This window comes from Schistocerca cancellata, chromosome 4, assembly GCF_023864275.1.
Source record: "Schistocerca cancellata isolate TAMUIC-IGC-003103 chromosome 4, iqSchCanc2.1, whole genome shotgun sequence".
NCBI lineage: Eukaryota > Metazoa > Arthropoda > Insecta > Orthoptera > Acrididae > Schistocerca > Schistocerca cancellata.
This window is the reverse complement of record NC_064629.1, coordinates 134,353,259-134,425,347: the sequence shown is the minus strand read 5'-3', so window position 1 is coordinate 134,425,347 and position 72,089 is coordinate 134,353,259.

The window sequence follows — 72,089 nt, the reverse complement described above, 5'->3', positions numbered from 1 at the left end:
TTCAACTTTTAAATGAAGTATGATTTTACATGAGTAAAACACCTTACTGCATTCTGTATTGGGTTTACGGTGGTGAAGCACTTAATGTTAAACACGTAAACATGAATTAACAGTTCACATACACAGCTAAGTGCAGCAGATCAGTCTCTGTTTCCAATATGAATCCTGGCGATCTACATCAATAACTTAAAAAAAAATCAACTAACGTTGATCAGTGTGTTTATACAGTATTGTGAGACCTGTCTTTTAGTGGTCACAAGCTGTTTTTAAATTTATGCCAAAAAATATGAGACTATCAATTCGTCATGTTCGTTCACGCATAGATTTTCAACGTATTGATAAGTTTTAATCATTTGGGTTGCATTTGGATATTTAATGAAGGGTGCTTCTAGGATCATACCATATCATCGTGAGCTGGTATCGGGCTAGAACAAACAAAATCACACTTTTTAGTATTCCTCTTGTATTATACTTGCAGTGTAGTCCCCAGTCACAGTTGCATTGCGGGTTGCCTACGTGGCACGTTGCATGTTCGCTGTTCTGCAACATAAATGACGTGAGTAGCTTTGCGCTCTACCAAAAATTGGTTCAAATGGCTCTGAGCACTATGGGACTTAACTTCTCAGGTCATCAGTCCCCTAGAACTTAGAACTAGTTAAACCTAACTAACCTAAGGACATCACACACATCCATGCCCGAGGCAGGATTCGAACCTGCGACCGTAGCGGTCGCGCGGTTCCAGACTGTAGCGCCTAGAACCGCTCGGTCACACCGGCCGACGCGCTCTACCAACCCGACGGTTCGGTAATACTGGTACAGTACAGAATTGAAGTAGTAAAGGGTAGGGTTGCCGGTAGTGGTGGCAGCATTGACAGGGGGAAAAAAATAATGTGTGAGAGAGAAACTGGGAGTCGACGACTTCTTTGACTTGTTGTTTGTTTGTTTTGCACCGATTTAGAACCGCACATCGTCAACTGTGTATTTTACAAGTAACAAAAATTAGTTGGTCGCGGAACTCCAGCGCTTTCATGTAACCTAAGCAATTGCTTCTGATGCAACTACAATTTACATGCACAAACTTGAAGGATCTATGTTATTATTAGTTTTATTTTGTGCTCAATAGTACGTCCTTCATCATGATCAAAGGCAAGACTTTCCAGTTATTATTGGTAATCACAGAAGTAATTGTCGAATAACGGAAGCATGTTTTATATAACCTAGATGAAGCTTTGAAGTAATGTTTGATACGTTCCTTTTTTTTAAACGAAATTGCGTTTTATAGCGCTAGTTGATAAATCCGTATAGTCTATTTTTTTCAGAACCACAACCCTCTGTTTCTCGTTAAAGATCAATAATTTTAGAATAAAACCTGAATTAAGTATTAACAGCCGGCCGTTGTGGCCGAGCGGTTCTAGGCGCTACAGTCTGGAACCGCGCGACCGCTACGGTCGCAGGTTCGAATCCTGCCTCGGGCATGGATGTGTGTGATGTCCTTAGGTTAGTTAGGTTTAAGTAGTTCTAGGTTCTAGGGGACTGATGACCTTAGAAGTTAAGTCCCATAGTGCTCAGAGCCATTGAACCATTTGAAATATCAACAATTTCACTTTTGCTATAAATGCAGTTTATTTTTAAGTAAAAGAAAGGAGGAGAAATTTTTCGTAGATTTATACATCCTCACTCAGTTTTTAGACGGTTCATCGTTTCTAGTTTCTAGGAGGATCTACACTATGCAACACTATTAAAGGCTTACTTTTTCAAAACCGAGTTACTGTCTCGCATTGTGACGCGGAAATTTGAAATTTGGCTCAAAGGTACTTACAACATTCCTCTGTAATGATGCCAAAATTTGCCCCCTGCGACGTCACCCAGGGGCTCGATGTACCTTCAAACCGCGAGGTGTCGACACATTCGAAAGGGAGGCCAGAGCTCAAAGTTAGTGTGACGAGCAAGGTGCGTTAATGATATCTCATTGTCATCAAATTTCACAACTATTCTGCCCAGCACCGTCGTGGACATGTCACGCGATGGGAAGTTCGTCAAATCCCTTCTTACCCACATTTCACCCCTTCATTTGACGCCACTGCAGTGGAGATTAGAACCCGCTGAAGTCACACGGGTTTTGTCATGGGTGGCCGAGGAAAACGTTTCAGACACATCGCCACTCAGAACTGACACGAGAAGGTCTCATGGGGTGGCAAACGGAGCGTCACTTCCATTGGGGCGTTTCTTTCACACATTTCGAGCTAGAAAACAACAGTTTGCAGTGCATTGTGCAAGATGACGACGATCCTGACAAATTTTGCTACTGCTGTCACTTCATGGACGATTCAACGATTCTCTAAAGACATCGGGGGCTGCAACGCCATGGAATGTGATGTTACCTCTTTGTAGCGTAGCAAGTTTTGCTTTGTGATACGGAATACAACCACTAGTTACGGTTCAAAACCATTCGACGATATTTGAACGTGATCCTAAACTGCAAAGGCTGCTTATGCTTTTTGTGGTTCAAATGGTTCAAATGGCTCTGAGCACTATGGGACTCAACTGCTGTGGTCATAAGTTCCCTAGAACTTAGAACTACTTAAACCTAACTAACCTAAGGACATCACACACATCCATGCGCGAGGCAGGAGTCGAACCTGCGACCTTAGCGGTCGTGCGGTTCCAGACTGTAACGCCTTTAACCGCTCGGCCACTCCGGCCGGCTGCTTTTTGTGCGCTCACGTTTGATGCCCTCTTGTGCAAGATCGCCAGCAGTTGTGGCCGAGAGGTTCTAGGCTCTTCAGTCTGGAACAACCCGACCGCTACGGTCGCAGGTTCGAATCCTGCCTCGGGCATGGATGTGTGTGATGTCCTTAGGTTAGTTAGCTTTAAGTAGTTTTAAGTTCTAGGGGACTGATGACCTCAGATGTTAAGTCCCATACTGCTCTGAGCCAATTGAACCATTTTTTTGTGGCGAGATCGCAGCGGTGTGCGACATTGACACATGCAATGGCAAAGGATGCCTCTAAGGCCCTCACCCACTCCCCAGTTCGGTACACCCACGGTGGCACCAGGTCACATTTATGAGGAATTTTAGAGATTTACATGTGGAGTGGCAACCTGTGAAGTGGTACTAGGTCCCTCCATGCAGGCAATCTTTTGACACACCTACGATTTCGTATGCCTGCCTGCAGGCGACTAGGACTACTTCGCAGGATGTCTCTATACAGGCAAGTTTTTAAAATTCTGAATAAAGGTAGGCAGGTGTCATCGAGGGCGTTGCCGGACTGTTGTGCCGTAGAGAGAGTCTTTGCCATGTTATTTACGCATGTGTTAACGCCAGGCCTTCCCACCATCTGTGATCCCGCCACAGGACGATATGTAGCACGAAGGCTGAAATAGCATAAGCACGCTTTTCTGCTTTGTATCATGTTCAGATTTCGTTGAATGGTTTTTAACTGTCCTGATTTGGTTATTTGCTTGCTTTGTTTTAGGGTGCAAAAAAACAACTGGGGGTCATATGCGCCAAAAGTCAAAATTATAGAACACGAACACAGAGAGGAGGTAAAAAATGATTACACGTCAATCCCAATCGAAGTAAGAGAAGACAGCTAAAAACAGGGACGTGGAGAAAGGGCTATAAAATACACCATAGAGAAACGGAGGTCAAGGACTGAAAATTACGTGGCCTTCGGCATATTGCTACAACGGACAAAAAGTAAAACGCGGTCGTCAGCCCGCACGTCGTTTGCTAGAACGGTCGATAACTCAGATGGAAAACCCAAGACGGAACGTAAACGGTTAAAAAAGGGCATTTAGTCAGGAAATGGTGGACAGTTAAAACTTAGTGCGGGGGAACGCCGCTTAACAAATGGCAATGGCTACAAGATCAGTGTCCTATACGCAACCTAGTTAAGACTATCTCCTCCCGGCGGCAGGGCCGAGAGGGGGTCATCCAAGCCGCTGGGAGAGGCTTAATAAGCCAGAGCTTATTCCCGTGAAGGAAGGACCAGTGGCGATGCCAAAGGGGCACCACCTCCTGACAGACGACAGCGCAGAGATCATCGGAGGGAACGGAACTAGTGGGTTGAGGTACGAGGACTGCAGCCTTGGCAGCAGAGCAAGCGGCCTCGTTCCTGGCTGACCGACGTGACCAGGAATCCACATAAACAGCACAGTGACTCCATGAAGAGTGAGCAAGTGACAGTTTTCCTGGACCCGTTGCACTAAGAGATAGGTGGTGTACAGTGCAAAGAGACTTTCAGCGCGCTGAGAGAGTCTGAGCAGAGGACACAATGTAAAGGCCTGTATTGCCGGATGTACTGAGTAGCCTGATACAGGACGAAGAGCTCGGCTGTAAACACTGAGCAGTGTGCCGGAGGCCAATACCGAAAAACGGCAGCGCCAGTGACGAAGGCACACCCGACACCAGGGTCTGTCCGAGAGACATCAGTGTACTCAAACGTACTATCGTCAAGTTCCATCCGAAGGACGAGAAAGTGACGGTGATAGAGCAAGTTTGGAGTACTACCCTAAGGAAGCGAATAAAGGCCAGGGTCAACACGGGCTGCCGTACGAAGCCAAGTTGGTGAAGGGATCACACCCACCGGAAAAGTTGCAGGTAGTTTGAAGTTAAGCCGCCGGGGCAAGTGCCGAAAGTGGACTCCAGGAGGTAACAGAGAAGAGGGACGTCCCCCATACTGGCAATCAAAGCAGTAATCGGAGAAGGAGGCATAGGATGGGTACCACCGCATGGCAGACAAACGGCATGCATAGCTCCTGAGGAGAAAATCATGGCGGTAGGACAATGGCAGTTCAGCAGCTTCGCCGTACAGAGTCTCAACCGGGCTAGTGTAAAAGGAGAAAGAGGCCAACCGGATGTCACAATGGTGGATAGTGTTCGGACGGCGTAAATGGGACGGACGTGAGGACCCATGAACAAAGCACCCACAGTTAGTTTCGAATGGACCAGGGACCGATACAAACGGAGGAGGGTGGTTCGATCCACACCCCAGGATGTATCATTGAGGACCTCGTACAGTTGACTGCCAGGTAAGACACATGGGATAACCAAGAGAATTTCCTATCGAGCAAGAGCACCAGGAATTTCGTAGTTTCAAAGAAGGGAAGAGCAACAGTCCCAAGATGCAAAGATTGTGGGAGAAACAAATTGCACTCCAAGAAATTCATACACATGGTTTTTTTCGTGGTAAAACGAAAGCGATAGTTTATCCTCTACGAGTAAAGACGATTGAGACATCGCTGAAGACACCGCTCAATGAAACACGTCAGTGGAGAAGTGCAATAGATGGCAAAATCGTCAACGAAAAGGGAGCCGGAGATACCCTGTGGGAGACAGGCCATTATAGGGTCAATGGCGATAACCTAGAGGACAACGCTCAGGATGGAACCCTGAGGCACACCGTTTTCATGGATAAAGGTGTTCGCCATGACAGAATCCACACGCACCATCAAAACTCGGTCTTTTAAAAATGCCAAAAGAAAAGGGGCAGGTGGCCCCACATGTATAGAGTAGAGGATACCAGTTCTCCAGTAGATGTAGTAGGCCTTCTCCAAATCGAAAAACACCGCCACAGTCTGGTATTTCCGCAGAAAACCATTCACATGGGTGAAAAAGGTGACGAGATGGTCAACTACAGAACGGCGCGCTCGAAATCCACAATGCGCAGTCTTTAGTAAATTCCGAGGCTCGAGTTACCGTACCAGCCGGGGGTGAATCATATGTTCCATCAACTTGCAAACACAGCTGGTGGGAGAGGTGAGGCGGTAGCTAGAAGGAAGGTGTATGTCAATAGCGGGCTTAGGTATGGGTATGTCGGCGGTTTCACGTGCCCTCTGCCCAGATGCGGTTGTACGTATTAAGCAGAAAGTGCTTGCCTGCAAGATAGAGGTACTGCAACATCCGGGTATAGACAGCGTCTGGCCCTGGGGTGGAGGATCGGGATGAAATGAGAGCGTGATCCAGCTCCCTCATAGTAAAGTGGGCATTATAGCACTCACGATTCTGAGAAGAGAATGGTATCGCCCGAGCCTCCTCCACTCGTTTCCGATTGTCGAAGGCAGGGTGATTGTGGGAAGAGCTCGAAATTGGCGCAAAATGACGGCCCAATGTGTTTGTCCTTACAGGGCTTAGGTATGGGTCTGACAGTAGCTTCACGCCAGCGTCTGGGAAACGTGCCCTGTGCCCAGATGTGATTGTATTTATGAAGGAGGAAGTGACTATCTGCAAAAGAAAGGTTCTGCAACATCTGCATGTGAACATCGTCTGGTACTGTGGTGGAGGATCGGGATAAAGTGAAAGCCTGATCTAGCTCCCTCAGATTAGAGGCGGCATTTTAGCACTCACGATTCTGCGAAGAGAAGGGTGTCCCCCGAGCCTCCTCCATTCGTACCCGATGGAGGAAGGCGGGATGATAGTTGGTGGAGCTCGAAATCTCCGCAAAATAGATGTTGAAGATAGCAACAGCGTCCACGCTGACATCATCTGCTACGGTCGGGCTGGAAATTCTGGAGTGGACCCTGGCCCCAAAGAGCCGTCGGAGTTTGGCCTACACGACGAAAGAGGGAGTACAACAAGTAAAACAACTAGCAAATGATATCCAGCTAGCTTTTTTGCAGTCCCGAAGAACGCGGCACTGTACACGCAACTGTTTATAAAGAATGCAGTTTTCCATCGTAGGATGACGGTAACAACCGCGGAGAGCACGTCTCTACGCGCGAATTGCGTCGCGGTATGCCTTAATCCACCAAGGGACTGGCACACGGAGTGGTAAAGAGGAAGTGCGAGGAATGGAACGTTTCGCTGCGGTAACTTTAACGATTGTTAGATTTTCTGCCTGGTTATCACAACTGTAGAAACGTTGTTCATGGAATGTCGCCAGGGAGGAGTATAGCCTCCAGTCGGCCTTAGAATGCTGCCATTTCTGTGTCCACTTAGGTGCGGTAGGAGTCATCAGACTCATAGCAGATGGGAAATGGTCGCTCCAGTATGTGTCAGAGAGAACTGACCACTCAAGATGACGAGCAAGCTAGGCAGTGCAGGAAGAAAGGCCCAAATGGGAATAGATTGCGTGGAGTCGCAATGGCACGTGGGCGCTCCTGTGTTAACACAAATGAGGTTAAGGTGATTGGGAAGGTCAGCCAAGAGGGCACCACTTGGACAAGTTCTGGAAGAACTGCAAAGGGGATAGTGAACATCAAAGTCACTGGGCAGCAGAAAGGAGTGAGGGAGTTGGCCAATGAGCTGGAGGAAATCTGTCCTGGTGACACAGAATGATGGAGGGATGTAAACGGTACATGGGAAAAGGTTAAGTGAGGAAGGAAAATGTGGACTGCCACAGCTTGAAGCCAGGTAGTCACAGAGATGGTTTGAGTATGAACATCGTTCTGTATGAGCAGCATCCCCCATGAAATGGAAAGCCGTCCTTGAGGGGAAGGTCAAAGCGGTCGTGGGGATGCTGTTTTGTTTCCTGGAGGCAGAAAACAAGTGGACACTGCGATTTCAAGAGCATCCATAATTACTCTTTGTTGGGTCTATTGCGGCGATCATTCCATTCAAGGAGAGTGATGACGCAGAAGGGGGAGGAGGGAAAAATGAAAGGGTTCAAAGGATGGAGGATCCTGCTCCATGAGATCTACATAAGCGTCGGCATTCTCCCTCTGTCAGTCTGTGAAGTCCAGGGTAGATAAACGGTTGGCGGTGCACACCGGCGACACGAATGTCGGCTGCGTGAAGGTATGATGTGGCGGCACCGTTGAAGAGGATCTCCGAGCCGGCGAAGGAGAAGACTATTTGCCTCTGTTTGACTTCTTGCAGCCCTTCTGACTGGCGATTGGCAGATGAAGACTCAGATGCTTTTTGGCTGGAGGGATGTAAGAAGGCTGTGCAGTATTCGTTCTGTCCTTTCTGGTCTGCCAGTTGCGTAGCAGGTGACTTCGCTCCATGAGTCGGAAGTTTGGTGGCTTGTTGCACAGCTGGAGGAGGAGACAGGGATGCTGCCATGACGCTGGGCGATTTTACAACTGTGGTGCTGAATTTGAGGTCGCATGTCTACGTGGCAACGTCCTTCGTGGAGCGAGATTTAGCAAGAACAGTAATGTAAGGTTTTTGAGTAGCCAAAATCTTGCGATAGACAGGGCAAGGTACCTTTTCCTTCACCCGGATCTCCTGGATGGCCTGCTCATCGAGATACACGGGACTGTCTTGGAGGGTGGCTGCACGGTCGCCATTGAATTTGATAGAGTGGGGAGAAGGGAGCGGACAATTGCCCTCTTGAGCATCCCTACCACCGGTTGTGTGTCAACAGGACATTCGAGTGTGGTTATAAGGATGACATTGGTAGTAGCGCATCGTTTTCATAATGTATTGTCCAACTGTAATAACTCCATAGCCTGTTTTCATCTTCGATGGAAGCACCACTCTATCAAAAGTGAGAAAAAGAGTGCATGTGGGCTCTAAGGAAGTATCTACCTTTTTCATCACCTGATGGATTGCAGTGACGTCCTGATCAGAGAGATCCGTTTGGATTCCTGCCTCGGCCAGACCATCAAGCAGCCAAGTGCAAATGACGCCACAAGAAGAATTCAGCATACGATGGGCCTCGACATGAACAGGATATGCATGGAGGAGGGAAGCAGCAAGCAATTGTAGTGCTTGAGAATCAGAGTAGTCTCCAAAAGCAAACTGCCATTACATAATCGAGAACAGGATTTCACAGCGCTCGCAACTGCATAAACACCTTTTTGAATACTAAACGGATTTACCATAGCAAAGGACTGGCTGCCTGCAATACATGAAACCAGGAGGAGCCGTGGTGCAGCTGTGAGTGTCTTTGAATCGTGAACCTCATTCCGTTTACGTTTAGTGGACGTTGACTGTGAAGAAGACGGTTGGATCACTTCGAGAATATCCCCCATGAATGCCAGCGTATCCGATGGCACGCTCCCTTTCAGAGGGGGGCGCACCCGTCTTAGGTGATCGTTCACACCTCAGGTCACACCTACTGAATACCTGACAGAATGATCAGTCGGCAGTTTGGGAAGGTACCAGCTCAGACAGTCACACCTCCCTGGGCCTGGCCTGTACCAGGAGGTACGTGTGAATCCTACTTGTCGACCTGGGAGTGGGAATTACGCGTTATCCAGTCACCTGTTACGCGTTAGACGCTTGGTCCGACCTTCAGGAGCGCACAGGGAGGAAGAAGAAAAAGAGGAACCTTAAACACCGAAGTGGAGGAAGGATAGATGAAGGGGAATGAAGAAAAAAAAAAAGGAACGAAAAACAGTGGAGAGACTGTTCTGGTGTCGGCTACCGAAAATGCAGAACACATTCCTAAGATCATATTCCCCAAGTGAGCGGGAAGAGAATAGCAAGAGGACAGACATGCTGCACAGAAAGGGAAAGATGCTGTAAACGCTGGGGCCCAGTGATAGTCAAGTAAGTACCCGCCAAAGAGCGGCGAGCCGCCTGGGAGGACCAAAGAGGAGTGATTACGTTCAATGGCAATGCAGCCTCTCAGTGTCCCTAGAGAAGGGCTGAAAGGTCCGGTGGTGTCATCAGTGTCAAAGCCTGTCGAGAACGTTGTCCTCTTGCTCATCGCACTGCGAACTGTCGTTTCGACCGCAAAATGTGTTAGAATCAATGCCCAAAGCAAGGGGGTGGTTTCATTGACGCCCTTTATGCAACCCGGGTAGGCCTTCTGGTGTCGATTCTGAGCGGCGGAGTGTCTCCACTGTTTTCCCTGGACACGCAAAAAAAAAAGTTTGATTTAAACGACGGACGTTGCGATTCTCACCACCTCTGAGGAGACCTCAAAAGACAGGGGTGAAATCTTGCAAGAGGAGATGTGACGACCTCTCCATCGTGTGACACGTCGAGCTGACATGAACTTCCGAGCTATGGCTTTTTTTTTCGCATGTGTCGACACCTTGCAGTTTGAAGCGTCCTCGAGAACGAGCGTAACGCTGGAGGACGCTACTCTTTTCCGCCGTTACGGAGGAAGATTTTAGCCACCTTCGAGACGAACTACAAACTGTTGCGTTGCAATGGGAGAGAATTACGTGGCTTCGAATAAGTAATCGTTTAATTTTGTTGCAAAGTGTGTTAAGACACTGTACGCATACGTAAGCAAAGGGATCGAAACGAGACAGTGCCCGATAGGTATGCAAGACAACTGAGGTTCAGGTAACGTGGTTACGATCTTAGCTGACCAAGGCTACTAGGAAATCTACCGTAGTCTACGCTTACTTATGATACCGTATGGTAACCTACAGTAATTTTACAACTCTGATTGTGAACAACTAACGATTTCATTCAAGGGGCTATAACGTACTAAACTCAGTAACGCTTAAATGATTTATCAGATTATCTGCATAACAGAGTTCCAATGTCCTTTTGTAACCGATTTCCTAAAGATAATAGAGAGAAGGGGAACCTTGGTGTCATCAAGGCCAACAGCAGAATTTTTGGAAGCCATGTCTCAATTACATCTTTGTCACATAAAATAATTTGTTTCTCGCATCAGTCTAGGTTGTAATGATCTTGAACTTTGATGGTTTTGTGAAAAACGTAACATTGCATAGCCCACATTGCTCACATCTGATAAAATAAGCAGTTCTGACAGGTACACATCTCTTCTTATTTTATTCCAAAGCATCTCCGTGAGATCTTTATATTTCTTAAGAGTAGTTAAGCATGAAGAACACCATAATATTCGCTTAATATCTGATGAAATTCGTGGAAAAAACAGATCTAAATTATCCGTATAAATATTGTACCGCTGCTGCCGTTATAATGTCATCTTGCATATAGGACATGGTGTTGTTGTTGTTGTTGTGGTCTTCAGTCCTGAGACTGGTTTGATGCAGCTCTCCATGCAACTCTATCCTGTGCAAGCTTCTTCATCTCCCAGTACCTACTGCAACCTACATCCTTCTGAATCTGCTTAGTGTATTCATCTCTTGGTCTCCCCCTACAATTTTTACCCTCCACGCTGCCCTCCAATACTAAATTGGTGATCCCTTGATGCCTCAGAACATGTCCTACCAACCGATCCCTTCTTCTGGTCAAGTTGTGCCACAAACTTCTCTTCTCCCCAATCCTATTCAATACTTCATTAGTTATGTGATCTACCCATCTAATCTTCAGCATTCTTCTGTAGCACCACATTTCGAAAGCTTCTATTCTCTTCTTGTCCAAACTATTTACCGTCCATGTTTCACTTCCATACATGGCTAAACTCCATACAAATACTTTCAGAAACGACTTCCTGACACTTAAATCTATACTCGATGTTAACAAATTTTTCTTCTTCAGAAACGCTTTCCTTGCCATTGCCAGTCTACATTTTATATCCTCTCTATTTCGACCATCATCAGTTATTTTGCTCCCCAAATAGCAAAACTCCTTTACTACTTTAAGTGTCTCATTTCCTAATCTAATACCCTCAACATCACCAGACTTAATTCGACTACATTCCATTATTCTCGTTTTGTTTTTGTTGATGTTCATCTTATATCCTCCCTTCAAGACACCATCCATTCCGTTCAACTGCTCTTCCAAGTCCTTTGCTGTCTCTGACAGAATTACAATGTCATCGGCGAACCTCAAAGTTTTTATTTCTTCCCCATGGATTTTAATACCTACCCCGAATTTTTCTTTTGTTTCCTTTACTGCTTGCTCAGTATACAGATTGAATAACATCGGGGAGAGGCTACAACCCTGTCTTACTCCCTTCCCAACCACTGCTTCCCTTTCATGTCCCTCGACTCTTATAACTGCCATCTGGTTTCTGTACAAATTGTAAATAGCCTTTCGCTCCCTGTATTTTACCCCTGCCACCTTTAGAATTTGAAAGAGAGTATTCCAGTCAACATTGTCAAAAGCTTTCTTTAAGTCTACAAATGCTAGAAACGTAGGTTTGCCTTTCCTTAATCTTTCTTCTAAGATAAATCGTAAGGTCAGTATTGCCTCACGTGTTCCAGTATTTCTACGGAGTCCAAACTGATCTTCCCCGAGGACATGGTACATCACGGAATTCATTGTTTGCTGATTTAGAAACTTCACGTTCTTCATTCTAGATTATTTGGCAATTACACTTTCCAACCATAGCTATTCGGCATAAATTTCGATCTGCAGTTGCAATTATTAATATTTTGAGTCCGTAATTGAGCTGAAGAGGACGTTTCTCAGAAATTTCATTTGAAAGATTACATATTAAACTCAAACGACACACTTTGCGATGCACAGTTTCTCGGCATGACGTAGAATTTACGTACTCAGGCATTCCAGAGTGCGTACAGAGTTCTTTCTGCACTTTTTTCCTGCTTAAACTATTTTATTTCACACGATCCATACAAACGAATTACTTTTTTCAGTGAAACATGACATTTGTAAAAGGTAAATGTTTGGAAAGGAGCTGACGATTGTCGCTGTAGGACCTTCCGGCGAGTGAGGAGAGGACTTCACGGGTACCACAAAGCAGCGAGGTCAAAGGATGGGCTGAGGACAGTGGGGGTGCGAGGTTCCTGTACCGTATGAGCGGCAGGTTGACAACACTTATTCGAGAGGCTATTAACGCGACTCAGTGGCAGCGGAAACTGTTAGTTCAACTGTTTTATGCGGGCTGGGATTTGTTACAGTACAACGGTTGTCCAATTTTGAGCACTTTGACCAACTTCCCAACCGCCGATTGAAAAGAACTGATTCTGGAATGTACAATAAACACAGCTGAACCCCTCTATCATGTTCTGCCTATATTCTATTACGCACAGTGGAACGTATTCGACGATATCGTCGAAAGTTGTAAGAGGACAGCAGGATTCTCTCATCTGGAAGCATGTCTTATAAGCATTCTCATTACAAATAAAATTTCATGTAACCAAATAACTTAACAAAGAAGTATGAAACAAAAATAGAAATTAGAGAAAGATAAAGATCACACAGAAAAAAGCAGCAATCAATAATTTTGTTCTACATAAGAAACAATTTTTTGGATTATTATAAAGAATGAATGAAACTAAACTTTTGCTACTGTACGTTCTATAATGAAAAACTAGTTTTCGACATAGTCTAAAGCAAATCAAAATGTTTGGCAGAGCTTGCTCTCTTCTTCCACACCTTGGGAGATCATCTTGAAGGGATAAGCAGGATATGATATCGCAAAAAATTCACGAGGAAGATCAGCATTAATATTATTCCACAAATAGCGTACTATGAATATTCTAATATCTCTGTACGCGCATTGCAGAAAACGTACAACTTCTTACAGTGTCAGTGTAACAGTAATGGAAGTGATGGACGTAGCTGAAGGATCATATCTACAACCAGCCACCCGGAGAATTCTTCAGGGCGGCCACAGTGTCAGCCGGAACTGCCAAACGAAGTGTCATTGGGCCAGTAGTGCACGGCTTATGGTATTACGTGTGGGCACGAACCAGTGCACGCAGTGGGAAGTGCAGAAGAGGGTGCGGCAAATCCCCTCGCCCCTCTCCTCCCCCCCCCCTCCAACCCTCTCCCGGCCCACCCTCATCCCCCGAACAATATCCACAGAGGGTAAAATATGTGAGGACATGTCTACTAGCAGATTGCCCCATCATTTCCATTCCTCGTAAATATGGGCTGACAGGGCTGAAACGGTAATACGGTTGCCTACTTAGAGCCAATTTTTTGAAAATTCGATTCATTTATACGTAAAGTACTGTTCTCAACGCTGAGTGCTCTAACATTGCATACCTGACTTTACAGCTATCAAATAATCTAAGTAAAGTTCCTCATTCCGACGAAAAGCATATTTTCCTCTGTATCTTGATAAACAATGTCACAAGTATTAACCATATACCGTATCACTATTTTCCAAACCGCTAGTTTCAGTACCTTCAAACTGTTTTGCAATATCATGTTTGTTACGACTTGTGCGTTACTTACTGCATATGTTTTAAGAAAACTTCTAATTTTTTGTAATTTTTCCAGTAAGAATTCTTACGTTTAGCTTAAAATAAATTTAATAGCTACTTACCGATCTGATTAGTTACGAGTAGTAGCTGAAGTTTTGGGTCTTGCTTCCGAGCTAATGTATCTCATAACCCCAGGTATTCAAGCACATATTACTAGTGCCGGTTTTTTTGTTTCTACTTTAACCACACGTTTTTCTATGCTGACACAAAGCTCAATGAGCTTAAAACGCTACAACAAATTAAATATCTTTAACTATTAGATATTTTGTTCAAATATTAGTTACAAATTGAAACTTGTACTACTAACGTCCCAAAGAACATCTTTGTTTCCCGAAACTAGGTCGCAAATTGTAATGATTGTCTCAGATTTGGACTTAACTTCCGGATAATACGGTGGGGCATAAGAAACTCTCAACCAATAAAGTCACATAAATGCTCCAAGAAAAGGGTATCGCATTGGCTCGATTATTAACCCACCTGTATCTGGAAGTTTATTTGGCACTTGAAGTTGTTCTCCACTGTGGGATTTAAGTTTGCTGGACCCGAACTATTGCAATGGCATACATTACTACTATCAAACCGCGTGTTATACTATCAGTGTATGAGATATTTAGCTTTTGACGTCGAGATTTTTCAGCCGTAAATAGAAATATTAAAAAAGGTAGGAAGATTGTTCTGTAGAGCAAAAGTGAGTTTCAGAGTACTAGACGGCTCAACACAAAAGTTTCGTCTCAAGTACAGATAGTGTTGAGGATCAGTGGACAAAGTTCAAAACCATCGTACAATATGCATTAGATGAGTATGTACCAAGCAAGATCGTAAGAGATGGGAAAGAGCCACCGTGGTACAACAACCGACTTAGAAAACTGCTACGGAAGCAAAGGGAACTTCGCAGCAAACATAAACATAGCCAAAGCCTTGCAAACATACAAAAATTACACGAAGCGAAATGTAGTGTGAGGAGGGCTATGCGAGAAGCGTTCAATGAATTCGAAAGTAAAGTTCTACGTACTGACTTGGCATAAAATCCTAAGAAATTTTGGTCTTATGTCAAAGCAGTAGGTGGATCAAAACGAAATGCGCAGACACTGTGACCAAAATAGTACTGAAACAGAGGATGACAGACTAAAGGCCGAATTACTACTAGATTGTCGCACAGATGACAAAATGGTAGATATCGAAATAAGTGACAAAGGGATAGAAAAACAATTAAAATTACTCAGAAGAGGAAAGGCCGCTGGACCTGATGGGATACCAGTGCGATTTTACACAGAGTACGCGAAGGAACTTGACCCCCTTCTTGCAGCGGTGTACCGTAGGTCTCTAGAAGAGCGTAGCGTTCCAAAAGATTGGCAAAGGGCACAGGTCATCCCCGTTTTCAAGAGGGACGTCGAACAGATGTGCAGAACTATAGACCTATATCTCTAACGTCGATCAGTTGTAGAATTTTGGAACACGTATTATGTTCGAGTATAATGACTTTCCTGGAGACTAGACATCTACTCTGTAGGAATCAGGATGGGTTTCTAAAAAGACGATCTTGTGAAACCCAGCTCGCGCTATTCGTCCACGAGACTCAGAGGGCCATAGACACCGGTTCACAGGTAGATGCCGTATTTCTTGACTTCCGAAAGGCATTTGATACAGTTCCCTACAGTCGTTTAATGAACAAAGTAAGAACATATGGACTATCAGACCAATTGTGTGACTGTATTGAAGAGTTCCTAGATAACAGAACGCAGCATGTCATTTTCAATGGAGAGAAGTCTTCCGGAGTAAGAGTGATTTCAGATGAGCCGCAGGGGACCGTCGTAGGACCGTTGCTATTCACAATATATATAAATGACCTTGTAGATAACATCGGAAGTTGGAAAATCGTATTGAAATGCAGGAGGATCTGCAACGAATTGACGCATGGTGCAGGGAATGGGAATTGAATCTTAATATAAACAAGCGTAATGTGCTCTGAATACATAAAAAGAAAGATCCTTTATAATTTAGCTACAATATAGCACCTCAGCAACTGGAAGCAGTTAATTCCATAAATTATCTGGGAGTTGGCATTAGGAGTGATTTAAAATGGAATGATCAAATAATGTTGATCGTCGGTAAAGCAGATGCCAGACTGAGATTCATTGGAAGAATACTAAGGAAATGCAATCCGAAAACAAAGGAAGTAGGTTACAGTACACTAGTTCACAGAATGCTTGAGTACTGCTCACCGGTGTGGGATCCGTGCCAGATAGGGTTGATAGAAGAGGTAGAGAGGATCCAACGGAGAGCAGCGCGCTTCGTTACAGGATCATTTAGTAATCGTGAAAGCGTTACGGAGATGATAGATAAACTCCAGTTGAAGACTCTGCCAGAGAGACGCTCAGTAGCTCGGTACGGACTCTTGTTGAAGTTTCGTGAACACACCTTCACCGAGGAGTGAAGCAGTATATTGGTCCCTCCTACGTAGATCTCACGAATAGGCCATGAGGATAAAATCAGAAAGATTAGAGCCCACACAGAGGCATACCGAAAAGCTTTCTTTCCACGAACAATACGAGACTAGAATAGAAGGGAGAACGAAAGAGGTACTCAAAGTACCCTCCGCCACACACCGTCAGGTGTCTTGCGGAGAATAGATGTAGATGTAGATGGTTTTTGAGTGAGACTAAAGAATTAACAAAGTGCAACTTGAGCCAAGCATTTCTTACAAACCTCTACGAGAGGGTAAATTTGCGATTAAGCAATAACGTCGGCTCAGTTGTAGGCAAAGCAAACAACAGGATTCTGTCCATCGGTAATGCGACGTTTAAACCACATAAAGTGTGTCCAACTGGCGTAAAATTTTATTACTCTCAAGTCAAAGACAGCTTTCAGAACTGTTAATGAAACACATTGCTCCGACGTAATGTCAAGCGCCGGTACCCCAGGCGGCAAAGTTAGAGCAGAGAGGGCTGTCAGACGACGTCAGCCAATTGCACGCTGACCGAGCCTTCTCCAGGACAACACAACGGCCGCGCCCTTTATACGAAGAGGACATAAGCGCCGCGCAGTCTGGCCGCGCCTCAGTTCCCCGAGTTCCACAGCAGCGAGTTCACGAATAGCATCAAGACAAGTCCTTTCCCTTCTACTATGTAGCATTATCTATACTGAAGAGGTTTCTTATATTGTCTGTCGCCCTATGTCTGCGACACATCCGTTTAACACAAAGTTAAGTATCGTAATCATTTCCTTTTGTAATAAACATCATCAATACGATTTGCTTGTATTGTTGTCTAGTGACCAGAGGAAGCAGGTTTCCTAGGCACCCCATAATGACAAGAGAACAGCACGCAACACACATGTGCTATTTTGACTGCGGATTATTTATTGGATGTAACAAGGAAATGCAAACTGGTTTATGAAAATCCGCAAAACTATTGTGGTAGAAACCATGATAGAATGTATCATCGTACAAAACAGAGAGATGTCAAGCCACTGCACCACAGATGAGATGCAAAAGACATCAGGTAACCCCTGTGTTTAATAGGCACTTAGTATATAAATGACTATTTTACAGCCAAGTAATTCTTGTATCATGGTTAAGAACTAGTGAGAGTTCAGCAACAAATGTTCAGATGTGTGTGAAATCTTATGGGACCTAACTGCTAAGGTCATCAATCCCTAAGCTTACACACAACTTAACCTAAATTATCCTAAGGACAAACACACACACCTATGCCCGACGGAGGACTCGAACGTCCGCCGGGACAAAATCTATTTGCCTGCTTACAGCTAAAGTAATCATTGTTATTAGAGGGGCGTGCTGAAAAGTAATGCCTCCAAATTTTTTATGTGAAAACTATTAAAGCTTTTGACATATAACAAGCGTTAAAACGTTCTACCCCTTTATTCTTTATGTTTTCACATTTGCCGCTCTCTGCGACTAGAAGGCTCCGAATTGTAGCGAGTAACATAGCGGTGTATAAGGTAACTAGGACAATGCGTGAAAAACAGCGAGCTGTCATCGGGTTTCATATTCTAGGAGTTCGTCCACGTATGGAGCACCCTCTCTTTTAGCGTGACAGTGCCAGACCATACACGAAAAATGGTTCAAATGGCTCTGAGCACTATGGGACTTAACATCTGAGGTCATCAGTCCCCTAGACTTAGAACTTCTTAAACCTAACTAATCTAAGGACATCACACACATCCATGCCCCAGGCAGGATTCGAACGTGCGACCGTAGCAGCAGCGAGGTTCGGACTGAAGCACCTAGAACCGCTCGGCCACAGAGGTCGGCACCACACACGAGCTCTGCGACAATCCCATGTGTTGGCTTCACTGTCTTCGAGCATCCTCTGTACAGTCCATGCTCCGCCTTGTCAGAATTTCATATTTTTACAAACCTTAAAGAAAACCTTCGAGGGCGTAACTTTGATAGTGTTGAATCGGCGAGAGCAGAGGTGAAGTTGTGGCTTCATCAACCCAGTCAAACATTGTACGGTGAAGGTACCAACAAACTAGTCTCTCATTGGGGAAAATGTGTTCGTCACCAGGTTAACTATGTATAGAAATAAATATGTAGACATGAAAAATAAAGATGTAGAATGTTAATAACATTTGTTTTATTTAGAAAGCTTTGAGAGTTTGCATATAAAATATTCGGAGTCATTACTTTTCCTAGCGCCTTCATATTATTCGAATCTAAATAACAGCACTTTAATGATACCATAGTATCTGCTTAAATTGCATAGCTATTGCACTGTTAATCAGATTTTAATTCTTTGAGTAGTTAGGGACAGATAAATTGGTGAATCTCACCTACAGCCCTCAGAGCGAGAGAAGATCTCTGACGTTTAAAATAGCCTTGGATGTGCAGTCTTGCGCGCCTACCACGGCCAATCACGTGACGTGATTTTGTTTATTTTCCTATTGCAACCCCTCTGCGTTGCTGCGGTTGTAGAGGACTATGGATTTCAGGCACTACTGATAGCAGCCTTTTGTACCTCGTGCTTGAAAGCGGCAACAGCGTTGAGAGCTGTCAGCTGCCATGGAGTTTCTTTCGCCGCACAGAGTACAGAGTAAGTTAAGGATTCAGCTGCAGCTGTTACACACACTTGGCACATTCTCTCTTTAGCCATTACACAAACTATTGTTTTACAAGAGATAGTGGTCTGCACATCTGTGATGAATTCAACGCTTCCGGATGGCATGTTGAGTTATTAATTCTATTAAAATTCTTACTTTTGCTTTTCAAAACAACTGACACGATATTACGAAACGTCACTTTCCTTACACTGGACTCACCCACAGCGTATAGCTAAAATTTCTAAGACTATGACATTTCATGTTTCAGTTAAATTTTTGTTGTGGTTCTTAGTCCGAAAACTCGTTTGATGCTGCTTTCCATACTAGTATTTCCTCTGCAACATTCTTCGTCTGTGCATAAACACTGCAATCTACATCCCCTCGAACCTGTTCACTGCAGGAAAACCTTGCTGTGCCTCTACAATAAGTATGTTTCCGCTACGCTTCCATCCGTAGTCAAATGGACGAGTCATTCTTTTCGTAGAGTCGGACCATAAATATTTTTTGCTCAATTCGATTCAGTACCATTTCATTATTTATCCAATCTACCTTTCTAATATTCAGCATACTCCGGTAGCGTCATATTTCAAAAGCATTATTGCAGTGCCAGTATTGTTCACAAGTACGATGCTAGTCGTATATTCCTTCGGATATGCATACTTGTCTGAAGGAACAAGCACTGCGGCGACTACAGCCGTTATGAGATCCATGAAATGTATTCACAGTTCCGAATATGAACAACCATCAGCTGGATACTGAAAAATTGCAGCGTACTTATGAACAACACAGACAATGCTATATTGTGTATATCCGCCGACACCAAGCAAGCAACTTCCAATTACAATGTCTCCCCAGCACGGGATTATAAATAATGATTGTAAACACATAGTTGACAACATATGGAAGTTTGGGTCTGGCGTGAGATTTGCTCGGACACAATAATAGTTGCCTGCACGATAGCGCAGAGTGCTGGGTCAGAAGACTGTCTCCAATCTGTAATTAAAAAACAAACAAAAAAACTGGAGTGAAGTATTCAACGCCGGCCGAAGTGGCCGTGCGGTCTGGAACCGCAAGACCTCTACGGTCGCAGGTTCGAATCCTGCCTCGGGCATGGATGTTTGTGATGTCCTTAGGTTAGTTAGGTTTAACTAGTTCTAAGTTCTAGGGGACTAATGACCTCAGCAGTTGAGTCCCATAGTGCTCAGAGCCATTTGAAGTATTCAACGATGAACTCGAGTTGATGCTATGTGACGTCCGCCCAGACCAATTGCCAAGAACAGTGACGATGGAAATGAGAGAAAAAAAGAAGATAAGGCGACCGCTCGCGATAAACGGGAAATCCGCATTTGAGTCCCTGTCTTGTACAAATTTTCATTCTCGTCACTCCATTATACAGCTGATGGTTGTTCATTTTCGTAAGTGCGAATACGTTTCATGCATTTCAAAAGCTTCGATTGTCTTCTTGTGTGAACGGATTATTGTCCACAAAAATGGCTCTGAGCACTATGGGACTTAACATCTGAGGTTATCAGTCCACTAGAACTCAGAACTACTGAAACCTAACTAACCTAAGGACGTCACACACATCCACACCCGAGGCAGAATTCGAACCTGCGACCGTAGCGGTCGCGCTGATCCAGACTGAAGCGCCTAGAACCGCTGGGCCACTGCGGCCGGCTATTGTCCACATTTCAGCTCCATGCAAGGCTACACTCCGTACAAATAACTTGAACAAAGACTCATTAACATTTAAATTTATATCAGATATTAACAAATATCAGTTTTTTAGAATTAGTTTCCTTCCCATTGCTATATTCTCTCTACTTCGGCCATCGTCTGTTATTTACTGCCCAAATATAAAACTAATTCACTTCTTTTGGTGAGTCGTTTTTAGCCCGCATCTCGTGGTCGTGCGGTAGCGTTCTCGCTTCCCACGCCCGGGTTCCCGGGTTCGATTCCCGGCGGGGTCAGGGATTTTCTCTGCCTCGTGATGGCTAGGTGTTGTGTGCTGTCCTTAGGTTGGTTAGGTTTAAGTAGTTCTAAGTTCTAGGGGACTGATGCCCATAGATGTTAAGTCCCATAGTGCTCAGAGCCATTTGAACCATTTGAGTCATTTTTCTCTTCTCAGCATCGCAAGATTTAAGTCGATTGCACTCCATTATCTTTGCTTTACCTTTGTAAGTATTCAACTTGTCACGTCTTTTCGACACACTGTCAGTTCCATTCAGCTATCGTTCCGAGTCTTTTTTCCATCTCTGGCAGAGTTACTATGTCATCGAGCAGCCTCGAAGTTTTAATTTATTTTCCCAAATTTTCCGTTTCCAAATTTCTTCTTGATTTCGTTTACGGGCTCAATGTACACGTTGAATAATATCGTGTTAGACTGTGAGATTTATAGGAGAAATCTCATTAAAATATAATCATGTCTCTGGTAACAGATTGTCACTCGTAGAATGAATACTTATGATTTAACACTCAAGGAAACGACTGAATAACGAACAAGAAAAGAGACTCATTATTGGTTTTCGGTGTGCAGGTGACATAGTGTCCCAGTGAACGAGAAACGTGTGCTGCCGCAGGTTAGTTAACGGAAACCGATTAAGTATGAGCTATATGAACCAAGAGGGCGCTTTAAAAACATTTTTAAACGAAATTCCTTCACCCTCCTAGCTGTCTGACGGACACGACGTGCTCTTGCATAAAATTGGAACGTGGAATTATTGATGGTGCAGCGCGCTAGCAAGCTGCGATGTACACGCAACATCAATCTTGGCTGGCTATTATGTCGCCAGACGTGGACGACGCCCGTGGCTGGTGGCCGCGGTCTACACTCAAAGCCACTGCATATCAGCCGCGCCGCGCTTCATAATCGCTTCTCCGCCGTACCGCCGCATTTTCGGCTTCCTGCTCTCCACACGGGGGCATAAAGGATAGCGAAAAACGCCTGCAGAGGTCGTGGCTGATGTAGCGCGCGGCTTTACTCTGACACGGGTTACTTTCACAACATAACGTGCTGGTGTGAGAATTAAACACCCACGAATGACCAATAAAACAAGAATGCGTTTTGTTCCACGTACACGGACAAGGTGAAAAATTCTAGGTCAGGTAGTGACAACTGTGCACTTAACATAAAATCAAGAACGTTCTAACCGTCGTGGTCGTGCGGTAGCGTTCTCGCTTCCCGCACCTGGGTTCCCGGGTTCGATTCCTGGCGGGGTCAGGGATTTTCTCTGCCTCGTGATGACTGGGTGTTGTGTGATGTCCTCAGGTTAGTTAGGTTTAAGTAGTTCAAAGTTCTAGGGGACTGATGACCATAAATGTTAAGTCCCATAGTGCTCAGAGCCATTTGAACCATTTTTTTTTCTAACCGTCACTTTGAAAGAATTTAAGCTCCGACCATAGCGATTATTAACGGCGTTATTGGCTCTCTGCATATTCACCGTTCTATGTTCTAGCTGCCTGCATTTTGACTGTCCAGGAAATTGTCCATTTCGAAAATCACCACGTCGACATTACATAGGGTGGCCAGAAACAGTCTGAAAATCCTGTAAAGGTATTCCAAGGTTGATTGAGCTCAGAAATTATTAATAAAGAAAAATTTCGATACGTTGTGCCGGTTCCGAGATAATCAGCATTGATGTTAACCAATCAGATCGTCGGGCGCGAATTCAAGCGGCCTACAAAATGCGGCGTTGTCCAATGTGTTATTCCTTGAGGTTCCTAAAACCGAAAATTTGAGCAGTACAAGAACAGGACATTGGACGGTAGTCAGGATCGAACGCGAGAGAAAGGTTGAGCAGCCTCATATGCTACCATCTACGCTATGAGAACAAGTGACACTAATTTTACTTGGCAGGCCGCTTGAATTTGCACCAATAAGGGCCTTTATGGCTAACTTCAACGCCAGTTACCTCGGAAAAGGCGCAAAATAAAGAAATTTTTTATTAACGAATGTGTCTCAGCGCAACCTACCCTGCAAGCTTTCCAGACTGTTTCTGACCGAGCTGTGTATATGCCTGCCGAGAAATTTTTCGTGCGAATGAAGAGGAAGGCAGTCTTCGCTATGTCAGGGTAATATGTGGGGAGAGGCACAGTTCGACAGCCCATAAAAGAAGCGTGTGTGAATGTCGTGTGCTGAATGAGCTAGGACGTCGCAGAGAAGAAACGCGCATTGGGCAGTTTACCTCGACAATTCGTCTTGATAGCATCTCGTACTATCATCAGGAGACTTTGGCAGTATGTTTCAATGGTTGTTTACCCGCGGCGTAAGACCATTATCCGCTGACATCGCACCATGGCAGTCCCAAAATACACTCAACATTATTTGGTCCCATGAGGCTGAATCTTCATCTTTCTGGGCAGTCGCGAATCCACATGACTCTACTGCTTGCCTCGCTCCTTTGTTTAGGGATAATAGTGATACATCGAGCACTGACAAATTTTTGTTATGTATGCTGATGTTGAACCTGTATTACGGGTCATGTGTGCCGGCCGCGGTGGTCTAGCGGTTCTAGGCGCGCGGTCCGGAACCGCGCGACTGCTACGGTCGCAGGTTCGAATCCTGCCTCGGGCATGGATGTGTGTGATGTCCTTAGGTTAGTTAGGTTTAAGTAGTTCTAAGTTCTAGGGGACTGATGACCACAGATGTTGAGTCCCATAGTGCTCAGAGCCATTTGAACCATTTGAACGGGTCATGTGTGTTTGTCACAGAATTATCGCGATCTTGTGACGGTGCCAAACATGGCTACAACTTTAATTAGTTTTGCTTACTAGTGTAAGGAGACATGTGACACGCATGATGAACTAATTAAACAAAATCGGCCATTAATTAAAGAAAAAATGAGGTCAAAATTTGTGTCCGATTGCTCAATTAGTTAACTATATCTGTTGTGTGTTAATGACTGAAATACGAGGGCTATTTGGAGAGTAAGTTCCGATCGGTGGCGAAATGGAAACCACTGTGAAAATCAAAAATATTTTATTTGCGACAGTTAGCTATACAGTCCAGCCACTTCTCCACATAGTCATCGCTCCGACTTAAACATTTGTCGTAGCATTGTACCTACCTTACAATGCTCTCATCACAAAAGGCAGACGCCTGTGCTTTCCGCCAATTCGCTGCGCTGATCTATTGCTCGTTCTCTGTGCCAAAACGTTCTCTTCACAGCCAGCAGTTCATGCGATCAGAAATGAAACTCAGCGAAGGTCAATTACGGGGTGGGTGATCAAAGACTGCAGGAGCATCTTCATTGCCCCTGCAGAGTGCTGCCGAGAACAGTAACGAAGAAGGAATCGTATGACAGGTATGTTATCTCTCACTAGGCCCTCACACTTGGCGGGAGAGACTACATTCTAGGCATCTTTACGTGCGCTCCGTGCGCTTAGAATTGAAAAGTGGGACATGAAGTGATCGACGGGCATACTAGAAACACTACCCAGCACATATGTGCAAAGCTACATCGGATTTTTCAGTGGTTACCATTTCGTGACCGATTGGAACTTACTATCCGAATGAAACCTCGTAGAAACGTGAATAATATCATGTCATGTTTGGGTTGGGTGATGGTGACGACGACGACGACGACGACGACGATAGAAGGGAGAGTGTGAAACCCCTCTTTGGAAAATATCCTACTCTTCTCAAATACATCACCGGGCTCATAGACCTTAAAGTCCATATCCGACAACCTGATCACTATCAACAGTATCATGTATCCTCACTCCGTGAGATATTGCCGCTAGGTTTGAAATTTAATCCAGAACGTCGGTTCAGTGTGTGTTGACCATGGACTTCACCACGCCCTCACATCTTCTCTCCTAGTATAGTATAATATAATTACTCGAGTATAAAAAAAATGACTGCACCTCTCCTTACGTCACCCATTCTTTACCGCATCAACGCCCATTCAGTTACCGTTCCACAGTACCACCACCTCCCCGTTGCTTCATTTGCAATAACTGTCCCTTCCATCCCGAACATTACCACCACTTTTGCCCTCCACCTTCTACTCGCATAACTGATGAACATCAAACACATCTCTGCAATTTACACTGCCGCACACAAACAAACAAACAGTTAACACGCACACACACACACACAGACACAAATGCTGAAAGATATATTCACAAGTTTGTCAATATTCACGGTCTACACGAAAAACAAATGAAGAAGAGGAAAACTGTGCTGAGTATGGAAGAGGTGAAACTACAGTGCCATTACTACGAAAACAACTTTTGTGGTGTAATTACTAAGGAATTTGTCGCCGCTTGTTAATTTACTGTCTGTTGGCTTCTGTTTCGAAATCTTTGACTGACGTTTGTTTAACGATTTCCTTGACGATGGGCCAGCACGCATAGCATTCATTACCAAAGGTTCACCCCCCCGCCACCAACAACAGGGAGTGAAACCGACACTGCTAGCCATTCGTGCTAGCGAAACGTAAGGAAAAATCGTTAAACAAATATCGGCTGAAGTTCCCGAGACAGAAGCCAACAAACAATACGTCAACTTTTGTAGTGATAACGAACGTGAATCAGTGTACAAAAAACTCAGATTCAGCGAATGGAGAAGCAGGTTTGTAAAAGCCGAAAAATCTCGGAAGGTGCCTGTACAACAACAAAGAAATTCGGAAAACTCTGAGGACCGAAAGGTTGTTGCACACTCAGTTCGAAAGAGGACGCGTTGGTAACGACAGGATTACGTGAGCAGAAATTCGTGCGACTGTAAAAAAAAAGATATGTACTAAACATACAAGTACCACCGTCTACCGTAGCAAAAGATATTGCTGAGAACCCGAGAGAATTCTGGTCCTATGTTATATCGCTGAGCGGGTCTAAGGCTTCTATCCAGTCACTAGTTTAACAGTCTAGTGTGGTGATAGAAGACTGCAAAAAGAAATCCGAAGTTAAATTTTCACGTGTAGGAAATCGTTCATGCAAGAGAATCGTAAAAACGTAGCGTCTTCTGACCATCGCACAGACGCCTATGTACAGGATACAGTACTTGGCATCCCTGGAGTAGAGAAACGACTGAAAGAGTTGAAACCAAACAAGTTACCAGATCTGGATGGAATCCCAATTAGGTTTTACAATGAGTATTCTACCACAATGGCCTCTTACTTAGCTTGCATTTAACGCGAACCTGTCGCCGAGTGCGAGGTCCCAAGTGACTGAAAAAAGCAGGTGTTTCATTTATACGATGGCTATTCGGAAATTAAGTTCCGATCGGTCACGAATTGAAACCATTGTGAAAATCCGATGAAGCTTTGCACATGTGTGTTAGACAGTGTCTCTAGTATGCCTGCCGACCGCGTCACGTAGCTCTTTCAGTTCTGAGCGCACGGTAAGCACGTAAAGATGACAAGAAAATAGTGTCTCCCGCCAAGTACGAGGTGAGAGACTTCGCCTGATGTCATAAAGCCCACATAACTCAACTGTCATACGGTTCCTTCTTTGTGACAATTCTCGCCAGCGTTCTGCAGGGGCAATGAAGATACACCTGCATCGTTTCCAGTGGTAAGTGTTTGATCACCTATAATATAGCCCGTAATGGGCTCCCACTGCGTTTCATCTCTGCTCACATGTACTCATTGCTATGAAAAGAACGTTTTGGCGGAGACAACGAGCTGTAGATTAGCGTAGAGAACTGGCGGAAAGCAGAGGCAGCTGCCTGCTATGACGAAAGTTTGGAAAGTTGGTACAACGCTACAACAAATGTGTAAATCGGAGTTGTCACTATGTAGAGAAGTGGCTGGAAGCTGTAGCTAACGGTTACAAATTAAACATTTTTGATTTTTACTGTGGTTTCCACTTCGCGACCTACCAGAGCTTACTTTCCGAATAACCCTCGTATAAGAGGGGTAAAAGAACGACCTCGCAGAATTACAAACCAATATCCTTAACATAGGTTACTGTACAATTCTTGAAGATATTCTGTCACATTAATGAACCAGTTCGGTATGCTGAAACCTACCCTGAAATTCTTAACGCTGGTAGAATACACTGAAAGAAATGCACTGACAAAACTTTAACTGCTAAGACACATTGCAACTATTCTTTTAAAAAATGTTAAAGTTACTCATTTTTACTACACGAAGAATTGCTTATAACAGCGGTTTGGACAGCCCTTCCTGACTGGCTCTCGAATCGACGAAAAATCAGACGTAGCCGTGAGAAGAAGACGTAGCGCCGCCTAGCGTTAAGTTAGAAATGTTCACAAGGGAATTTTGATCATTTTAACCATGCCAAAAATGTTTCGCATCATTCGACACGGTGCACATAACACGAACGACTGCGACGGCACACGTGAACAGTGGAGGCGTGACGACGAAAGAACACTAAACACAGACGAAGGCACACACACGAGACACTGATCGCGATGATCTCCGGCTCCTAGGCTAGCAGGAGCGGCGCTTATATTCACTTCCAGGTGTCGCTTTTGGCGCGGCACGGTCCAATTCCGCGCACCATTGGCCGAAGTTTCCTCACCGCCTTCTCTGGTCTTGCGTTCCGCATCTACTTTCTGGCGCTTGTGGTTACGCCAGAACAATGATGGAGTGCGGTCTGCACAAAAAGTGACTGGATTTATAGGCAATTTTTAGGCGATATCAAGAAACCTCATCTTCACCTCAGCTAGGAATTGTTCTATAGCACTACTGATTAATGACAACTCCTTTGCAAGGTTGGCAAGGCAGACTTCGTAATTTTGCGACGTTTTTTCCCGTATAATTTCCTGAATCGAAGAAGCATCGAAATCAGCAATGTTCATCTCATTTGCAATACAGAGCTCCCAGTCTCGTATATCTCCCTCGGTAATGGTGAATTGACTCTGATGAGCATTTCCCCAAATGTTTTTCCCCAAAATTTTTGCGAATTTCAATTGGTGCACATTTCGTACTTCGTGTAAATTTTTCTTTCATTTATCCAATTCCTATTCAGATTTTACGAAACGAAGTTTGCTTTGCACACAGCTTAAGTTTAAGCGTTTTTCTCCCTCCTTTGTTTAACAAAAACAGTCTTATCTTGTCACTGAAATCCATTACTATATATGTTTTCTTTGGGATTAGGAGGTAGTCATTTTTTGTTCTGGGCATTAATTAAAACAATGAACATCGCTCAAACCACAATTCATGGATTTGTCTGAGTTATATTCTGCTTTTTTCTAGCGTTCACACAACGTCTAACGAGATGTCGACATTAATGGAATGAATATCTAAGAAATTAACTGATAAATAACACATACGTAGGTCTTCAGAAAAAGTGATTTCGACTGCATACCACCTTCTTCATATTTTATCTTGGCAAGGTTGAAAACATTAACTGGATTCCATATCACTGTGAAACTCTGGAACATGCACAAAAACAAATGCTACTAGCAAGCATATGCCAAAAGCCAGACAGAAATATAATTCAGTTTCGTCTCCACTGTTAACACTTAGCGGTACCACAAAGGTAACTGCTAATTACTATGGATAGAAAATGAGTTCTAAATTCGTACCAGTAGTAACTGAATAACTGTGTCAGAAACTATGAACGGAAGCTGCAATTAACCTTGCAAATTACGATCGCGTTGTCCTGTGTTATCTGTTTACCGATGTGCCGTCAATCAGGATATGTGCCCACCGATTTGTGCATGACCTGTCTGCTGTTGCTACGGCAAGGGTGTAAAATCCTCCAGCCTCCTGGCGGGCTAGAAATTTTGCATATTTCAACATTTTTCGAAAGTACGTGCACTTGACAGTAACAACGTGAGTGTAACGTGGAGTACTTTTTGTGTTATTCATTTCGTAGTCATGAAGTACTGATAATAATGATATACGCTAAACAATTATGTTAAATTTGTTGTCATTGCTATTATTGTATTATGCGGCAGTATTTCTTTTATTATTGTTTGTATTCTCAAGAAAGTAGTTGTGAAAAAAACAGACGGAATTAAAGAAGACAACATAACTAGGCTGACCAGATTTCAAAGAGAAAATATCGGGACATTTGTGTTTATGCCTAACGTGACTACTGTACTTACACTGACCTTGAAATTGATAAAATATCAACGGCGATGCCGCAGCTGCAAAAGCCACACCGAGAATGTATCATCATTTTTTGAATAGGAAAGGAACATGTAGGTGCACTGCACATAAATAAAATTCATTTCTTCGGAAATACAAATACTGATACATATTTTTTATCGTAATAGCCTGCATATATTTTGTGCAGTGTTTAGTCACTAATTGGGTGCATACAATTTCATAACCCAAAATCTGTGTAATATTGTTCATCAGTAATCAGATACAAATTATACATTTCATACTACAGTTCATTATTCCGTTTTACTGCAGACTGTTTTGGTAACGTTCATACATGCAAAACGATATTCAATGAGCATTGCAAAAGCCCGACGCATCGCTCACATTCTCCACAAACGTATCTTCCATATGGCTGCAGTCCCGTTAGGAGAAATGGTTTTTTGATGCTCCTTTATACTTCCTTTGGTTTTTTTCGGGAAATTAAAGGCGGCGGTAGGTAATACTTACTTTGCTTTTCAACATAGGGCTATCTCCTACTCTTTTTTACCGAGTGAGATGGTGCAGTGGCTAGCACACTGGACTCGCATTCGGGAGGACGACGGCTCAATCCCACGTCCGGCCATCCTGATTTAGGTTTTCCGTCATTTCTCTAAATCGCTCCAGGCAAATGCTGGGATGATTCCTTTGAAATGGAACGGCCGACTTCCTTTCCCGTCCTTCCATAATCCGATGAGACCGATGACCTCGCTGTCTGGTCTCCTTTCCCAAACAACCCAACCCCAACCCTACTCTTTCTTTTGGCGTAACACGGGTTAAACCAAATGTCGTAGGCCAATAAGGGTATTATGAAAATATATCTTTCTATGACGTTCTACTCCTAGGAAACTTTTTTCGCAAATATTTAATTAAATGAGAAGTTTTATTGCATGCTTTTTGTTCGTCTATTAAAAACCAGTGCAATTGTGTGTCCCTGCCGGCCGAAGTGGCCGAGCGGTTAAAGGCGCTGCAGTCTGGAACCGCACGACCGCTACGGTCGCAGGTTCGAATCCTGCCTCGTGCATGGATGTGTGTGATGTCCTTAGGTTAGTTAGGTTTAAGTAGTTCTAAGTTCTAGGGGACTTATGACCAGAGCAGTTGAGTCCCATAGTGCTCAGAGCCATTTGAACCATTTTGTGTGTCCCGAATGATTTTCTTGGGACACCAGGGCATTTATGTGTAAACTTGGACTGTCCTTGCAAAACCGGGACTTACGGTCAGCCTAAACATAACTGATACCAGAATTCATTATAAGCGTTTATCGACTTCTGAAATAATGGAAAAATCACACCTTAATAGACCGATATAAGAATTAAATTTTAATGTATTTCATTGGAACCCTTTATTAATGTCACTGAGATTTAGTAGTCACGTAAAAATTCGAATGCTCAAATATATCTATGTAGGTGAAAACAGAAAAACTCCTTTTATGAAAAACGGTATCTGTTGTATTTATCGAGTTTTGAAAAATCGCTCCTCAATTAGATGGGTTCAGGCATGTCGGCTACATACGTGCTGAAAAGAAGTGGTACTACGACGGATCCTTGAGGGTCACCATTCTTAGGTTAATTTGTTTGTTCCTTCCATTTCCTATGACGACTTCAAAGATCTGCTGCAGAGTAGCTCGATCTATAGCGGAGCTGCATTTTAGCCGGATTTACCGCCTAGAAGCTTTTAAAAGAAGTTTCACTTTTGGCGTTATGCCCACACGGAAAACTTGAATCAGAAATTGAAGTCCATACTTCTTTCCCTCGCTCCCTCTTTTTAAGCACTGGCGTACCGGCACCGTATCTCTTGTGACATAATCGCGCGGCCGGACGTTAACAAAGGCACGTTTCCCGTGGAAGGTAGCAGCACGCTATTTTCATGCAGGCGGGGGTGTCGGGCCGGCCGGCGGGGAGGCCGCGGGCCTCGAGACGTGCTCAGGTGGCGGCGGGATGGGGATGACTGTTTAGAGGCACAGATCGATGCTCACGTTACAGCGCGCCTCGCCGCGCCACGCGCAACACGGCCAGCCTAATGCATTCCGCGGCTGCACTCTGCCCCATCCTATTACACTACTTTGATGTAGCTCTGCGTTGGCGTCGCCCGCCGCAGTGCGTGCGGATTCGGGGGGATCCCGTTTCGCACTGACATCGACAGTCCACCAAGTGTGCCTGTCAAGGGCTCGTTTATAGTTGACACCATAACTGACAAACAAGGTTTCAGGTACCTTTCTGCATTCGTCTAAACTATTTCATACTTCAACAATCATCCAAGTCTATGATTTATATATTTGTATGTCATTTCTAACAGGTTTTTAAATGCAATAAAGCAACTCAATCATTTACTGATTTCCTGTATGTTGCTTCAGTCTGCTCCAGTAGGTGTGTGGTCAGCACAGCTGACTACTCCGTGGGGGACCGAGGTACGATTCCTGACACAGCCAGGAATTTTTTTCTTTCGTGGGAGGACTGGAATGAGGTGTACACAAAAGAAACTCTCACCACATTTTAAGGAGAAACTGCACGCTTGTGTTAGATGACCCACTGGCCATTAAAATTGCTACACCAAGAAGAAATGCAGATGATAAACGGATATTCATTGGACAAATATATTATATTAGAACTGATATGTGATTACATTTTCACGCAATTTGGGTGCATAGATCCTGAGAAATCTGTACCCAGAACAACCACCTTTGGCCGTAATAACGGCCTTGATACGCCTGGGCATTGAGTAAAACAGAGCTTGAATGGCGTGTACAGGTACATCTGCCCATGCAACTTCAACACGATACCACAGTTCATCAAAAATAGTGACTGGCGTATTGTGACGAGCTTGTTGCTCGGCCACCATTGACCAGACGTTTTCAATTGGTCAGAGATCTGGAGTATGTGCTGGCCAGGGCAGCAGTCGAACATTTTCTGTATTCAGGAAGGCCCGTACAGGACCTGCAACATGCGGTCGTGCATTATCCTGTTGAAATGAAGGGTTTCGCAGGGATCGAATGAGGGGTAGAGACACGGGTGGTAACACATCTGAATTGTAGCGTCCACTGTTCAAAGTGCCGTCCATGCGAACAAGAGGTGACCGAGACGTGCGACCAATGACACCCCATCACGCCGGGTGATACGCCAGTATGGCGAAGACGGATACGCATTTCCAATGTGCGTTCACCGCGTTGTCGCCAAACACAGATGCGACCATCATGATGCTGTAAACAGAACCTGGATTCATCCGAAAAAATGACGTTTTACCATTCTTGCACCCAGGTTCGTCGTCGAGTACACCATCTCAGGTGCTCCTGTTTGTGATGCAGTGTCAAGGGTAACCGCAGCCATGGTCTTCGAGCTGATAGTCCATGCTGCTGCAAACGTCGTCGAACTGTTCGTGCAGATGGTTGTTGTCTTGGAAACGTGTCCTCATCTGTTGACTCAGGGATCGAGACTTGGCTGCACGATCCGTTACAGCCATGCCGATAAGATGCCTGTCATCTCGACTGCTAGTGATACGAGGCCGTTAGGAGGCAGCACGGCGTTCCGTATTACCCTCCTGAACCCACCGATTCCATATTCAGCTAACAGTCATTGGATCTCGATCAACGCGAGCAACAGTGTCGCGATACGATGAAACGCAGTCGCGATAGGCTACAATCCGACCTTTATCAAAGTCGGAAACTTGATTGTACGCATTTCTCTTCCTTACACGAGGCATCACAACAACGTTTCACCAGGCAACGCCGGTCAACTGCTGTTTGTGTATAAGAAATCGGTTGGAAACGTTCCTCATGTGAGCCCGTTGTAGGTGTCGTCACCGGCGCCAACCTTGTGTGAATGCTCTGGAAAGCTAATCATTTGCATATCACAGCATCTGTTAAATTTCGCGTCTGTAGCACGTCATCTTCGTGGTGTAGCAGTTCTAATGGCCAGTAGTGTATTACCCATGGAGAGTGAAATGAGACGTCAGGACGACAATAGATTTGTTTATTTAACTTCTCTGTTCTGCGGGTTCCCGGGTTCGATTCCCGGCGGGGTCAGGGATATTCACTGCCTCGTGATGACTGGGTGTTGTGTGCTGTCCTTAGGTTAGTTAGGTTTAAGTAATTCTAAGTTCTAGGGGACTGATGACCATAGATGTTAAGTCCCATAGTGCTCAGAGCCATTTGAACCATTTCCCTGTTCTGTCCCTCAGCCGTAGTACATCGGGAACAGCTTGATGGAAGCGTCCAGTTGCCTCTCGTGTGAAACAATAGATGTCCGGCATTGCTGACAGTGCAAAGAGTGGGACCGAGCATGGCGTCACTCGAATGCTGCTGTCAGCGACATCTCAAGCGCGACCATGATGATAGCATGGCGGCACAGATGACAACGTCGTGGGGGTGGCCATGACCTCCCTACGGCGAACGGCCGCCTCTCTGGTCTGGCGGCGGCTCTCTCGTGATGAGGGCAGGCTGCTCCGCCCTGTGGTCGAACAGTGGATCCCATACTGCATTCCGGGATGCCGCTCCAGCTGTCACAGGCTAGTCGGGTAGGCTGTGACACTGAGGTGAGAATACTGTAGTACACGAATGGCTGAGTACTTATGCGCTCCAGACTATGTTTGTTTAGTGTTTAAGACACGTATTGTAAACACTTCCGTGGTGGCAAGTGAGGAAAAGCTTCTGTCATTCCACTAGCATATTGCGGCGTTGGCTGATGCTATGCCACGCCCAGCTGGCTCTGTTTCGCAATGCCTGTCGGCCGTGTTTTGCTTTGCAACACATAACACTCTCGCCTGGCAGCGTCTGGCTCTGTTGCAACTCACAAATCACGTCGCTCTGGCATACCGAATAGGTCGATGTGCTACACTTGGAAAATATCAGCACCAGCAGTCGCTCCCGGGCTATAACCTGGGCCATAATTGTGATATTACACGGTTATGGCCTTCTGAATGCACAGCTCTGGAACTTCGCGTTGTACACCTGTTTTCACATGCTTTGCTCCAATGCAGCCGCCTAATGCGCGAGAGCAAACTACCGTAATTCGGAATGACTTCTCTGCACGGGACGTTGAAGGTGATGGAAAACGTGGGGGGGGGGGGGGGGGGGCACATCTGCCCATTCTGATTCGATATCTTGTTCGAGAACACATGTTATTCACTGTGAAAAACGGATAAGTAATATGAGAATGTAACATCTCAACCACCTGCACGTATACATTCGGTACTATTTTATCAATATTTTGGTGTTGGTATTCTGCAGCAGTGACATATACAGGATAATTCTGTGCTGATGTTACGAACTCCCAGGGATGATGGAAAAGGGTAAATGATCAATTTCAGGCAATTGGCCCTGTTACAAAACGACCGACTCGAAAGCTGTAAGCGAAAACCGTTCTGGACCCTCTGACAGTGGATTACGTGTACCATTGCTGTTTTTGCTAAGATTGTGGGGTACACCACTCGTAGAGGTGTTAGTACGGACGAAAACAATTAAAAAATTATCTGTAAACATGGGCTCTAAAATGCACACCTTAAGAGATACGAGAACTTGTTCATTTTCATTACTGTGGAAAACATCTCTTCTACTGAACAAGTGTGCATTTTAGAGCCCATATTTACTGGAGATTTTTTTTCTGTTTTCGGCCCTACCACCTCTGAAAACAGCCTACCCTACAGTCTTAGCAACAACACTACCAGTACATGTATTCCACTATCGGAGGAATCAGAACGATTTTCGCTTATATATATCTCGGCCCAGCCGTTTGTGGAGCAGAGTCCCTTAAGTCAAATTGATATGTTTAAGAAACTTCTTGGCAGGAGAGCTTCTGTAAAGTTTGGAAGGTAGGAGGCGAGGTACTGGTAGAAGTAAAGCTGTGAGGACGGGGCGTGAGTCGTACTTGGGTAGCTCAGATCACAGAGCACTTGTCCACGAAAGGCAAGGGTCCCGATTTCGAGTCTCGGTCCGGCACACAGTTTTCATCTGCCAGGAAGTTTCATATCAGCGCACACTCCGCTGCAGAGTGAAAATCTCATTCTGTTATATTTAACTTTTTCCACAGACCCTGAAAGTTTGTAAGATTATCGCGGAATCACTTCGTATGTCAAAATGAAGAAACCTAAGCAAATGAAGAATTTTTTGTGAAATCAAGCCAAGTGATTGTCGAGTTACAGTATAAATAAGGCAGCGACGTTGAACAATACCGCAAGTCCTGCAAATGTAATTCGCTTTAGCAATGTCAGCTTTACAATCCAAAGAAAATAACACACAACAACCATTTTAGTTAATAATCAATGTTTCTCTACTTCTTTAATGGTGCAGTTATTAATTTCATTTATTTGCACTGCATCTGTGAATCACAACATAAAAATGTACAACGCAAAGAATACAGCTGGTTTGATATATTCCTCTGTTACGGAGAGAGACAAAGTGGTTTCCGAAGATATCGCAGCTTCACAGTAGTCTTCATCATTATTTACTTCCTAGGTTTTGCATCACTGCGCCGTAGTACCCATGAAGCTATTCGACGAATGTGGCTAGACAAAGGCAGCCCGCTACCCTCATCGTCATGCTCACGAACGACAGACCACTATTTTACTCTATAACTAGCACGTCTGCAGTCGTGAAATTGCTTATGATTGCTGCAACGAAACTGAAAGGTATAAACTACAGCACAAAGAAAGCCCTATACGCTTTCGTGTGGCTTGTATAAAAGTTCGTGAAGAGTCGCATACAATTATGCTTACTAGTCACGACTTTCAGGAGCTTTCCTTCTTTGACGTTTAAAAGGTGCCATTTGGCAGCCATTCCGTTGCGCTCCTGTAGGTGCCACACTATCGCGTTTTGGTTCACTGATATTATGAATTCGAACCTCCTACTCCCTCCACTGGACAGTATTTCGCTCTCTGGCATTAAGCGGTAGCAGTGAAGTGAAGCGTGTGACAAGGTCATAACTGCGTACTATCATGATTACGGCCAAAATTTTCAAGTGAGATCCACTGCTGGGGCTGATACTTTCAACTTTGGTTTTCTTATCCTTAAAGTATGAGGTTAGGTTGCTGAGATTTTCATGTCGGCGTCGTTATGATCTACATGACCAAGTAGTAGAGATTTCGGTAACGGACGATCCCACGCCCTCCATACCGCATCTCTATGATTCACGCCATTGGCTGAGGATGCAACGGCGGTCGATTGGGCCTGATTGGACCCTAAACAGCATCGATCTACAGTCTCAGACAAAGGAAGACGCACCATGAAAGACGCACCACGAACGAATTATCCGAATGGGATGCATGTAAAGACAAATAAATGATTACGGTTTCAGAAAAACTGAAATATTTACCCGAAAGAAAGAGCTTCAGAAACTGAACAAGGCATTAGTCTATTGGTTTACCTCTGTCGGTAATGAAAGCAATTATTTGGCTTGGCACTGATTGACACAGTTGTTGGATGTTCTGATGCATAACACCATGCCAAATTCTGCCTGATTGGCGCGTTAGATCGCCAGGCCGGCCTAGGTAGCCGAGCGGTTCTAGGCGCTAAGGTCTGGCACCGCGCGACCGCTACGATCGTAGGTTCGAATCCTGCCTCGGGCATGGATGTCTGTGATGTCCTTAGGTGAGTTAGGTTTAAGTAGTTCTAAGTTCTAGGTGACTGATGACCTCAGAAGTTAAGTCCCATAGTGCTCAGAGCCATTTGAATAGATCGCCAGACTCGTGAGATGGTTGGAAGGCCCTGTTCGTAATACTTCATACATACTGGATACCGAAGAGAGCCGGCGACCTTCGCTGACCAAGGCAGGATTTGGCAAGTACGAAGACAAGCAGTAGAAACACACGACTCGTGTGGGCGGGCATTATCTCGCTGAAATGTTGACTCAGAATTCCAAGCCACGAATGGCAACAAGACGAGGCGTAGAATCTCGTCGAATCTCTGTGGTGCAAGGCTGATGACTACCAAAGGCTCGTGCTATGAAATGAAATAGGACTCCAGGCTATAATTCCTGAGCCGGCCGTGGTGGTCTAGTGGTTCTAGGCGCGCAGTACGGAACCGCGGGACTGCTACGGTCGCAGGTTCGAATCCTGCCTGGGGCATGGGTGTGTGTGATGTCCTTAGGTTAGTTAGGTTTAAGTAGTTTTCAGTTCTAGGGGACTGATGACCACAGAAGTTAAGTCCCATAGTGCTCAGAGCCATTTGAACCATAATTCCTGAGTGTATGGCGGGCTACAGTCTGGTTGGTATCCCACTGTTCTCCGGGGCGTCGCCAGACACGTCTTCGTTGTTCATCAGGACTCAGTTCGAAGCAGGACTCATCACTGAAGATAGTTCTACTCCAGTCAATGATATCCCATGTCGAACGTGCACAACACGACTGTAAACGGCCTTGCTGGCGTACAGAGGTCAATGGTATTCAGCGCAAGAGGGATCCTTTCTGTGAGCTGCCTATTAATGGTTCTTGTGGTCACTGATGTACCACTAGCACGTCGGATCGACTACAATGTTGAATACGGGGTTCTGAGCGCCTCTCTGACGTCCTTACGTTCTGACCCCTCTCTAAATCGAACGCCTCTTTCTTGACGCTGTTTTAGGCCACGGTTCACCTATTCTGCCTACATCATCGAATAGTGGCATCGCTCCAATGCAAATGCCGAGCGACTCACCGATTGTTCCAACCGGCTTCTTTGAGCCTAACTACACGTCCTCTCTTAAATGCCGACATCTACGTATATTGTTCACGTGCCTGTCTGCGAGGCATAGTTACTGTCCAACTGAGTACACAAAATGTAGCTGTGAAATGGAGAGAAGTCTTCCGAAGTAAGAGTGATTTCAGGTGTGCCGAAGGGGAGTGTCGTAGGACCGTTGCTATTCACAATATACCGGGTGATCAAAAAGTCAGTATAAATTTGAAAACTTAATAAACCACGGAATAATGTAGACAGAGAGGTAAAAATTGACACACATGCTTGGAATGACATGGGGTTTTATTAGAACCAAAAAAACACCCCATATTGCTAGACGCGTGAAAGATCTCTTGCGCGCGTCGTTTGGTGATGATCGTGTGCTCACCCGCCACTTTCGTCATGCTTGGCCTCCCAGGTCCCCAGACCTCAGTCCGTGCGATTTTTGGCTTTGGGGTTACCTGAAGTCGCAAGTGTATCGTAATCGACCGACATCTCTAGGGATGCTGAAAGACGACATCCGACACCAATGCCTCACCATAACTTCGGACATGCTTTACAGTGCTATTCACAACATTATTCCTCGACTACAGCTATTGTTGAGGAATGATAGTGGACATATTGAGCATTTGCTGTAAAGAACATCATCTTTGCTTTGTCTTACTTTGTTATGCTAATTATTGCTATTCGATCAGATGAAGCGCCATCTGTCGGACTTTTTTTGATCGTTTGTATTTTTTGGTTCTAATAAAACTCCATGTCATTTCAAGCATGTGTGTCAATTTGTACCTCTCTATCTAATTTATTCCGTGACTTATTCAGTTTTCAAACTTATACTGACTTTTTGATCACCAGGTATATAAATGACCTTGTGGATAACATCGCAAGTTCACTGAGGCTTTTTGCGGATGATGCTGTAGTATATCGAGAGGTTGTAACAATGGAAAATTGTACTGAAATGCAGGAGGATCTGCAACGAATTGATGCATGGTGCAGGGAATGGCAATTGAATCTCAATGTAGACAAGTGTAATGTGCTGCGAATACATAGAAAGAAAGATCCTTTATCATTTAGCTACAATATAGCAGGTCAGCAACTGGAAGCAGTTAATTCCACTAATTATCTGGGAGTAGGCACTAGGAGTAATTTAAAATGGAACGACCATTTAAAATTAATCGTCGGTAAAGCGGATGCCAGACTGAGATTCATTGGAAGAATCCTAATGAAATGCAGTCCGAAAACAAAGGAAGTAAGTTACAGTACACTTGTTCGCCCACTGCTTGAATACTGCTCGCCGGTGTGGGATCCGTCCCAAATAGGGATAATAGAGTAGATCCAACGAAGAGCAGCGCGCTTCGTTACAGGATCATTTAGTAATCGTGAAAGCGTTACGGAGATGATAGATGAACTCCAGTGGAAGACTCTGCAAGAGAGACGCTCACTAGCTGGGTACGGGCTTTTGTTGAAGTTTCGAGAACATACCTTCACCCTCCTACGTGTTCCTCGCGAAGAGACCAAGAAGATAAAATCAGAGAGATTAGAGCCCACACAGAGGCATACCGACAATCTTTCATTCCACCAACAATACGACACTGGAATAGAAGATAGAACCGATAGAGGTACTCAAGGTACCCTCCGCCACACACCGTCGGGTGGCTCGCGGAGTATGGATGTAGGTGTAGAAGTAGAAAGACTTTTTGCCTTGCTACTTACATGTCCTTTGTTTACTCTCCTTGCCAACTGCGTGGTGAAATTGTGCGTCAGCGTCGTACATTCATCCACTGGACACCAAATTTTACAGTTTTGTATTTTTCGTCGATACCTGTATGAATATCAATTTGTGACCTGTTTGAATAAATTCTTCGTTGTGCATTTCCTTCTTTTTTTTATGTCTTACAGTGTATATATGTTGCTCTGCCTTGTGTAAATAACAAGTTATATTTGTAGAATATACACTGCTCAGCCAGAACATTATAACCACCGACTACTATCGATACGTCCGCTGCTCGTGGTCTTGCGGTAGCGTTCTCGCTTCCCGTGCACGGGGTCCGGGGTTCGATTCCCGGCGGGGTCAGGGATTTTCTCTGCCTCGAGATGGCTGGGTGTTGTGTGTCATTCATCATCATTTCATCCTCATTCACTCGCAAGTCGCCGTAGTGGCGTTAAAGAACTTGTGGAGCGGCGGCCGAACCACCCCGCGAGGGGTCTCCCGGCCACCAATGCCACACGCTCATTCATTAACTATCGATACAAACCCGTCCTGACGATAGCAGCGTCACCTGGCGAGAAATGACTGCTAATAAGGCACACGCATGGTGCATGCTATTGTGTCTCACTGTTTAGAGGCACAAAACGCGTAGGTGTTTTCAGCTCGTTACTAAATGCAAATAAGTAGGAGGCCGAGTTGATAGGAGCTGAAGGAGTCCAGGTTGCAATAATACGCGGTACGGCACACTGTTAGAGAGAAGGATTATTATTCGAGAAACACATAGTACAATGAAAATTACTTATCTTCAGTAGCTTGTAGGACTGCAGCGGTGCCTATGAAGTATGTTCTCAGGAACTAAGCCTGATCTGCCCTCCTCAGAGAATCAATGCAAACAGAACTGGCTGAGGGCCATGAAAGTGCGACTGCTTAAGTTGAAATCTAGCTAAGAAGTGAACGAGGCACACTCCAGTTCCGTCGGGCTGTACAGCCCGCTAGAGTGTGCTGTGCTCGGCAGACGACGGGCTGCCAACATTGCGTTGGCGCGACACCCCCGGGATAACAAGGCCGCCCAGCAGTGTTAGTGACGTCACACTAAACGGCCCATAGCCGACGCAGCAGTGCACGGATACCTCCGTACAGACGCGCCTGATGCTAACGATCTTCTGCCCGTCATACAGAAAGGAGCGAACTGTAATTCGAACCAAAGACCAAATTATATACATTCTTGTAAACAGCATAAAGGTTCATAACGAAATACCGATTACATATACGGGCAGGAATAGGTTCTAGAACTCCTCTGAAAAGTGTTTATCTTCAGTACCAGAAAGAACATCAAATTGTCAGGTTTTCTAAATAGAAAAGCACTTTGTTAGTAACAGACAGCAATAATGAGACTTGCAGTTGGTGATTTCTACGTGGAAAAGGAAATAAGCTGTAGAGAGATTGAAAATGGTAAGTAAAGAGAGCCTCAGCCTTTTGCTCACATTCTTACATGTAATGCACTTGGTTGTTTTGCATTTCCTTACCTTTCATAACATTTTTAATATTGTTTCAAGAAGTGTATCTTCAATAGCAGAGTGAACTTCAAATTGTCAGGCTTTTCTTAAAGGAAAGAGCAGTCCCTTAGTATCACAGTGCAAGACAGAATCTTGTGTTCAGTGATGTCTATGTTAAAAGGAGAATATTTGATATCTATCTTTTGTTCCCATTCTTTAATACTGGGGATACACTTGTAAAAATTCTTGAAAAGAGCTGTCACCATGAACATATGAGTAAATTCACAATAGTCATGTGTTTTATGAGATAAAGCGAACTCTTGTTACCTTATTCTAAACGAAAGTTGTGAGGGTTTTGCTATGTATGACAGTGTTTAAGATAGCTTGAAAATGTTAAGTCCTGCTGTCAGTTGGCATTTGTCACCACCTGTATGCGAGTTTTAAAGCTGAATAGTGTTCTGACAATTATAAAATAGTGGCAAAGTTCCTCAATCGATTAAACGTATTCCTGCCCGTATATGTAATCGGTATTACGTTATGAACCTTTATGCTGTTTGCAAGAATATATATAATTTGGTCTTTGGTTCGAATTATAGTTGGCTCCTTTCTGTATGACGGACACAAGATCGTTAGCATCAGGCGCGTCTGTACGGAGGTGTCCGTGGACTGCTGCGTCGGCTTAGTGTGACGTCACTAACACTGCTTGGCGGCCTTGTTATCCCGGGGGTGTCGGTTGGCGCGGCGTTGTAGTAGTATCTGTGGGAAAGATACTGCACATGCAGTGTCACTGAGCGTGCTGTCCGTAAGTAGAATTGGGAAGGCGCGCGATCTATCTGAGTTTGACCTACGACAGATTGTGATGGTCTGGAAGCTCGTCACGTGCATTTCGGAAACTGCACGACTTTTCGGGTGTTTGAGGAGTGCTGTGGTGAGTGTATTCAACACGTGGTGAAACCAATGGGAAACCACGTCCAGACGTCGTGGGGTTGGGTGGCCACCTCTCATTACATATGTCGCACGTCGTAGGCTAGGGAGACTGGTAAAACAGGGCACGCGGCGAAGTGTGGCGGAACTAACATAAGACTTTGATGCTGGGCAGAGTACAAGAGTGTCTGAACACAAAATAACCGAACACTACTAACGCTGAGCCTCCGCTGCCGACGACCCACGCATGTGCCGATGTTACCACCACGGCATCGGCAACTACAGCTGAAGCCGCACGTGACCATCGGCACTGGATGTTGGCGCAGTGGCAGAGTGTGCATGGTCTGATGAATCCCGATAGATTCTTCATCGTGCTGAGGAGAGGGCGTGAATTTGTCGTCCTTCAGGGGAACAGTTGCTTGACACCTGTACTGCTGGACGGAAACAAGCTGGCGGCGGCTCCATTATGCTCTGCGGAATATTGACATGGGCATCCATGGGTGCAGTGGAACTCGTGCAAGGCACCATGACGGCCAAGCAGTATCGTACACTGGTTACAGACCACGTACATCCCTTTAAGGGGCTCCGGAAAGGCTCAAAATTATGAAAAGTTCAATTTTTACTTTTTTGCGTTTTCTGAATCTGCAGACTATTACCTTTTAATAGATATATAATTTATTCAATTCCGAAGACTACAACTATTTTTAAATTTTTTTTTGAAATGTGTTCTACATGGGCGTGACCCACTGTGGCGCTGTTAAACTGCTGTCAAATGGTGTTATTATTAACGCCCGTGTTCATCAGGTACATTTTAGTGATGTGAGATAAAGTATGTGTTGTGGCTAACCTATTTTCAGAGACTTAGCAGCACCTGAACTGTTGAAAAAGTGTATCCACGGAAAAACTCAAAACCCCAATGAAAGTGTAAATAGTGTTATATGGTCGAGAATCCCCAAGACTGTATTTGTTGGAATAGATACACTTCACTTTGGTGTGTATGATGCTGTTGCGACTTTCAATGATGGCAACATTGTAAGGTGCAAGGTATTTAGAAATATGGGAATGAAGATAGGTTCTAACATGGTACGAGCGATGATTGCTTTAGACAAGGAACGCCTTCGGGCTGCAGACAGGGCTGTAAAGAGTCTAGAAATACAAGCAAGAGTAAACAAGGGGAGGAACAAGAGGAAGCTGGAGGAGGAGTTTGCAGAGGATGAAGATAATCCATCCTATGGACCTGGAATGCACTAAAAAGTTAATCCAATCTTTGTCGCTCGATTAGCAAAACTTTTATTTTCTCATACTAATTACATGTTTTCTAAGGATCTTCCAAACATATTTGTTTCAAACTTTCAGTAAATGTTACACAGTACCTTCTGCATAATTTAACACAGCCTTTTTCCAAAAAACTGTATATTTTTGAATATATAAATAAACAATTGCAAAAAAATGTTGTGAATTTTCATTACAATTGAAAAAAAATCATCTTTAATAACTGAACTAAAATTTTGTAAAATCCCTGTGTTAAGTTGTAGCCCATATTCCAATAAATAATATGTAAAAAGTTCAACTTCCTACCTCAAATACTTTGTGAGGAAAGATGTAATTTATAAGCGTTATTTTAACATTGCAAGTATAGGGCGTTCCGGAGCCCCTTAAAAGGATCATGTTTCGCAAAGGCAGCGGCATTTTTCAGCAACATAAAGTGCCATGTCACAAGGCCAAGAGTAGCGTTGTTCGAGAAACACAGTGGCGAGTTCCAGTTGATGTACTCGCCGTCCAACTCGCCAGATCTGAATCAGATCGAACACATCTGGGATATGACTGAACGGGGCGTCAGAGCTCATGGCCACCCTCACCAGAATTCACTGGAATTAGGGGACTTGTGTGTGCGGATATAGGATGTAGGATGTAGGATTTCAGAGCAACCACTAACGCCATGTACATTGCGTAAACATGAAAAGAATACTCAGGGTGATTCTCATTAAGAAATTGCATTTGAATGTTTATTGTTCGTGAAAGGTTCGTATTACGCCCTTTTGTCGTAACATAACATTGCTACCAGCGTTGGTCAGGATCCTACGACTTAAGAGGGTTATACTCACTGCGATTCAGGATCTCAGAGACACTTAGAGACTAGCGCCCGAGAGAACCAGATAATGTTTGTTCGTCAGTGGAGGACTGCACAGCCACGTCGCCAACCTTGAGTCGCGAAATGGGCTTATTTGCAGCAAATAAATACCTAGTCGAAGACTACGACGTCTCGAGAACTACCAACTGTCAGCACGGCGACCTTTGTTGTTGCTTCCCTTGATGCGACAGCAGGGAGAAATGTGCAGGCACTAGTGCAGCCGGCGACAACACTGGACAGACGAAGCTGATTTTTCAGGCAAGTCCCGGTTCTGCGTGTCTGGAGACTCTGAGGAGAACCAACAATGCCAGGTGGCATTCATCGTCTTCAAACGGACCTAGCACATGGTTCGATAGTGTGAGGCGCCACTGGACACACAAAATTACCACACCTGGTTCGCATAGCCAGCAGTTTTGACAGCAGGTGTTACATTTCTGACGTGTTAAGACCGGTGGCTGTGCTGCTTCTTCGATGTCTTCTCCTTGACGTTTTCTTCCACGAAGCTCTCGCCTTCAGAAAACATCTGGTCGTGGGTTGTCAGAGTCTGGCACGCCATCACTGAAGGGCGTCTTTGATCGGTGAGCTCTGTTATAGAGATGAAGCAACATGGAATGATGTACCCGTATCTGTCATTTAAGTTCAGTCCGACTCGATGCCCCGCCGGCTTAATGCCACAGCTGGCAGCGGTGTGTATTGATTTTTGCACCCTGTTTACCTTCAAATCACCAACAAACTGAATCGCATTCTTTAAACTGTATCGCAAAAGCAAAGTAACTAAAATTTCAGTAATGTTATCCTTCCTGGTGTACAATATACTCACTTTCAACACCCCTTGAGAAACAAGACATTGGTCAAAACCATATTAGGATGTTGAAGAATATGTTTGTAAAGGCTACCTCTTCCACTGGACTTCATGACGAATAGCAGAAATTCTGAATTGAAAATTGACTGAGTCAAGGATTACCATAATACCATTAAATATTCACAGCACCTATTGAAAATCTCTGAACTAATTAAGTGACGGAGGCACTCTGAGATATTAATGAAATATAGCTAAACTACCAACGTTTCTCTCGTGATTTGTATTGGTTGCCTCTCATAATGTGGGCTCCTACAATTAATGAAAGAACGTAATAGAACAAGTTTGAAAGTCGGCCGTAAATTAAGGTGTCATAAGAATAAAATAACCTAAAATCAACATACTGCAAAGGCGTACAAATTAATACCGAAGTAATAGAACCTTTTGAGTTCTTGTACGTAGGACGCTTTATAGACCGCGTAAGAAAATCAAAGGAATGTTGCATCCTCCGAACAACTGTCATGCAATATCCCGAGCAAATACTGTGTGGGACTGTCTGTTATCACTTCTTTACCCAACATCAGATATTCCGCACGTACGGATATCTAAGAGAGAATAACTTTGGCTGAGCATAACCTAATGAGTGGATACTTGTACTATTTGAGCCAACACCGATTCGACCTACGCTTTAAGTTACTGAGTCTCAGTCATCAATAATGCTGTAGAAATTAGAATGTGCTCCATAAATTGTACAGTGCTAGGGCTACGGGCTACGTACTCAGCAATTTGAGGGTTGGAACATTAACCTACATCTACATACATCATTCGTAAGCCACTGTATAGTGTACGGCGTAGGTCACCTTGTGCCACTACTGGTCATTTCCTTTCCTGTTCCACTTGCATATAGAGCGAGGGAAAAAAATATTGACTATGTCTCCGTTCAGATGGTTCAAATGTGTCTGAGCACTATGGGACTTAGCATCTTAGGTCATCAGTCCCCTAGAACTTAGAACTACTTAAACCTAACTAACCTAAGGACAGCACACAACACCCAGCCATCACGAGGCAGAGAAAATCCCTGACCCCGCCGGGAATCGAACCCGGGAACCCGGGCGTGGGAAGCGAGAACGCTACCGCACGACCACGAGATGCGGGCAGTGTGCGACTGTGAAACTGTTTGATTCATTTGTTGCAGTTTATGTGACAAACTCTTATGTTTTCATCACTTTTTTGGGAGTAATTCTCACGTCCACAAGAAAACCTAAATCGGGCAATGTAGAAGAATCTTTTTACCCATTCGCCAAGTTTACAAGTTAGGTGGGTCGACAACATATTCCTCTCATGTGACGCACATGTCCTCACCAGTGTCATATAGAATATATCAGACGTGTTTTCCTGTGGAGGAATCGGTTGACCTATGACCTTGCGATCAAATGTTTTCGGTTCCCATTGGAGAGGCACGTCCTTTCGTCTACTAATCGCACGGTTTTGCGGTGCGGTCGCAAAACACAGACACTAAACTTATTACAGTGAACAGAGACGTCAATGAAGGAATGGACAGGTCATAACTTTGCAAAAATAAAGAAAAACTTTTCACTTGAGGGGAGAACTGAACCAAGGACCTCTCGTTTCGCAGCTTCTCACGCTAACCACGTGACCACAGCGCTCCGGAGTTCAGATCATCCTTGATGTTGCCTTTCTTCGCATGGACTATTCAGTTTGTATATTTTGCTTATTTTTTCATAGTTCCACACAACTTCTTCCCGTTTTCTCGATTGATCTGTGTTCAGTTTTTCAAAAAATGGCTCTGAGCACTATGGGACTCAACATCTTAGGTCATAAGTCCCCTAGAACTTAGAACTACTTAAACCTAACTAACCTAAGGACATCACACACATACACCCATGCCCGTGGCAGGATTCGAACCTGCGACCGTAGCAGTCCCGCGGTTCCGGACTGCAGCGCCAGAACCGCTAGACCACCACGGCCGGCTCAGTTTTTCAAGGCCTATGCACTGTGCCACCTTGTAACTAAATCTGAGGGGGGTGTGATGTGGAGGTTTCCTTGTAAGAAGTGACCGAGGCACACTCCAGTTCCGTCGAGCTGCACAGCCCGCTAGAGTGCGCTGTGCTCGGCAGACTACGGGCTGCCAACATTGCGTTGGCGCGGCGTTGTAGTAGTATCGGTGGGAAAGATACTACACATGCAGTGTAGTAAGGACATCACACACATCCATGCCCGAGGCAGGATTCGAACCTGCGACCGTAGCGGTCGCGCGGTTCCAGACTGTAGCGCCTAGAACCGCTCGGCCACTCTCGCCGGCACAAATCTACTAAAGAGATTGCCTAAACTACGCTTGTCAGTCCTCTTCTAGAGTGTTGTTGAACAGTATTCAGTCATTACCATACTGGGCTGCCCTAGGAAAACGAAAAAGTTCATAGAAGGGCAGGTCATTTTTTAATATCGCGAAATAGGGGAGAGACCACCACCGATGTAATAAGCGTGGTTCTGGACTGAAGCGCCTAGAACTGCCACAGCGGCCAGCTATGCCTCCGCACGAGACATAATTTCTCGTATATTATTTTCGCGGTGCTTAAGAGAAAATCAGAAATTCTGAATTGAAAAATGATTGAGGCAAGGATATTCCATATTTCCATTCAATATTCTCAGCACCTATTGAATATCTCTGAACTAATAAATTGACGAAGGTACACTGAGATATTTATGAAATATTGTTGAACTTCCAACGCTTCTCTGGTGGCATTGTATTGGTAGCCTCTCATAGATATGGACTTCCACAAGTAATGAAAGAACATAATAGAACAAGTCTGAAAGTCGGTTTGAAAATAAACTGTAATAAGACTAAAATACTTTACTAGAAGTAGAATCGTTCAGCAGTCAGCTTCAAATAACGCTTCTCTAAATTTTCTAAGTAGTGTTCCTCGAAAAGAACGTCGCCTTCGAACCAAGGATTTCCGTCGAGTTCCCGAAGCATCTCCGTAATACTTGGGTATTGATCGAACTGTTACAGATATTCGTTGGGCAATAGACTCCACTATTCCAACTAACAACACAAACGGCATGCACTAAGGTATCCTACGACTTCCACATCGTTGTCAGCGGGTTATACACAATGCTGGTGACTACTGTGAAGACCAGTAAAACTTTTAAACATGTATCTGCTTTGTATAGATTGCAAATGTTAGGTTCGTGGAGAAGTTCGTAGCTTTTTCGCTTTGCATGCGGGTATTCAGACTACTAAGGATTTATTTATCTATTTTCATTTTTTATTTGTAGTTCACTGTTGCTATTTGAGTTTACACACTGTCATTTTATCATTTGGAGATAGTGCGTGGAACTGTGGATTTTCGAAAATGGAGAGCCAAGTGGACGAATCGGAACATTTCCAATATTTTCTTCCGTCTGAGTTCGATAGAGGGGTGACAACAGAGGAGGCAGCCACAAACATTTCCGGCGTGTATGGAAATAATACTACTGCACAGGGTACAGCAAGGAAATGGTTTGCTCGTTTTAGGCAGGATCGTTTTGAAATTACTGACTCTTTAAACGCATTATTCCATAGTGATACACGTCAGTGTACTCGAGAGCTGGCAAATGTGATGAACTGTGGTCATTCCACCAGTGTGCGACAATTGCATGCAATGAGGGAAGTTCAAGAATGGAGTGTATGGGTACCGCATGCTCTGAGCCAAAATTACAAAAATCAGCCGGTGGCCACATGCGCATTTTTGCTGTCATTTACCGTCTTGTAAAGTCATCTGATGATCAAAACGACTTGCAAAACGATTTAGATAAGATATCTGTATGGTGCGAAAAGTGGCAATTGACCCTGAATAAAGAAAAGTGCGATGTTATTCACATGAGTACTGAAAGATATCAGCTAAATTTCGGTCATGCGATAAGTCACCCAAGTCAGCTGATAGGTATACCTGCTTAAAGGAAGTCCTAACTAAAGGCTCTCCTTCAGAGGATGTAATGTTTCCAAGTAGAGAAGGAATTAGCATATTTCATCAAAATATAAGAGGTATTAGAGATAAAGTTAGTGAACTGCTAATAGATGTTAACTGAAATTATTGGTATATCAGAGCACCACTTAAATAATTTGATAATTCAGAGGCTTCCTTTACCAGGCTACAGATTAGCTGGCTATTTCTCAAGGAGTTCCTTGTGGGGGTGGGGGAGTGGCTCTGTCCATAGACGTATCACGACACTGCACTGAACAGATATTTGAAAGTTGTGCAGCATTAGTTGAATTTAGTGAAACTAAACTTCTAATTGTTGTTGTTTATAGGTCCCCTAACTCCAACTTCAGAGCATTTTTGCTTAAGCTAGAGAGGGTTCTTGATTCACTTTGTAGGAATTACCAGAAAGTAGTTATATGTGGTGACTTCAATATTAATTTTGTATATGACTGTGCAAGAAAAAGAATGTTGGTAGATCTCCTAAATTCATATGGTCTGATGCAAACTGTGGTTTTTCTAACTAGGGTGCAGGGGAACAGTAGCTCAGTCACAGACAATATTTTTATTCATTCTTCATTACTAGATGGGCATTCTGTTAGTAAAAGGGTGAATGGCCTTTCAGACCATGATGCAAAAAATTTTAACACTAAAAGGCTTTTGTACGCAAACCAATGTCATATTTAATTACAAACTTTGTAGGAAAGTTAATTCAACAGCAATAGAAAGCTTTTTAAAACTTGTCAAGGAACAAGAGTGTCAAGATGTTTATAGTGCCGATAATATAGATGATAAATACAATGCTTTCAATAACACATTTCTCATGCTGTTTGAGAGTTGCTTTCTATTAGAACATTCTAAACTGGGTACTAGTAGTAATGGACAGCCCGGTTGGCTGACTAGTGGGATAAGGATATCATGTAGAACAAAGCGGGAATTATATAAAAATGTTAGAAGTAGTCACAATCCAGCTACAGTAGCCCATTACAAACAGTATTGTAAGGTGCTTAAAAACGTTATTAGGAAGGCAAAAAGTATGTGGTATGCAAATAGAATAGCCAATTCACAGGATAAAATTAAAGCCATATGGTCAGTTGTGAAGGAAGTGTCTGGTCAGCAGCACAAGGTCGATGATATAAGTCAGTTCGCAATAATAATATTTCTGTTACTGATAAATCAGATATATGTACAGTATTTAACAATCATTTTCTGAGCATTGCTGGTGAATTAAATAAAAATTTAGTTTCTACAGGAAATCATATAAATTTCTTAGCAAATACCTTTCCGAGATTTATGTCTGAAATACTCCTCTGTGATACAGACAAGAGGGAGATTGAGTCAATAATTAAATCACTGAAGACTAAGGACTCTCATGGTTATGATGGAGTGTCTAGCAGAATATTAAAGTACTGTGCTGCACATGTTAGCCCTGTATTTAGCCACATTTGTAATTTTTCCTTTAGGAATGGTCAGTTTCCTGAGCGATTAAAGTACTCAGTAGTAAAGCCGCATTATAAAAAGGGAGAAAGCGATAATGTAGATAATTTTAGACCTATTTCTATGCCATCAGTGTTTGCAAAAGTTATCGAAAAGGCTGTGTATGTAAGGTTAATAGATCATTTTATATCACACGATTTGCTATCAAATGTACAGTTCGGCTGTAGAAGTTGTTTAACAACTGAAAATGCTATATTCTCTTTTCTCTTTGAGGTACTGGATGGGCTAAACAAAAAGTCTCGAACGGTTATCGTATTTTTTGATTTAACTAAGGCATTTGACTGTGTTGATCTCACAATATTGGACCATTAAGTAATAAGGGGAGTAGCTCACAATTGGTTCACCTCTTACTTTAGCAACAAGCAGCAAAAGGTCATTATTCACAATGTTGATAACGGCTGTGATGTGGGATCTGAATGTGGTACTGTCAAGTGGGGGGGGGGGGGTGCCCCAAGGATCAGTGTTGGGGCCTCTCCTGTTCCTTATTTATATAAATGATATGCCCTCTAGTATTATGGGTAAGTCTAGAATATTTCTGTTTGCTGATGACACTAACTTGGTAGTAAAGGATGTTGTGTGCAACATTGACTCGGTTTCAAATAGTGCAGTATATGACCTCAGTTCATGGCTTGTAGAAAATAAACTAACGTTAAATCACAGTAACACTCAGTTTTTACAGTTTCTAACACACAATTTAACAAAACCTGACGTTTCAATCTCACAGAACGGGCATATGATTAGTGAAACTGAACAGTTCAAATTTCTAGGTGTTCAGATAGATAGTAAGCTGTCGTGGAAAGCCCACGTTCAGGATCTTGTTCAAAGACTTAATACTGCCATTTCTACTATTCGAACGGTATCAAAAGTGAGAGATACTTCGACAAGTAAATTAGTCTAGTTTGCTTATTTTCATTCACTTATGTTGTATGGTATTATGTTTTGGGGTAACTCTTCCCATTCTAAAAGGATATTTTTGGCTCAGAAACGGGCGGTTCGGGCAATAAATGGTGAGAGTTCACGAACCTTTTGTCGACCTCTGTTCACGAGTCTGGGTATTTTGACATTGGGCTCTCAATATGTATATTCCTTATTGTCGTTTCTTGTTACCAATATTAGTTTATTCCCAAGAATAAGCAGCTTTCACTCGGTTAATACTCGGCAGAAATCAAACCTCCATTTGGATCGGACTTCCTTAACTCTTGTGCAAAAAGGTGTGTAGTGTACTGCTGCATCCATTTTCAATAAGCTGCCACTCGAATTCAAAATCTTAGCAGTAATCCACGCGCTTTCAAATCGAACCTGAAGAGTTTCCTCATGGGTCACTCCTTCTATTCTGTTGAGGAGTTCCTTCAAAAATTAAGCTGATTCTTATTGTATTGCTGATAGCGTTTACTTAAAGTTATGGACAGACTTTTTTCAGGTCCATGAACATTTATTTTTATATGTTATTACTTTTATGTTGTAAGTTCATGTACTGACACGTTCCATGACCTTGGAGATTTGCTCCTCAATTTGGTCTACGGAACTTGACGTGTAAATTAATAAAGAAATAAATAAATTTTAGGGCTGCAAATTCAACTAAATACTTAGGGATTACAATTACAAATAACCTAAACTGGAACGATCACATAGATAATGTTGTAGATAGAGCAAACTAAAGACTGCGATTCATTGGCAGAACACTTACAAGATGCAACAGGCCTACCAAAGAGAATGCTTACACTACGCTTGTCCACCCTATTCTGGAGTATTGCTGTGCGGTGTGGGATCCGCATCAGGTGGGACTGACGGATAACATAGAAAAAGTACAAAGAAGGGCAGCTCGTTTTGTATTATCGCGAAATAGGGGAGATAGTGTCACAGACATGACGCATGAATTGGAGTGGCAATCATTAAAACAAAGGCGTTTTTCGTTGCGACGGGATCTTCTCATAAAATTTCAATTACTAGTTTTCTCCTCCGATTGCGAAAACATTCTGTTGCCACACATCTGCATAGGAAGAAATGATCATCTCGATAAAATAAGAGAAATCAGGGCTCGCAAGGAAAAATTTAAGTGCTCGTTTCTCCCGCACGCCGTTCGAGAGTGGAACGGTAGAGAGACAGCATGAAGGTGGTTCATTGAACCCTCTGCCAGGCACTTTATTGTGAATAGCAGAGTAATCATGTAGATGCGGATGTAAATGCAACAGCGCGGATTTGGTGTACTAGGAATTGCTTCCCAGAGGTGTAACCATCACTGCTGACATTTACTGTCAACAACTGAAAAGTCTTGCAGACACATTCCAAGAACAAGGACCAGGATTGACTGCCTGAAGTGATGCTACTATATGATAACTCCCGCCCACATTCTGCTAGACTGAAAAAAAAACTATACAGGAGTTAGGTTTGGAAGTCATTCTGCACCCACTTGATTCACTTGATCTTGCACCCCCAGATTTTCATCTTTACCGCTCTCCATCGAACAGTCTCCAAGGAACTTCCTTCCCGGATGAAAACGCGCTTCGAACATTGCTCGACGAGTTCTTCGCCTCATAACCTCATGATTTCTACAATCGTGGAATTGAAAAGTTACCCCAGCGTTGGCAGACATTTTTAAGTAGTGAATGAGAGAATATTACTGATGACTAATGTCTCCGTTATGTGTATTTGTTGTATTTATTAAACTTATGGAAAACGCTAAGAAAGAACTTATGCACCAACCTAATAAATAGTTGCCATATTCGAAGTTCCAACCCTCGTATGTGGAAGTGGACGATAGACCCAAGGAGTCTAAAAGTGTTTGAAGTTATTCCAGTTCATGTAATTCTTGCATTTGACTTCCCAATAAGTAGTTCTAGAAGACCGTTAAACTTTATACTCTACGTATTCTCAAAAATACACTGGTGTGCAAAACTGAAGGACGAAAATAACTTTCATATGATGTGTCACTACCATGTAACATAGCTGGGTGAAATTTGGATTATACATTGCAAGAACTGCTGCAGTATAGCACAGAAGGGAAGTGACTGAAGTACAAAATGAGACTATCGGAACTGACTATGTTGTTAAAAAAAATAGTTACACTTACGTCACTTCGACATTTGATGGTCCTCTGTGTATTTCCGGTCGAAGAAGACATTTGAGACATTCGCGTCGGCACTGTAGTAGGTCCTAATAAGCCTATATTTACTTCTGTAGGAGGTCGAGAGGTTACTACCACACACACAATCTACTCTCTACTACATCACTTTATTAAAACTTGAACAACCTGAAACACTTAAACTGGAAACAATCCATGTCCACAGTAACGTCTATGTATTTGTTACAGTCGCTGAACTCTATCACTTGACACAATACAGAATGACAATCTCATATCAATGTACAGTTGACTAAAACCTTCGATATAAAGTTTTGGCTTCTAATACAATTCCCGCTGCTGGATCCGAAGTAAGAAGATGCTGTCGTCGTAAACCATGATTGCTGAACGGGGTGAGTCGTACTGCACTCGGACGTACGTAATCTTCTGGCTGCGGCGGCGTGCGGAACTTCTTGAGTGCGTCTCTACGCCGATGTCTTTCATTCGTTGCTGCGTGAGGCACCGACTGTCTGTCGTGTCCTAACACAGGCTAGAGGGAAAACAGGAGGTTTGAGGTCAGTCTCCAATTTCCGAGCACTTAGGAGCAAATGCGAGAGACAAATTCCCAGTGAAGGCAGGTTGATGACTTGGATCTGCGCCAAATATTCTCACAGGGCGTCTACGAGAGGTGGGGATTCTGGGACTCTACAGGATGCTCGCAGCAGGAGACTCATGGAATTCAGGGGTGTGATTAACACTGTTTGTTAGTGATCAGACTAACTACCACATTGAAGGCTAATCCTAACCATTAGAAAATGCAAAGAAGGCAATTGATTGCACAAGAGAATTCAGCGTCTGCATCCACGGAGGAGGGCGCTAACAGGAGTAGCTAACTATAGCAGCATGTTAAGTAAAAAGTTGAGAGCATCACTCCAAGTGCCGGCCGTTGTGGCCGAGCGATTCTAGGCGCTTCAGTCCGGAGCCGCGGTGCTGCTGCGGTCGCAGGTTCGAATCCTGCCTCGGGCATGGCTGTGTGTGATGTCCTTAGTTTAGTTAGGTTTAAGTAGTTCTAAGTCTAGGGGACTGATGACCTCAGGTGTTAAGTCCCATAGTGCTTAGAGCCATCTGAACCATTTGAACGACTCCAGGTGAGAAAAAGAGACATGTCGGAGCTTACAGAGGCTGACCACGAGTGACACGGAGTCGGTGAACCAACGATATGACTGAGAACTCTATCTGAATACAAAAACATGACTTTTTAAAGACTCGTTGCGGCACACTATTTCTCCCTTCCTATAGTCGACTCATCAAACCACCGGCACTTAAGAAGCTCCGGCCAACCTGAAGATTGGCCGTGGAACTCCAGGGTGCCTCTGGCCAACCACATTTAGCTTCCTTCCCTTCTAGTACTCAGTAGGTAGGGAAGCTTCTGAACTTTACATTAACAAACTCCTAATTTGGTAGCAACCTGTCACTGCCACTCTTATTGTAGCCAGCAACAACAGCGTGTTACGTCACTTGGTCCACCCTCAGTCCTTTTGTGAGTGAGGGCTGCTGTAGTAGCATTCTAACTAGTGCAAACCCACTGACGTTGCACTTCTCAGGGGCAAGTATCAAGCTTGCTGCCTCTGCTGCACATTCGTGGCCATCTTCTACCGTGATGCCTTACAACAGCGTCTAGGCGCTGGATGGAGTGACCAGTTAATTCTCTGAAGCGAAACTTCTCCGCTGTGACAACTGCCCAGAGCCTCTGCAATTTGCATGGCTCTAGTGTTACTCTTTAGCTCCGGTAACCCAGACGGTATCACTTATGCGTGTCCTGCATTCCGTCTGATTTCCTATCTTGCAGTGCCCTTGATGGTTCTCAACAGCCTTAAACGTAACAACGTGCAAGTCATTAAGTCGTGAATATATGGCATGTCATTACTTCTGGTTCCGTCGTGAGATACCACCTTTGAGATGGGTCCTCGTTCCTCGAACACCACTTCCTGGACACTACAATAGGCGGGACATGGATTTTAATAGGGTGTGTAATCAACACGGATGACAGTGCTTGCTCTACAACGCGTTCCCATGCTGTCCTAGAGGTTGGTAAATAGTTCTTGTTTTAAGGCATTCCATTCCGCTACCAGTGCGGTTGACAACTGGTAGATGGCCGTGATACATGTGGACGCGAGCAAAAAATTTCCAGACGCTCTTGCGCGCCTTGACTTCACTTTGGGAACTATCGTGGCTGTGCATTCGGTAGAACACGGAAGTCGCGGTGTGCATCCAAAGAAAGTAACTCGTTTCGTGTCAGTCGTGTCAGTCATGAGCAAGAGTCACTGTAATTACGCTGTGGTACAATACTTTAACATTGCTCGAAATTCGACAAACGTTATTTATCATGGTTTTCCCAGGGTAAACATTCCAAGTTGGAACAGGAAAAAAGCAGAAAGATAAGAAATCAGTACATAAACAATACTCAGAATGCTTTTTTCAAGCAGTACTGAATTACTGTACAACGGTGATGACTCACTGTATTGTGTAGGAAATAAATAACAAATGATGCTCAGGTTTACGCGTATTAGCTTTTACTCCTGGATACTATAGCTACATTTCTCGTGGAAATACCCGCTATTTGTTTTTCTTTTCGTTTTCTCAAGATTTATTAACTGATTTAACGTAAGAATGTAGTACAACTTGCGCCTGAACTCATGTAGCTGCACATTTCGCGTACTCTGTAAGACCTGAACAACAGGAACATATGTTACAGGAGGAGCGGTGCTGAGATGCTGCAGTCGCCGCCAACTGCTCAGCCTGTGTGTAGCTGACAGATTGCGTAAAGAACTGTTACGATACGTGTATATATCGCCTTTCTTGCATGGCCACCGAACTTGTAAGTAATGATACTTCTTGTTCATCGTCTTCGCCGTCTTTGAGTATTGTTCGCGAAGCGAAGGTTCCATTTGGTACCCATAAATAATGTCCATGAATTCGATTAGGAAAAGTACTTTAAGGTTCGCCTTTGACAAGAGTACAAGACATGTGCAACCTACAGCATTGGAAATTCATGACTGGTTGCATGAAAATTTTGGTATTTTTGGTGATAATGCTGAGTTCATCCAAGTGGATGGTGGGACATACTGTGCTTTTGCTATATCGCACAGTTCTGTTATGCTAAATAGAACATTACTGAAAACCCATGAAAAATTATAATTCCTTCATCTTGATCATTTTGTCAGCACCGTTGATAAAAGTAACGCTAACAGCGAACTGAAAATTGTCCGGGTGCTAAATCTTCGTCCAAGGCTAGACAACAAGGCCTTGATAGAGGTACTTTCTAACTAGGGAAAAGTAAAAAGCGTTGAATTCGAAAAGTGATACAGTATTCAGTACTACGACGGGATTAGATCTGTACGAATGTTTGTTGCGTCCGATATCCTGTCCAACATTCTTATAGGTGGTTTCAGGGCACATATAATGTATGTTGGGCAAACTGCCACATGTCACGTGTGCAGCGAACCAGGACACCTTCGAGAAAACTGCCCATAGCGCGTGTTTATTCTACGAAATAATCTGCAGCCGCGCGGGATTAGCCGAGCGGTTTGGGGCGCTGGAGTCATGGACTGTGCGGCTGGTCCCGGCGAAGGTTCGAGTCCTCCCTCGGGCATGGGTGTGTGTGTTTGTCCTTAGGATAATTTAGATTAAGTTGTGTGTAAGCTTAGGAATTGATGACCTTAGCAGTGAAGTCCCATAAGATTTCACACACATATGAAAATATGAACACAATCTGCAACAGCCGATAACACTGAAGGCTCAAGAACTGATTCCTTCAAGTACTGCAACGGGCAAAGCAGAGAATGATCACATGGAATCCACTGACCAATCCGCTAGCTTAGTTGAAGATGAATTCCCGCCCTGAATTAAAAGACCAGCAGCAAATGAAGCACACAGGAAATCAGACAACTATCAAAAGGATGAAACCGATGAAGACCAGTCTGCAACAACCGTTCAGGAAAACAGGTACGGAGTCTATAGGATTTCAGTTCAAATACGGGAAAGTGAAAAAGACATAGAAAAATGAAAGTCGTTCTTGTTCTCACTGAAATCAGAACGTCAAGAAACGGTCAATAGGAAACGGCAGTACGAAACACGAAGAAGACCCTGAAGAAAAATCGGTACAGGTACAAGGAAACAGAAGCCCGATAACATTCCAGCAATACAGAATGGACCAGAGATTGAGGAGGAAACTCACGCGTTCACAGATATTCTTCAGTCCCGACAACCATACGTGGCGAGCCTCTAGAGCTGTGCACAGCAGGGAAGTAAACGCCAACCACTGCAGGAAACAACACGCCAGGCAACAGCACAGGAACAGCTGAGTGGAACCATAGCAGCTGTGACTGGAGTATGTAAACGGAAAAATAAAATAGAAGTTTCTGTAGAAGCAGCTGTCAGTGTCACCACACCATCCGCAAAACACTTAGTTAGGACAACAGAGGGACGTTTTAGCAACCAGAAGGCTATCAAATCTCAAGGTGTTGAGAAGCCACCGAGAGTGGAAGCCAAACCAAATCTAAATGCAGCACTTCAGAAAAATAAGAAACATGGGGAAAGATAATACGAAGACGACGAGAAAAGAGAAATCGTAAGTGAACTTCCTGTTCCTGAAGAGGAATCCGAAGAATACAGTAAAGTAGGGGTGTATGAATGGATTTTTTTTTTTTTAATATGTGGTAAGCTTCTATGGGACCAAACTGCTGAGGTTATCGGTCGCTAGACATGCACACTACTTAATCTAACGTAAACTAACTTACGCTATGGACAACCTCGAACCTTCGACGGGGGGAGCCACACGTTCCGTGACAAGTCGCCCCAGACCTCGTGGCTACCGCGTGCGGCTAAATGGACACCAAAACTGACAAATAGCTTGCAGTGGACAATAAGAGAGTGCTTACGCTACTCACGCTAAATATCTGCCGAATAAACAGTGGAAGAATGATGATTGTTCTGGAAAATTTGACATGGACATTGCCTTCCTTGAGGAAGTAGCTTGCGAATAGATAAACCTACAACAGCAATACAATGCGTACAGCAATGTAGGCTTTAGCGGGAGGAGTTGCTGCATTTTATCCAGAATGGGACTGGAATTAGAGAACTTAGAAAAGTAACCGGATGGATGCGTTAGCACAGCCGAACTAAATGAAATAAAAACATTAAACCTTTATGCCCCATCAGGAACAAATAACAGAACTAGTAGAGAAAAGTTTTTCAGTGAAACTATCCTGTACTTTCTGAGAAACTCAAAGGGTGACATAATATGAGGGAGGTTTTAATTGCATTGTAAGTCCGGCAGACACAACAGGACCAAACCCTAATCTCGGCTCCATTAATAACATGATTGGAGGACTAAAACTGATAGGTGTCACCGATCAACTAGCCATCATAAGATCACACTGTACATACGTATCAGCCTTGAGACTGCACAGATTTTATACTACAAAGGAGTAGATGTACAGGACACTGAAGCAATTCCCGTCGGCTTCTCAGACCATCTTGCAGTTGTTAAAATTAAAGGGTTAACCCCTCCTAAAGTAATGGGAAGGGGTTACTGGATGTTTAACTCCAATATACCCAACGTTGAGTGAGCCAAAATAGAATTCTCGAATGTTATCGAACATGGGTTCATCTGAAGCGGTTATTTATTAGCGTTCTTGAATGGTGGGAAAAACTGGTGAAATCTGGAGTTCGTAAACTTTTCAGAAACACAGCGTATATGATCAGTGACACTAGAAGGAAAAACATCTAATTCTACAATATTATGTGATTTTTCGAGACATCCAAGAAAAAGTGAAGAACGGAGAAGACCGACAACGCGAATTAAAGAAATTCAAAAAGGAGGTCCTCGAACTACAGGAAAAGAACTCGAAGGCAAAATAATCGCTTACAAAGGTAAGGTGTACGTACCGGACGAACAATGGAGCATCTACCACCTCAGCAGAGAACGGACACGTTGCGCACAGAGATTTATCGAAAACCTAACATTTTTCCGACGGGAACGACACCGCTAGTATGGAAGACATTAAGGACCATATCCGGAGACTTTTCGGAGAACAATCATCGGATCCTACCAAAACAGCAAGTTTGCTACAACACTGCACGACTTCCCTCGCCAACGAAAATGTCACTCTATGCCACCATGTTGATAGAGCTCCGATCAGAAAAAAAAACTGAAGACAATATAAAACACTTACAACGAAACAGCTGTCTTGGCATTGACGGAATACCGTATGAATTTTACAGAGTCTTCTGGTCAGGTGTCAAAGCGAAATTCAAGGAGCTCACGAAAGAGAAATAAAAAATGGGTCAAATATATTCAGAACATGAGCCAGAACCCTGTACCCAAAACATCGAAACAAAGAATTGTAACTGATTATAGGCCATTAACTTTGTTATGTGCCGACTCAGTAACAATGGCGCACGGAATAGCCGCAAGACTAAAAGAGACTCTTCCAAAAATAATTGGGCCCGGCCAAACGTGTAGTGTTCCCTACAGGAAGATCATTGATGGACTTTGCTCTCTAAGAGGCACGACCACCTTCTCATGGGTGAACCAAATCGGAACACTAGCACTGCTAAAAATCGACTTAGAAAATGACTTTGACAAAGTCAGTCACCAATAGCTAAAACTTTCTTTGCAACACTGCAACTTCCCACAGGCCACAGTAGATCTGCTACAACCAGACCGGAATCCAATGGTCTTCGAATTACAAATAGACGGTCAGTTCACGGGATAATTGTCAATTCAGCGCTCAGTCCGGTAGAGATGCTCGTTATCCGTGATATTACTTATAATTTCCTTGGAACCAGCGATCCGTTCAATCACCAACCAAATCTCTGGAATAAATGTTGGTGCACAAAGGTTTGCCGTTAACGCTTATACCGACGATATAACAAATGTAATCACGCAGCATGAAGACACTGGGAACTTATTAGAAATAATAGATTCTAATAAGGAAGCAGAAGGAGCAACAATAAACACTAATAAAACCCTACTCCTATGGTTGAACAAAACTTCACAACTCACGTCACACCCTTCACAGAATGCGACCGAATTGAAGTGCTCGAAGTTAAACTGAAGAATACCGTGAACGAATTGGTTGAGGGTAATTACAAATCAATGGCGGAGAAACTAAGAGACACCTTAATATCGAATAGGACCAGCAAATTAATATGTCAGTATGCTGGCTCTTCCAAAACTGTGGTTTACAGCTCAAATAATACCCGTATAATGACAATATACAGCTCATAGAAAGAAGTATATAGGATAGTTCATCTGGAAAGGAATGCTACTACATGTAGCCAGAGAGAAAAAAAAAATTTTCAAATGTGTGTGAAATCTTATGGGGCTTAACTGCTAAGGTCATAAGTCCCTAAGCTTACGCACTACTTAACCTAAATTATCCTAAGGACACACACACACACACACACAAACACACACACACACACACACACACACACACACACACTCACACACACACACCCATGCCCGAGGGAGGACTCGAACCTCCGCCGGAACTGGCCGCACAGTCCATGATTGCAGCGCCCGAGACCGCTCGGCTAATCCCGCGCGGCCCAGAGAGAAAAACTGACAGCACTCGTAGTTAAAAATCTTATAAAACCCTTGAAACAACCAGAAAATCTGTCGGATTTATTGAAGATTGCACGGGGGAATCACTACAAGAAGTAGAATTCAACGACGGACACCCACGTATATTATCGCATTCTTAAAAATCACAACGGGATTTATAGATAAACTCCGAAATGAGAAGACCTACACCACGAAAAAGATTATAAGAGAACTACAGAAGGAAACAGTTCACACACCAGTTATCCAAATAGTGAAATAAAACATGCAGTTGTTAACTGGATAGTTAATGTTTCGGATGCGACTATACGATCAACGCAGCGTTCGGCCGCTTACATGTTCTTAAACGGCGACACCACCTGAGACTCTCAGGAAACCCTTACTGTGAACATTTTGGCTTGACTGACACAGCGCTGCACAGAACAGTAGGCTGTTTGCGAATCCTAGGCTTATGAAAGTGGATTAAGTTTAAATGGGCAATGGTATTAACGACGACAACGGCTGAAATTAACACCAATAATTTAATGTACACCGATTTCTGAACGTTCCCGCCTTCAAAGACGAGAACAGTCATTTGGCTTGTACACCCCGATATAAACATCATCAGCAATGGAGGTGAATCTGTAATTAAATTCAAACTATACTTGCACCAAGAAAGTGACAAAATTGTCAGAAACAAATGAAAAAGGAAAAATGTGGCCCATTCTTACTCTTTTTATAAAAGTTTAAAAAGGAAAGCACCAAACATTTTTCAGAGGAAGTCTCGAGTTTATGCAGAAGTGTAGCTTAGTTCCCTCATCTCAAATGCACTCAGAACAGAATTTTAATTCTTCTGAAATGCCACAAATTAAAATTAACATACCCTTAAGATGAAGAGCTCGGGGAAGATCAATTTGGATTCCGTAGAAATGTTGGAACACGTGAGGCAATAGTGACCCTACGACTTATCTTAGAAGATAGATTAAGGAAAGGCAAACCTAAGTTTCTAGCATTTGTAGACTTAGAGAAAGCTTTTGACAATGTTGACTGGAATACTCTCTTTCAAATTCTGAAGGTGGCAGGGGTAAAACACAGGGAGCGAAAGGCTATTTGCAATTTGTACAAGGCAGTTATAAGAGTCGAGGGGCATGGAAGAGAAGCAGTGGTTGGGAAGGGAGTGAGACAGGGTTGTAGCCTATCCCCGATGTTATTCAGTCTGTATATTGAGCAAACAGTAAAGGAAACAAAAGAAAAATTCGGAGTAGGCATTAAAATCCATGGAGAAGAAATAAAAACTTTGAGGTTTGCCGATGACATTGTAATTTCGTCAGAGGCAGCAAAGGACCTGGAAGAGCAGTTGAATGGAATGGACAGTGTCTTGAAAGGAGGATATAAGATGGACATCAACAAAAGCAAAACGAGGATAATGGAATGTAGTCGAATTAAATAAGGTGATGCTGAGGGAATTAGATTAGGAAATGAGACGCTTAAAGTAGTAAAGGAGTTTTGCTATTTGGGGAGCAAAATAACTGATGACAGTGGAAGTAGAGAGGATATAAAATGTAGACTGGCAATGGCAAGGAAAGCGTTTCTGAAGAAGAGAAATTTGTTAACATCGAGTATAGATTTAAGTGTCAGGAAGTCGTCACTGAAAGTATTTGTATGGAGTGTAGCCATGTATGGAAGCGAATCGTGGACGACAAATAGTTTAGACAAGAAGAGAATAGAAGCTTCCGAAATGTGGTGCTACAGAAGAATGCTGAAGATTAGATGGGTAGATCACGTAACTAATGAGGAGGTTTTGAGTAGAATTGGAGAGAAGAGAAATTTGTGGCACAACTTGACTAGAAGAAGGGATCGGTTGGTAGGGCATATTCTGAAACATCAAGGGATCACCTAATTTGGTACTGGAGGGCAGCGTGGAGAGTAAAAATCGTAGAGGGAAACCAAGACATGAATACACTAAACATACTCAGAAGGATGTAGGTTGCAGTAGGTACTGGGAGATGAAGAAACTTGCACAGGATAGAGTAGCATGGAGAGCTGCATCAAACCAGTCTCTGGACTGAAGACCACAACAACAACAACAACAACAACAACAACGAGAAGGTTTGATTTCTAGAGGATATGGAATTTTTAAGTTGAATTTAAACAGGAACAATGCCATAAATTAAATATTAACATACCCTTTAGAAGAAAGAGGTTTAAGTTTCTAGAGACATTGAAGTTTTTAGTTAAATTTAAAGAAGAAAAATTTAGTTACTTCAGGAAATTTGTTCAAAAATGTATGTGAAATCTTATGAGACTTAACTGCTAAGGGCATCAGTCCCTAAGCTTACACACTACTTAACCTAAATTATCCTAATGACAAACACACACACCCATGCCCGAAGCAGGACTCGAACCTCCAGCGGGACCAGCCGCAACGACCATGACTGCAGCGCCTAAGACCGCTCGTCTAATCCCGCACGGCTCAGGAAACTTGAATACAGCTGAAGGAAGCTAGCCGATGAAGGCATAATTTGGAGAAAAAGTAATAATAATAATATTTACTAAAATGTGTGCTTGACATGTTAAAGTTCTCGAGTTCGAAACGTCGATTGCTAGCATTTTGATCTTTACATTTTTACGAAGTAAGCTATTGCGGCTATTTATGTCATTGTTATTTTATTGCTTTTGTCTATTATTTATTTGATTTACAATGATAAATTAATGTAGCTATATAGTACTTAGTACATAATTCATGGAGTCATAAAAGTAAATTCATCCCTTACAGATCTTGAAGTCGTGCACAAGGCTGCGAAGCAATAAGTTTGCAAGAAACGAGCATTGATGACTTTAGAAACAGTGCACTGCAAAAAAAGTCGACCACGTTACAACTAATGATCGACCAGTGAAATAGTAAGTAAGGATCCTGTGTTTATTTAAGGCTAAGTCAAATACTTTTACCACCCAAGAGATGCTAGCAGTTTTGACATTTGGCGAAATGAATGTTGATGTTCGCGCATGTTACGATTCGTCGTGGTGGTGGTGGTTAGTGTTTAACGTCCCGTCGACAACGAGGTCATTAGAGACGGAGCGCAAGCTCGGGTTAGGGAAGGATTGGGAAGGAAATCGGCCGTGCCCTTTCAAAGGAACCATCCCAGCATTTGCCTGAAACGATTTAGGGAAATCACGGAAAACCTAAATCAGGATGGCTGGAGACGGGATTGAACCGTCGTCCTCCCGAATGCGAGTCCAGTGTGCTAACCATTGCGGTTACGATTCGTCGGAGGAGACAGTAGTCGGTCCATATTCCAATGGTCAAGCTTGCATGATACGAGGGTTGTGTAAGCAGTGCTAGCAACCAGTTTATTACGACGACACAATTATGACTAATATTTTGCTTCAGAGTATCATTAAGGAAGTTGAGGAATCGGGAATAAATGTTGTAGAGTAACAAGTGATACATGTGTCAAAAATAAAAATGTTTGGAAGGAATTGTGTTTCTATACTGGAAAAATATATTTTGTTAACCCAGCAGACGATACCAGGAATGCATGAGTTTTCTTCGATGTGCTACATGTGTTAATGTTAGTGAGTAACTATTTCATTACGTTGCGTAACGTGCTCAGAAGTAGTAAGACAGCTATACAACAACTTTTTAAACATAAAAAAGTGACCTAAAGATAACGCACTGTGATACCGAAGCGCACTTAGATGTAACTGGACGAGCGCATGCCTATTTTCACGACTAGCAGCTTAGACCTTGAAGTATGTTTTTCACAGAGACGCTGAAAATAATTTTACTGAACTCAGTAAAGACGTCTTTGGTGTCCTGAACACTGTAGCTTCAAAATATGAGTGTTTAAGTGGATTTTGATTGAATCTCACAATTCAGGAGAATACACTATCCTAGATATTCGTTCGGCAGCATGAGTTTGTGAGAGACAGATTGTTGCCTTTCCAAAAAAAGGTTTCAATAAGTGAATAAAATTGCTCCTTGGTCTTTTTGAAAGACTGAAAAATATTAAAGTCAGCAACATATTAACTTCTAGAGCAAATGAAAATTGCTTGGATTTTTGTTTTGTTTTGTATGGTACGAAATTTAGGTACGTTTTATAATCATCCTACGCTATTAGAAGTAAGGGACAGGGTGCGTCTCCTCATACTGATGAGTAACGCAAGAGACATCTTTCCCTGGAAACAGGCCTGTTACTGAAGAATTAACCTCAAAATATTCTCAGTCTGGCGTCTAATCAGAATCTGCACCCGAAAGTATCATTACCTATGAGTTCTTGAGCTCTGTGTTGTTGATAAATCGCCAGACCACTAAATCTCAGAATCTGTGAATGTCGAAAGAAATTTGTTAACGGGCGTGTTAAATGTCCGAATACTCTGTAATCTCGGATGTTCTTCCATTCTTCCAGATGCTGTGAATTACATTGCATGTAAGTGCCAAAACACTGATAAATCGTTGGGTTTTCCAGCAGCGACAAGAGAAGTATTTGAAGAAAAATTTGATGTTTTTCATAGAAATGGATTGAGGATATTTGCCACCTAGAATAACTCCGAAAGTATGGTAGGACCTGAAAAGTTTGTGGGACAAATGTTGCATGGGACAACTTGGGCCACTATATGGCCTTGGATTTTTGTTGCTAGGTGGGGTCGCGTCAGAGATATGAAGGTCAACTTTTTTTTTAAAATGGGATGCTATACTCTGGTACTTATTTTCTGATAGCGGCTATCGAGATGAATCCAATGATGTGTAACAGTAAAGTCTTTGAAGGTCAACGAAGATAAAAAAGCTGGCATTGATACCAATGGTCAGCACTTTGAACACCATCTGCAAATAGACTTTCATGCAGGTTGTTTAATAAGTACTTCTTAATAACGAGGTAAAATCAATACCTAACATTGATTAATTTATTTTGTATTGGGGTCTTGAGCTTCAAGATGTCTCATAAAGAGTCGCCCCTTTCACTTTCAATAGATGTCAAAAGCCAGTAAAGAAAACAAAACATAACCATTCAACAGACTACTGAACGCAAAAATAGCAAGGATTCTTGTAACGTCGTGGGGATAGTCGGGCTAAAAGTCCGCCTTACGCTCGAGTACTGGACAACAGGAATCCCATTTAGTGGAATCGATTTACTGTTTTTTTCCTGTAGTCTGTCAAGAAGTGTCAGCTGTGTTTATGTATCAAGCAATGTACTGTGATGAGTGAATGTGGTGTGTATTTTGTGCTGCGCTTACGAACTAATCATGAGGCCGCCACCGGGCCACTACTGTCGATTAGCACCGAAAGGGCTGTCCAACTTAATGCCCATGTGATGAAAGGATTATCACCAAAAGCGTCACAGAACCCCCTCCCCCCTTTCCACAGCTCGCGCTTTGTGCCTGTTCACAGTCAATAACGAAAACTAATAGCCAACGCAAGTTACTGGTCAGTTTGAAAGACAACCGCGCTTCGAAAGATGGGTGGTGCAGATACCTATAGGTTCTAATTACAACACTCGTTAATGTCACTTTCTAGGAAGTGAAGTAATTCTTAACAACATTCTGTAATAGATACCTATATGCATATCTACATCTACACTCTGTAAGGTACTTTATTGTGTGTGGCGGAGGATATTTTTTATAGCACTTCTGCCCTTTCCTGTTCTAGTCGCGATTGTCCCGCGGAAAGAACAATTGTTGATAAGCGTCCACGTGAGGTCCAATCTCTCTGCTCTTGCGTTCATGGCCTTTTCACGAGACATATGCATCCGCCGTGGCCGAGCGGTTCTAGATGCTTCAGTCCGGAGCCGCGCTGCTGCTACGGTCACAGGTTCGAATCCTGTCTCGGGCATGGGTGTGTGTGTTGTCCACAGATGGCCTCAGATGTTAAGTCCCATAGTGCTTAGAGCCATTTGAACCATTTTTGAACGAGACATATGTGCGACGAAGTAACAGTGGGTATCCCAGGAGGAATGCTCAATATTCATGAATGTGACAGAACGATGATTCGAAGCAAAAAAGTCTAGTAAACATGGTCTTTAAAATGCATACGCTACAAGCCTTGACCACTTCATCTTCGATACAGTGAGCAAATCTACACTCCTGGAAATGGAAAAAAGAACACATTGACACCGGTGTGTCAGACCCACCATACTTGCTCCGGACACTGCGAGAGGGCTGTACAAGCAATGATCACACGCACGGCACAGCGGACACACCAGGAACCGCGGTGTTGGCCGTCGAATGGCGCTAGCTGCGCAGCATTTGTGCACCGCCGCCGTCAGTGTCAGCCAGTTTGCCGTGGCATACGGAGCTCCATCGCAGTCTTTAACACTGGTAGCATGCCGCGACAGCGTGGACGTGAACCGTATGTGCAGTTGACGGACTTTGAGCGAGGGCGTATAGTGGGCATGCGGGAGGCCGGGTGGACGCACCGCCGAATTGCTCAACACGTGGGGCGTGAGGTCTCCACAGTACATCGATGTTGTCGCCAGTGGTCGGCGGAAGGTGCACGTGCCCGTCGACCTGGGACCGGACCGCAGCGACGCACGGATGCACGCCAAGACCGTAGGATCCTACGCAGTGCCGTAGGGGACCGCACCGCCACTTCCCAGCAAATTAGGGACACTGTTGCTCCTGGGGTATCGGCGAGGACCATTCGCAACCGTCTCCATGAAGCTGGGCTACGGTCCCGCACACCGTTAGGCCGTCTTCCGCTCACGCCCCAACATCGTGCAGCCCGCCTCCAGTGGTGTCGCGACAGGCGTGAATGGAGGGACGAATGGAGACGTGTCGTCTTCAGCGATGAGAGTCGCTTCTGCCTTGGTGCCAATGATGGTCGTATGCGTGTTTGGCGCCGTGCAGGTGAGCGCCACAATCAGGACTGCATACGACCGAGGCACACAGGGCCAACACCCGGCATCATGGTGTGGGGAGCGATCTCCTACACTGGCCGTACACCACTGGTGATCGTCGAGGGGACACTGAATAGTGCACGGTACATCCAAACCGTCATCGAACCCATCGTTCTACCATTCCTAGACCGGCAAGGGAACTTGCTGTTCCAACAGGACAATGCACGTCCGCATGTATCCCGTGCCACCCAACGTGCTCTAGAAGGTGTACGTCAACTACCCTGGCCAGCAAGATCTCCGGATCTGTCCCCCATTGAGCATGTTTGGGACTGGATGAAGCGTCGTCTCACGCGGTCTGCACGTCCAGCACGAACGCTGGTCCAACTGAGGCGCCAGGTGGAAATGGCATAGCAAGCCGTTCCACAGGACTACATCCAGCATCTCTACGATCGTCTCCATGGGAGAATAGCAGCCTGCATTGCTGCGAAAGGTGGATATACACTGTACTAGTGCCGACATTGTGCATGCTCTGTTGCCTGTGTCTATGTGCCTGTGGTTCTGTCAGTGTGATCATGTGATGTACCTGACCCCAGGAATGTGTCAATAAAGTTTCCCCTTCCTGGGACAATGAATTCACGGTGTTCTTATTTCAATTTCCAGGAGTGCATTATACTGTAAGAACTTTCCATATTTAAGAGGTGGTAGTATGGTAGTATGGACCAAAAGAAAATAAAGTATCAAATGAACGTGGGATCTAAAATATATACATACATATATATACCTATATAGCTCTTAAGGTAAGCATGCATTTTAGAGCCCATGTTTACTAGACATTTTTGGTTCGAATGATCGTTCCTGTTATGTCCCTGAACACTGGCTATTGCTCCTGGGACACCCTGTATACAGAGTGAGTCGAAAAGAACTTTACAACTTTGGAATTACACATAAATTTATTGAGATAACTTAAAAAAAACGGTAGATGAGAATGAAGTTGATAAGTGTCATTTTGGTTCGATGTGGCTAACATTAGTGGTGTGGCAAACATACCACCGGTAAGCAATTTCTCCCCACCTCGTTGCAGCAAATCGAGCGTATCTTGTGCAACGGATAACTTAGATATGATTTCTCAGGTCTGCTACATTGTTTGGTAGGGTAGGAACAGCCACACGGTAGTTAACGAAATCCCAGAGAAAGAAATCCAATAGTGTCAAGCCTTTGGAGCCAGGTGGCCAGAGAGTGGCTGTTCACAGCCAGTGCACCAAACTGGGAAGCGATTATCGAAGAAACCGCGAACTTCGTGAGGAAGTGAGGTGGTACATGGTCTTGGTCTTAGTAAACTACCCCATCTCGGTTATCTTCACCGATCTATGGAATTAAAAAGCTTTCAAGTGTATCCAGATACACAATACTAGTGACAGTTTTCTCCATGAAGATAGTTCGAATGGCTCTAAGCCCTATGGGACTTAACACCTGAGGTCATCAGTCCCCTATACTTAGAACTACGTAAACCTAACTAACCTAAGGATAGCACTAACATCCATGCCCAAGGCCGGATTCGAACCTGCGACCGTAGCAGCAGCGCGGTTCCCGACTGAAGCGCCTAGAAGCGTTCGGTCACAGCGGCCGGCTCTCCATGAAGAAGAAAAGGCAGTACACTTTCAGTTTTCTAAGGGTACAAAACACATTAACTCTCGGGCTGTCACGAATGTTTTCCAAGGTTGCATGTTGGTTTTCGCTGTTGACTCACGGCTGAAAATTATTGTGTTCAGGAACGCCTCGTCGTGATCTATCTGATGCAACATTTTCGCATAGAATTCCCCACGAGCAAACGTACCTGCATCGTTAATGTGCTGCGCCATTCTGAATCTGTATTGTTCGAAGTGGAAACGTCTACACAGCTCTCGCTGAGCAGTCTTTTGTGGAATCCCGGTGTCGCGAGACACACGTCGCGCTGATTTTTGTGGACTGCAGACAAAGCTCTCCCTAACCTGTTCGACATTACCTTCAACACGCAGGCGACCTGGTGGTTTATCATCTCGCAGTGGACAACCAGTCTCAATGAAATTCTTGTACAAAAAGTAAACTGTAGTCCTGTTGGAGGTTCTCTAGCGTATTCGGTGCGAAATTTACGACGAAAAATTGTTGCAGAGTTCGTTTCATGAAACCAAATCTCACAGTGTGCACTCTCTGCGCAAGTGAAAGTAGCGATTTTAACTGTGCACTACGCCGGCGCTCCTGGTGGCGGAATGGGGTACTGATGCACTATGTAAATCCAACTTCGGGTTGTTTGCTCGGCTCCCCACGTCGGAGGTTCGAGTCCCCCCGTCGGGCGTGGGTGTGTGTGCTGTCCTTAGCGTAAGTTAGTTTAAGTTAGATTTAGTGCGTAAGCTTAAGGACCGATGACCTCAGCAGTTTGATCCCATAAGACCTTACCACAAATTTCCAAATTATCTCAATTAATTTCTGTATCATTCCGAAGTTGTAAAGTCCTTTTCGACTCACCCTGTATTGATTGGCTCCTGTACTAAAATACATACTGAAAGTAATTACTGAATGAACCCGTAACGACATGCGTTTCTCTACTTTGCATCCTCGCCGGCCGGGGTGGCCAAGCGGTTAAAGGCGCTACAGTCGCAGGTTCGAATCCTGCCTCGGGCATGGATGTGTGTGATGTCCTTAGGTTAGTTAGGTTTAAGTAGTTTTAAGTTCTAGGGGACTGATGACCACAGATGTTAAGGCCCATAGTGCTCAGAGCCATTTGAACCTTTGCATCCTCTCTGTTTCCTCTGCCAATCGTATCAGGTACGAATCCCAGACTGACGAGCAATATTTAAGTGCTGGCCGAACGACAGTTTTGTAAGCTAGCTCCTTCACATGTGAGTACACTTGCCGAGGATTCTTCCAATGCGTCAGTGTGGCATCAGCCTTACCTGCGATTAGTTTTATACCGTCGTTCCAATTTAAATCGCTCCGTAGACATACCTTAGATACTTAATGGATGTGACAGCTTTCAGTGATGGTTCCGCATTCGTGTATTCATACAATAGTAGGTCATTGTGTCTATTTATGCGGAATATGTGGTGTCACCGCCAGACACCACACTTGCTAGGTGGTAGCTTTAAATCGGCCGCGGTCCATTAGTACATGTCGGACCCGCGTGTCGCCACTGTCAGTAATCGCAGACCTAGCGCCACCACATGGCAGGTCTAGAAAGACGGACTAGCACTCGCCCCAGTTGTACGACGACTTTGCTAGCGACTACACTGACGAAGCCTTTCTCTCATTTGCCGAGAGACAGTTAGAATAGCCTTCAGCTAAGTCCATGGCTACGACCTAGCAAGGCGCCATTAGCCTTACAGTGATTGTATTTAGAGAGTCTCATTTGTATTAACAATAGCGATGTACCACAAGGATGAAGTAAAGTTAAGTATTATAGAAGCTACGTACTTTTCTTATTAGCATTCATTACGTATCCTGTTCCAGACTTCACGCCAGTCGGCGTGTGTGTACGCGTGCCTTTCGGTTACCCGTCACTGTGGACTGGCTGTGTTGTCAGTCCACTACAGAATACTCAACGTTTATTTATGCTGAATATCAACTGTCAATCCCTGCACCAAATGTCGATTCTTTAAACGTCTTCCTTCATTTCGCTACAGTTTTCTGGCGATGCTCGCGAAAAGCCTCACGGAACTTCTGACGTAATGCACTAGAGCATTTTCATTTATGCCTTTTTAAACAAGGATGACTACTCAGTCGCACTTTGTACTTATTTTAACTAGATTAATATATTACAATTTATTATAAATGCGATGTGTTAATTACTGAGCTACAAAATTCCATTTACCTTGTGCGTAACATTAATTGAACTCTGCACACGATCCATTGGTCCGTACTGCAGGCCATGTAATTATAAACAATAGCTTGTCATACGTTTCATATAAATTAGATTTGAAGGTATCATTAAATGTTCTCAATCTGATTATTTCGTCGTCCGATGTAGTTACATAATTTTAATTTGTGTCGCTCCACATCAGCCACCACCGAATACTTCCTGTGGCCGTAATCGCTCTGACGAATGTGTAAGCCAGTTGAGTTTTTTTATGTGTAGCGTAATTCATCACTAAAAAGCAGAGATTCTTTCAACCTTAACCCCATGTTCCGAGGGCAGAATGATCCAGACATTGCTACCACGACCTTAACAATAGCCTTACTTTCATAACTACTGACATATTTTCATGTTTTTGTAAGATACCAGCACAGCAGAAACAAAACAATTTAAGCCTGCAACGACCTGTACAGACTGAAATATACTACAAAAACCATGGTGGTGCATGTTTCTATC